We start from the raw sequence: 53,168 nt of genomic DNA, 5'->3' as shown, positions 1-53,168 counted from the left end.
GGTGAAACCCCATCTCTACTAAAAACACAAAAATTAGCTGGGCGTGGTGGCGTATGCCTGTAATCCCAGCTACTCAGGAGGCTGAGGCAGGAGAATCGCTTGAACCCAGGAGGTGGAGGTTGCAGTGAGTGGAGACTATGCCACTGCACTCCAGCCTGGCAACACAGCGAGACTCTGTCTCAAAAAAAAAAAAAAAAAAAGAACTGACAATGCCTTGTTAGGTTTTGTTGTTTGATTTAAACAATTTTTTTTTTTTAAGACATGGGGTCTTGCTATGTTGACGAGGCTGGTCTTGAGCTCCTGTTCTTAAGCGATCTCCTCCCACCTCAGCCTCCCAAAGTGCTGGGATACTGCTTTCCAGCCTTGTTATTTGATTTTATTGTTTTACTTGTAATAATGACATTAATAATATCTTATGTATCTGTCAGTGCATGATTAGGTAACTTTTAATTACACAATTGATACCATCTCTGTTACCCTGAGACCATATTAAAATAGAACTAATAGAACATAACAGGAAACAAAAACATTGGGTAGAGAACCTGTTACTTAAGGACAGTGATTCTCGCCACTATACAATCGTTGTACGTTTCCTGTTCTGATTTTGTGACCATTTCCCCTTCCTTCCCTGCTATCCAAAATGTGTTATAGCATATATGCTTGACAATAACGACGACAACAACAACACACACAGAAATCAGAGTTGCTAAGCTGTTTTAAGAATTTTATGCATGCTGGCCGGGCGCGGTGGCTCAAGCCTGTAATCCCAGCACTTTGGGAGGCCGAGACGGGCGGATCACGAGGTCAGGAGATCGAGACCATCCTGGCTAACACGGTGAAACCCTGTCTCTACTAAAAAATACAAAAAAACTAGCCGGGTGAGGTGGCGGGCGCCTGTAGTCCCAGCTACTCAGGAGGCTGAGGCAGGAGAATGGCGTGAACCCGGGAGGCGGAGCTTGCAGTGAGCTGAGATCCGGCCACAGCACTCCAGCCTGGGTGACAGAGCGAGACTCCGTCTCAAAAAAAAAAAAAAAAAAAAAGAATTTTATGCATGCTGCCAATTGAGATAATTAGAGACTCGTGGATGAATGCTAGGCAGGCTGGGTCTAGCAGGGGTTCCCTGAAGTTAGAACTAAGGTAGGTGGGCTAAGTGATGTGATCATTTTTTTCCCTCTTTAACCTCTGTAGTGGACATCTATGTGGTTGGCTGCTCCGTACTCCTCTTCTTTTCTTTCCTTTTTTTTTTTTTTCTTTTTTGAGATGGAGTCTCTGTTGCCCAGGCTGGAGTGCAGTGGCGTGATCTCAGCTCAGTGCAACCTCCGCCTCCCAGGTTCAAGTGATTCTCCTGCCTCAGCCTCCCGAGTAGCTGGGATTACAGGTGCCCACCACCACAGTCAGATAATTTTTGTATTTTTAGTAGAGACAGAGGTCTCACCATGTTGGCCAGCCCGGTATTGAACTCCTGACGTCAGGTGATCCAGTTGCCTCAGCCTCCCAAAGTTCTGGGATTACAGACGTGAGACACCGCGCCTGGCCTCCGTACTCCTTTTCTAAGAAGGTGCTCCGTATCCCCGTCTGTACAGTTACTTATGGAAATAGCCGTGTTAGTAGATTGTGACCCAGTACCTGGCCATGAGTCTGGGTGAGGCAGTTCCTCGTAAGTCAGGGCAAGGGTTCCTTACCCCGATGCCACAGTTGGCTAGTCCAGGAGTATGTACTTGATCCAAATTGAACCAATGAATCTCTTCTCAGAATTTTTTTGTACTTGGGCCGTAGAAATTTGGGTCAGTCTGTATGTGTGTGGCTGTTGTTGTAAGATGTAAAGTTCAGGAGCTTCTATTGCCATATGGAGAATGCCATTACATAGAGTGAAAAACGAATGAAGCCAGTATGCAAAGGAAAGCAAAGATAAGCAATAGAGAGATGGCATCTGCATGGCATTAAGTCCTTGGTTTCGGCTGTTCCAGCCAACATCGATGGTGTTTATTATATTGATGAGAATGTGTCTTTATAATTTGGAAATTGATGGAAGGTGACTCGATTGCAGGAAAAACTATAAACTGTACCTACCTATTATACCATTTACAAAAAATTCTCTCTTATACTTATTTTTTCTCCCTGAGCCTCCTATTGCTTCTAAGAAAAGTTCAAGTAAAAAGAAGAACAAAAATAGTATAATTCAATACAATATTTATTGCCCTCTGTGTTAGGTGTGGTAGAGTATAAAGAAATATGGCTGACACAAAACCAACAAGACAATCACTGAAAAGGTACAGACAATGTGAACAAAAATGAAGGAGAGATCCTTGTCGGCTAAAAGGGGTGTCTTCCAGATGTGAGATTGATAAAAGCAGGGGAAATTTGGTAGAAAGAGAAAGCTGAAGACCATGCTCCATGTGTAACTCATGAAGTGATTCAAAACAGAAATCTAGCTTAATTCAAATCAATACATTTTTACTTAGCATGAGGTATTGTGAAAAAGCATATGGCCCTTGCCTTTTAGGAAATTGCCATCTTTAGAGGCAAAGCACGACTTGCTTATATTCTCAAAAGATCCCCACTCATTACCTTATTTCTCCTTTAAACTGCTTTACTATATTTGAAATCATGTTGGCCGGGCGCGGTGGCTCACGCCTGTAATCCCAGCACTTTGGGAGGCCGAGGTGGGTGGATCACCTGAGGTCGGGAGTTCAAGACCAGCCTGGCCAACATGGCGAAACCCTGTCTCTACTAAAAATACAAAAATTAGCCAGGCATAGTGGTGTATGCCTGTAATCCCAGCTACTCGGGAGGCTGAGGCAGGAGAATGGCGTGAACCCGGGAGGCGGAGGTTGCGGTGAGCTGAGATCGCACCACTGCACTCCAGCCTGGGCAAAAAAAGCGAAACTCCGTCTCAAAAAAAAAAGAAAGAAAGAAATCATGTTATTTGCTAACTTGTTTGTTGATTTGTTTTCCTTCCTTATCAACAGGCAAGCGCCTTAAGGGCGGGGATTTTTGTCCTTTTTTTCTTTTTGTAACCCCAATCTCTGCAATAGTGCCTGGCACAATGCAAGCAAGTCAGTAATAACCATTGAAAGAAATGGAGAATTAGGTCGTAGGGTGAAAGAATCTTAAACGCTCTGGCCTTGAATCTCTCTAGCTCGGCCAAGATGTCAAACATTAGGGGTCAGGCCGAGAAGAGAAGACGAACAATGTTTTTCCCTTTAGGTCAGTGGTTCTTAGCCTCTGGTTACATTAGCATCACCTGGGGGCACCCTTAGACATCATCCCGAAGCCCAGACCGCGCCCAGGACTAAACCAGAATCTCCAGCCAGTGGGTCTCAAGCATCAGGGTTTTTTTGTTGTTGTTGAGACAGAGTCTCCTTCTGACGCCCAAGCTGAAGTGTAGTGGTGCGATCTCCGCTCACCGCAACCTCCGCCTCCCGGGTTCAAGCGATACTCGTGTCTGTCCCCCGAGTAGCTGGGATTACAGGCGTCTGCCACCACGCCCGGCTAATTTTTGTATTTTTAGTAGAGACGGGGTTTCGCCATGTTGGCCAGACTGGTCTGGAACTCCTGACCTCAGGTGATCTGCCCGCCTAGGCCTTCCAAAGTGCTGGGATTACAGGCGTGAGCCACCGCGCCCGGCCAAGTATCAGTATTTTGGAAAGCTGCCCAGGAGATTCCAATGTGCAGCCCAGGGTAAGAACAGACGAAGCCAAGACGCGGGGATCAAGGATAAAGGAGACAAGTTCCACCAGGCGGGGCCGCGCCTCTTCTCGACATCACGCTCTGGCGTTGCTGCGTGGTTCGTTTACTCAACCGAGAATAGGCCGGTCCTCGCTCTAGCAACACGACTTGCACAGCTGATTGAGTAGGAAGCTCCGCAGAGGCGGACTCCAACCTTCAGTCAATGAACTGGTAGGGTCCGCCCGGCACAGCGCGGCCCCGCCCCGGCACAGCGCGGCCCCGCCCCGGCACAGCGAAGCCCCACCCCCGGACCCCACGGTCCGGCCCCCAGGCTGTCTCGCAGCTAGGGCGCGGTCGGGTGCTCATGCGTCTTTGATCGCCTCAGTTTCCCTCCGCCGACTAGCGCGCGGGACCCGGTTCTCCATCGCGCTCACGGCAGCCTAGTGCAATGAGGCGGGCAGCACTGCGGTAGGTGGCAGCGCGTGGAAGGGGCTGGCAGGGCGGTAGCCTGGGGCGCCCCCGCCTTCCCTCTGAGCTCCGGGCTGGCCCCGGCGGAAGAAGTGGGCCACGTATGGGCATCTGGGCTCGCTGATAAGGGGCGCTCGCCCACTGTGACTCCGGCCGGACATGAGCCCGCCGGCCTTGGGTTGGGAGAACCTCGCCCCCACTTTGGCGACTTCTGGCACTGAGTTTGATATTAAAAGCAAAGCGACACTTTTAAGGGAGGAAGTTGGGTGTTCCCTAAAATTCCTTTCTCCTTGCTCATCAGGGGTGTGGTTGGTAGCCGCGTTGGGGTAGCCCCTTGTCAGAAAGATGGTATTTTGAGTTCTGTGTTACCTCTAGCCCTCCATCCTCCTTTGGAGGACATTTTTAGGATTAAATGCTTGACCTACTTAGGCTGTGACTTAAGTTTGTTGTAACATTGGCAGAGATTGCAGGGTAACTTTTGGCTCCCAGGACCCAAGGACTGTGCGTCTAGGGCCCTGGTGCCTATTTGAACTTTACCTTTAATGAGCCACAAAGCCCTTATAAGAGGCTGGGTGCTTTGATTGGACCACGTGGGTAAGGGAGGATGCCTTTTTGTATATGTAATCTTCCCAGCTGGCACAGTTAAGGCCTGAGGGCCTTAGACTCCGAGCGTATCCAGGTCTCTCTAATCCCTTTCACGTGAGCATGCCAGCCTTTCCGAGTTTTCTGCCTGCTGGCTCCCAGGCTCACACCTACTCCAGTTTCTGAAGTTATCTCGCTGCCAGTGGGCCTGTCCCCCTGATGTGACTCATCGTGCTTTTGACTCACATTAACCCCATCAATTCTCTTGGAGGTCCTGGATCTCTCTCTCACTGTTCCTGGGGACTTTGTTATCAGTTGTAGGGTTCTGTCTCTCTTGTTTATAGTACTTAAAAACAAACAAAAAACCTTTGTTAAACTATTTGAAGACAACTGAAAGTCATTATGAGAGGGGCCACAGTTGACTTTAGCTTGCAATGTGAAAGGTCTTCTACAAAAGCTCCATGGTCCTGTTCAAGTGCTTTCATAACCCTGTGTTCCTTTCTTGAAAATTCTATTGAGGCCGGGCGTGGTGGTGCACGTCTGTAGTCCCAGCACTTTGGGAGGCCGAGGTGGATGGATCACTTGAGGCCAGGAGTTTGAGACCAGCCTGGCCAACATGGCGAAACCCTCTCTCTATTAAAAATACAAAAATTAGCCGGGCGTGGTAGTGCACGTCTGTAGTCCCAGGTGCTCGGGAGGCTGAGGCAGGAGAATGGTGTGAACCTGGGAGGCAGAGCTTGCAGTGAGCTGGGATCGCGCCTCTACACTCCAACCTGGGCAACACAGTGAGACTGTGTCTCAAACAAACAAACAAAAAACTATTGAACGTTAAGCAGATAATCTCTTAGTGTCTAGTGAGAGGAGGAGTTCACAAATGAATATCGACTGAGATGATTAGGTTCTTTGGTGGGCAACCTTTGTAGCTTCTTTTCTTTTTTAGACTTGCAAGAGGCACCTGACTTTGTTTAGTCTCTAAATAGAGGTTATTTCCTCGGAGTGGAGGGTATATGAGTAGCATTGCCTGTTATTGCACTGAACACTCTTCCTTGCCAACTGCTGTATGCTTGGGACCCAGGGCTGAGCCAAGACATTTCTATTCACACCTCCAGGGTGACTTACGTGACTCCCTAGGCCGGCCGTGGAGGCCTTGAGTTCCTTGATTTCCTTTGATTGGAAAGGTTCACTCATGAGGTCCTTGGACTTGAGCGTCACAAAGTCCTCTCCACAGTAAAGGCCTAGAGGTTTTGCTATAAGTAAGACTCCTGAGGGCTTATCAGGAGATAAGCCAGTAACCCTGAGGTACTGAAGTGTTAAGTATTGATTAAAACCATTCTCTCACCTCCTCCACCTCAGTGTGGTTTGTGTGCGTGTTGGGGGAGATCGGAAGAACTGGGCTTCATCCGGACTCTGCTGGTGTGCCCGTTGATTGGCACTGGGGAAAGTCATCCGAAATTGGGGCCTCAGTTTCTTAAGGAGGTTGGTTTGAATCAGAATCTTCAAATATAGGAGGACATGGGGGTATCAAAAAGGGTCTGTGCACCTCCTGAAATAGTATATACCATTTTGTGTGTGAGCAAAAATGTATTCCAGCCCTTCCCACACCCGCTCAAGGTCCACAGTTTCCATCAGATTATCAGTAAATAGGATACCAAATGTAGTGAAGAGTCACCATTACATGCCAGGCGTGGTGGCTCACGCCTGTAATTCCAGCACTTTGGGAGGCCGAGGCGGGCTGATCACTTGAGGTTAGGAGTTCAAAACCAGCCTGTTCAACATGGTGAAGCCCTGTCTGTACTAAAAATACAAAACCAGCTGGGCATGGTGGTGCACAACTGTAATCCCAGCTGCTCGGGAGGCTGAGGCATGAGAATCGCTTGAAGTTGGGAGGTGGAGGTTGCAGTGAGCCAAGATGTCGCCACTGCACTCCAGCCTGGGTGACAGTGAGACTGTCTAAAAAAAAAAAAAATTACTATTACCCGAATATTCCCGAATACTATGTTGACAGTATGATGTAGATTTATTATTACCAATATGCTATTGGTGTAAGCAACATTTTTCAAAAAGTGTTCCAATTATGCCTTTGTTGTGTCACAGGAATGTATTTCCAAATTTCTTAAGGCAGCATGCAAAGCAGTGGGGCTCTAGGACCACAATTTTCCAAATAAATTGACCAAAGTGTTTCTCTGTATTCATTAACTCCCTTCTTTCCTCTCCTCAGTTGATTCTATGTTTGGCAATGGTCCATGATAGTGCCTGGCTGAGGCAATCTTTCTTTCTTTTTTTTTTTTTTTTGGAGACAGAGTCTTGCTCTTTTACCCAGGCTAGAGTGCAGTGGTGCGATCATGGCTCACTGCAGCCTTGACCTCCCCAGGGCTCAAGTGATCCTCCCACCTCAGCCTCCTGAGTAGCTATGACCACAAGTGTGCACCACTACGCCTGACTAATATTTTAAAATTTTTTTGTAGAGACGGGATCTCCCTATGTTGCCCACGCTGGTCTCAAGTGATCCTCCCACGTTGGGCTCTCAAAGTGCTGGGATTACAGGCATGAGCCATTGTGCCCAGCCTGGTTCTTTTTGCTCTTTAGAGGAGACTTTGGAGAAGCATGACTTTCTGGAATAATGATAGCTAGAGTTTTTTGAGGACTTGTCAGTATATTAGACATGATCTTCTAGACATGCCCTTCAGGGTTTAATATGTGTTAATTCCTTTATCCTTTTGACAATCCTATGGGATAGGTAGTAGTATTATCCCCATTTTACAGATGAGGAAACTGAGGATCAGGGAGGCTAGGTAACTTGTCTAAGGTCACTCAGCTAATAAGCAGCATGATCGGGCTCTTTTTTTTTTTTTTTTTTTTTTTTGAGACAGAGTCTTGCTGTGCAGTGGCACAATCTCGGCTCACTGCAGCTTCCACCTCCTGGGTTGAAGCAATTCTCCTGCCTCAGACTCCCGAGGAGCTGGTACTGCAGGTGCCCGCCAACATGCCCAGCTAATTTTCATATTTTTAGTAGAGATGGGGTTTCACCATGTTGGCCAGGTTGGTTTCAAACTCCTGACCTTAAGTGATACGCCTGCCTTGGCCTCCCAAAGTGTTGGAATTATAGGTGTGAGCCAGTGTGCCCAGCCTTTGGGCTCTTAACCCCTATACTGTATTGCCTCTCACACAAGCAGGACAGAATGATTTTCATCCCTCTTCAGAAAATGCTGCTTCTTAGTGTAACAAAACAATTTCTGTGTATATGTGTATTTATTCAGATATGTGAGACTGGTTATATAGCTCCTGTTAGTGGTGTGTATTCAGGGTATTTAGCCATTCAGAATCAGATCCCACTTCTTATATTGGATACATTTAACGTATCTATTATAGTTGCTATTATTTTTTTGCTCTTTCAGCTAATCATAGCAATAGAAAGGATTAGCTTTTTCCAGTGTGTTCTTTAAAACCAGATATATTCAGTTGTAAAATGCTAATTTCTTTTTTTGAGATGAAGTCTTGCTCTGTTGCTCAGGCTGGAATACAATGATGCCATTTCAGCTCACTGCAACCTCCGCCTCCTGGGTTCAAATGATTCTGCCTCAGCCTCCAGAGTAGCTGGGACTACAGGTGCGCGCCACCATGCCTGGCTAACTTTTATGTTTTTAGTAGAGATGGGGTTTCACCATGTTGACCAGGCTGGTCTTGGACTTCTGACCTCAGGTGATCCACCCGCCTCGGCCTCCCAAAGTGTTAGGATTACAGGCGTGAGCCACCATGCCTGGTGGGCGCCTGTAGTCCCAGCTACTTGGGAGGCTGAAGCAGGAGAATGGTGTGAACCCGGGAGGCAGAGCTTGCAGTAAGCTGAGATCGCACCACTGCACTCCAGGTTGGGCGACAGAGCGAGACTCCCGTCTGAAAAAAATATATATATTATCGGCCGGGCGCGGTGGCTCAAGCCTGTAATCCCAGCACTTTGGGAGGCCGAGACGGGCGGATCACGAGGTCGGGAGATCGAGACCATCCTGGCTAACATGGTGAAACCCCGTCTCTACTAAAAAATACAAAAAACTAGCCGGGCGAGGTGGCGGGCGCCTGTAGTCCCAGCTACTGGGGAGGCTGAGGCAGGAGAATGGCGTAAACCCGGGAGGCGGAGCTTGCAGTGAGCTGAGATCCGGCCACTGCACTCCAGCCTGGGCGGCAGAGCAAGACTCCGTCTCAAAAAAAAAAAAAAAAAAAAAAAAAATATATATATATATATATATATATTATCTGCAGCAAAAGTACAGGAATTGAATATTTTTCGTGAAAAAGTAAAACTAAAATATATACGAGAGAGGCTCATTAGCTGTGTGATTGAAGAATAAACAGAGATCCAAAATCCCAAATCCTCCAGCAAGAATTTTGGTCTTCGTAGACCAGCAGGGATTGTGTTGCAACCAAATAAGATAACTGGGTGACTAAGAAGTTCAATTAGCCAAGGAGCATGTACTCATAGTTCTGTGTTCTGTGCAATTAGATGATTTGACTTGGTGAAAGGATAAGGATTTGTTCTAACAGCACAGTGTCAACACTGCATGTAGATTTTACAGAATACTGTAAATACTGAGAGACTTTCTCTGAATGCTGTCCTTCAGAAGAGAAATCTATAGTAGCTTGGTCTCTAAAGAAAATTAAAAGTATCTCTTTTTTTGTTGTTAGTCATTGCTTATTCCTACATTAGGTAGTGAGAATTTACTAGTAAATTGAACTAGAATGGGTGACAGTATCTGGGGTTCTGGTTTTTTTTTTTTTTTTTTTTTTTTTTTTTTTTTTTTTTGAGACAGGGTCTCGCTCTGTCACCCAGGCTGGAGTGTAGTGGCATGTTCTCGGCTCACTACAACCTCCGTCTCCTGGGTTCAAGCGATTCTCCTGCCTCAGCCTCACAAGTAGCTGGGATTACAGGTGCCTGCCACCACGCCCAGCTAATTTTTGGATTTTTAGTATAAACAGGGTTTCACCATGTTGGCCAGGCTGGTCTCGAACTCCTGACCTCAAGTGATCTGCCTACCTTGGCCTCCCAAAGTACTGGGATTACAGGCGTGAGCTACCACGCCTGGCCTGCAGGGTTCTTGACCTATTCAGTGCCTTGCCCTCTTCAACTGTGCTCTCACAGATCCGTTTATTAATCTGTGATGTTGCCTGTGTGCTACCCCTGACATAATATTGTATGATTAGGAGTCAACACTTGGCCGGGCGCAGTGGCTCAAGCCTGTAATCCCAGCACTTTGGGAGGCCGAGACGGGCGGATCACGAGGTCAGGAGATCGAGAGACGATCCCGGCTAACACGGTGAAACCCCGTCTCTACTAAAAAATACAAAAAAATAGCCGGGCGAGGTGGCGGGCGCCTGTAGTCCCAGCTTCTCGGGAGGCTGAGGCAGGAGAATGGCGTAAACCCGGGAGGCGGAGCTTGCAGTGAGCTGAGATCCGGCCACTGCACTCCAGCCTGGGTGACAGAGCAAGACTCCGTCTCAAAAAAAAAAAAAAAAAAAGGAGTCAACACTTAAGCAATAATGAACCAAAATCAACTTATTTTGGGAGAGTAGGTTAGGCACATTTAGTTAGACAGCTTTTATCTTTTGTTTTTTTGAAGTAGGGTCTCACTTTGTTGCCTAGGCTGGAGTGCAGTGGTGCAATCTTGGCTCACTGCAGCCTCGACCTCCTGGGTTCAAGTGATCCTCCCACCTGAGCCTCTTGAGTAGCTGGGACCACAGGTGCATGCCACCACACCTGGCTAATTTTTGTATTTTTTGTAGAGATGGGGTTTTGCCATGTTGCCGAGGCTGGTCTTGAACTCCTGGGCTCAACCTGTCTACCTGCCTCAGCCTCCCAAAGTGCTGGGATTACAGGCCTGTGCCACCGTGGCCAGTAGATAGCTTTTATTTTATTGTGTTGGGACTCTAGAAAATTTCTGCATAAGTTAAATAAACACTTTCTTTGCATCTGGAAAGGGCTAATTCAGTGTTCAAAGTTTGCTTTATAATTGGGTTTATCTTATTTATTGAGGAGATATGGTGCGATAATAAAGAACAGAATAAATTGTTCATAATGAGTTTGCTCAGTTGTTTACCAAATCGATTATGGACTTCTGAAACTAATAAAATAGACCAATAATAAATCCATTAAACCTAGTTGCCATCTTTTATTTATTTTGTAGATAATTACCTAATTGGTCTCTGCTCTCAAGAAATGTTTAGTGGGAGAAATGATTTATGGAATAGCCTCATGAAAACATACATACACTTGTGAAACAACTACAGACTCCTGCAAGACAATATATACTAAGGGTGGTATGGCCAGATACTCTGGGAGGAGGGTAGGTCTTTGAGATTGCCAGGGAAAAAGCCGTGGAACCTACTCTGTGTTTTATCTTGTTTTTATAGGCTTTGTGCCTTGGGCAAGGGGCAGCTTACTCCTGGAAGAGGACTGACTCAAGGACCCCAGAACCCCAAGAAACAGGGAATCTTCCACATTCATGAAGGCAAGCATGGTGTCTATGTTTTATGTCTATGTGGTGAAAAACCTTGTTTTACTTTTATTTGAAAGGTATATAGAAATGTAGTTTAGAGCAAATGAGGCATATTAAAGGTAGATCTTTCATAAACATTTCATTGACGAAATGACCAGGATAGCTGCATAATATTAATAGCTTCAGGTAGAAGTCACATTCAGATTTTGAACTATTGTTCCTGGGAGCCTTGAGGACTGAGCTCTTTTAGTTAAGCGATTTCCACTTCCTGTGTGTAGGTTCTGAAGGCATGGGAAAAAAGAGATGGGCCCATTAGTTGTACCGAGTAAACACTCCTAGTCCATAGTTATGTTCGAGGGATCCTGTTAGTCCATGCGTAATTAAAGTTAATTTCAATTACCAATATGATATGCAAACTGTGGATTGTCTTTATTAAACTAGGAGTATTCACTATAATTAAAATTTTGGCTTCTTTAAAGGGTCCAAATTATATTATGTGTGTATATAAATATATATGTAAATAAAATTTTAAATTTTTTCCTTCTTGGCCCTCAGTACTTGCCTCTCTTCTTACACTGACTAAGCTAGCAGTAATTATTTTATGTCAGTGAGCATCAGTAGTCCATATCCTGTTTGAGGTACTTTCTATCCATTCTTTTTTTTTTTTTTTGAGATGGAGTCTTGCTCTGTCACCCAGGCTGCAGTGCAGTGGCAGGATCTCGGCTCACTGCAACCTCTGTCACCCAGATTCAAGCGATTCTCTTGCCTCAGCCTCCCGAGTAGCTGGGATTACAGGCATGCTACACCACGCCCAACTAATTTTTGTATTTTTTAGGAGAGACGGAGTTTCGCCATGTTGGCCAGGCTGGTCTCAAACTCCTGGCCTCAAGTGATCCGCCTGTCTTGGCCTCCCAAAGTGCTGGGATATCAGATGTGAGCCACCGTGCCTGGCCTGTTCTTTTTTTTTTTTTTTTTTTTTTGAGATGAAGTCTTACTCTGTCGCCCAGGCTGGAGTGCAGTGGCGTGATCTTGGCTCACTGCAGCCTCCGCCTCCCAGGTTCAAGCAGTTCTCTGCCTTAGCCTCCCGAGTAGGTGGGATTACAGGTGCCCACCACGCCAGGCTAATTTTTGTATTTTTAGTAGAGTCGGGGTTTCACCATCTTGGCCAGGCTGGTCTTGAACTCCTGACCTCATGATTCACACGCTTCGGCCCTGTCCATTCTTTTATTCAAGGCACTTAGGAGGAAAAAATCAGAAATAAGACTAAATTACTAATGGTTGTTGTTTGCAGTTCTGTAACATTTAATTGTAATTATACACCAAACTTATGGTGTATCCATAATTGTTTGATAGAAAACCATTTTTTCATGAAAGTTAAAATGCATGTTAATATTTTTTTTTTTTTTTTTTTTTTTTTTTTGAGACGGAGTCTCGCTCTGTCGCCCAGGCTGGAGTGCAGTGGCGAGATCTCGGCTCACTGCAAGCTCCGCCTCCCGGGTTCACGCCATTCTCCTGCCTCAGCCTCCCGAGTAGCTGGGACTACAGGCGCCCACAACCGCGCCCGGCTAATTTTTTGTATTTTTAGTAGAGACGAGGTTTCACTGTGGTCTCGATCTCCTGACCTTGTGATCCGCCCGCCTCGGCCTCCCAAAGTGCTGGGATTACAGGCGTGAGCCACTGCGCCCGGCCCGCATGTTAATATTAATCATATTTGGTTTTGATCACTTAGTTATTGAAGGACTGAGGATTGCTATAGTTAATTTCCTATAACTGGAATATGTATTTTGAAGTGCTAGGAAAAACACATGAACTCAACACAGTATTTGAAATACTATAGATTTATCTTTTAGTTTCCAGTTATTGCTGGTTCTCTAATTGATTTTCCCTTTATTCATATAGCATGTTCACCTATACATGTGAATCATGGTGTGTGTGGTAATTAGTATCAGCTTTTCTTTTAAGAGCTTAAATTTTGTAAGCACTAATATACGCTTGCACTTTTGGGCAGTGGCATTAACTAAAATTGCATTCTTTGCCTTAGCTTGATGTAAGTCTTTGCTTCATTTTTCTGGCTTAAACTTTTCTAACAACTAGCAGACTATAAATATATGAGAAATTAATTATAATGAGACTCAGATTTGGATATTAGTACATTAGTACATTAGTCTCTGAACTAAGTAATTTGATCTAATACTGCGTATAAGAAGATAGATGGGGGCCAGGCACGGTGGCTCACACCTGTAATCCCAGCACTTTGGGAGGCCAAGGCAGGTGGATCACCTGAAGTCAGGAGTTCAAGACCAGCCTGACCAACATAGTGAAACGCCGTCTCTACTAAAAATACAAAATTAGCTGGGCATGGTGGTGTCTGCCTATAATCCCAGCTAATTGGGAGGCTGAGGCAGGAGAATCACTTGAACCCACGAGGCAGAGGTTGCAGTGAGCTGAGATCATGCTATTGCACTCCAGGCTGGGCAACAAGAGTGAAACTCCGTCTCAAACAAAACAAAACTACAAAAATTAGCCGGGTGTGGTGGCACAGCACCTGTAATCCCAGCTACTGGGGTGACTGAGGCAGGAGAATCGCCTGAACCCGGGAGGTGGAGGTTGCAGTGAGCCGAGATTGTGCCACTGAACTCCAGCCTGAGTGACAGAGCGAGACTCTGTCTCAAAAAAAAAAACAAAAAAAACCAAAAAAGAAGATAGGTGGGAATCCTGTTCATATCTCCATCATAATGGTTCTTATTGGCTAACACTGATACAGCCCCATTAAATGAATAGTTGAAGTTATCCTTTTCTGTTTGTTTATATAAACCCTGTGATTGGCATAAAGGTATTCATTTGTGCACTAAAGAGACAGTATAGTTCTTTCAGGTTTTTAGGGAGCAGAGGCTTGATCCTGTCCCTGAGCTGTTTGTTGTGGCATTAAATGGAAATCTATGGATCTTTATATCTTTTGAGTGCATGAATTGCTTTTCATAGTTCTTGAGCTCATTGCCATAATCCGTTTCTCATATTTCTTTGTTTCATGGAATGACCTCTTTATTTTTGTTTCAGTTCGAGATAAGTTGCGGGAGATAGTAGGAGCATCCACAAACTGGAGGTATGCATCTTTGTTTTCATTCGTTCTTTTCATCCCCAACGTATTATACTAGGCTGTATGTAGGCTCAGTTGATGGTCTCGCAGTGGGGATGGGGAGCCCTGTGTTCAGAGATAGGTTGAGAAGTATTTTGCTTGGGGGAGAAGGTCAACATTTCAACATGCTCATCAGATGACACCTCATTGTCATGAAAGAAGGTGATTTACGTATATTCTGCATTTTCAAAGTGCATTTAGGTATATTACCTCACTGATTCTCATAACAAAACTTGTGACATGCTTATGACATATGTTCCTGTTCCTTTTTTACACACAAAACTGAAACTCAGAGATTGAATGATTAAATATCAGGGTTTGGGACTTGAACTCAAGTTTCTTAGTTTCTCTGTTTCATGCAACTTGAATCCTTTATTGCTTCTTGTCAGTTCAAAATTAGGCCTCCCATATTGTCTTTATCTTTCTCATAATATTTCCTTGTTGTAAAATAGGATCATATCCCTCTTGGTTTACAGAATTTTGAGGCTACGAGATAGAAAAAACACGAGTGATCACTAGATATATAATAATCTATCGTTGGTATAGAAATTAATGACTTATTTTTAAATTCTTTGTATGAAAAATTTCAATTTACTAAAAGGTAGAAAGAATGAATACCTGTGTACCCACCACCTGGATTTGATACTTATTAATATTTTGCCAAATTTCCCAATATACACATATGCTGAAGCATTTCTAAATAAATTATAGATACAACACTTCAGCGTGTATCTCCGGTAAATATTTTATAAACCAGCCTTTGCTTATCTCCAGCAAATAAGACATTCTCTCATGTAATCAAATTGACAGCAATTCCTTGCTAGTATATTACTCATCCATAGTCACATTTCCTTAACTGTTACCATTTTTTAAAAAATAGATTACTCCTTTTAACAAAAATGTTTTTATAGCTGTTTAAAAAACATCAAGATCCAATAAAGGATTGCATATTGCATCTGGTGGTTATGACTCTTTAGTCTCCCCTAATCTAGGGTAATAGACAGTCATCCTTCCCCCATTCTTCCCCCATGAGCTTGACTTTAAGGAGGCCAAGCCATTTGTCTTGAGAATGTTCCACATTCTGGATTTACTGGTGTTATTTAACTCATTCCTCTATCTCCTGTATTTTTTGAAGGGTAAACATTTCTGGAAATAATACTTTATAAGTTAAGCTTAGAAAGACATCTTAGCTAATGTTCTTATCAACATTGTCGTTCCATATCCCCTTGTCTCTCTTTTCTCTTCCACCTTAATCTTCTCTTCTTTTTCTTCCCTTTCTGTCCCTTTTCATGTTCTGTTCTTCTTTACCTTTTGTTCTGCCTTCCATACTTCCTTTGGATATAGTCTATTTTCCCTCCTCTGTCTCTCTTTCCTGAAATTGAAGGCAGAGAGAGAGAGAGAACTGGGGCTCAAAGAATCCGAGAACTGTCAGGTGAGAAATGGGAATATAAAGTAGAGTGGCCAACCCATTCTTTAGCGTATATATTTATATATATACTATTGTGTCCATCTCTCTGAATTTTTAATTTAATTTCAAATATTCTAGTCTTTGAGTAAACTTTTTGATAAGGGTGAATATATGGCTCATTTGGGTATATCTATATCACTTTTAAGTTTTGTTTTTTGTTTTTTTTTTGTTTGTTTGTTTTTGTTTTTTTTTTTTTTTTGAGACCGTCTTGCTCTGTTGCCCAGGCTGGAGTGCAGTGTTGTGATCTTGGCTCACTGCAACCTGTGCCTCCCACGTTCAAGCAATTCTCCTGCCTCAGCCTCCCAAGTAGCTGGGATTACAGGTGCCCACCACCACGCCTGGCTAATTTTTTGTATTTATAGTAGAGATGGAGTTTTGCCATGTTGGCCGGGCTGGTCTCGAACCCCTGACCTCAGGTGATCCACCTCTCTCGGCCTCCCAAAGTGCTGGGATTACAGGCATGAGCCACCGCACCTGGCCTTAAGTATGTTTTTCTTTCTTTTTTTTTTTTTTTGAGACAGAGTCTTGCTCTGTCACCCAGGCTGGAGTGCAGTGGCGCAGTCTCGGCTCACTGCAAGCTCCAACTCCCGGGTTCACGCCATTCTCCTGCCTCAGCCTCCCGAGTAGCCGGGACTACAGGCGCCCGCCACCACGCCCAGCTAATTTTTTGGTATTTTTTAGTAGAGACAGGGTTTCACCGTGTTAGCCAGGATGGTCTCGATCTCCTGACCTCGTGATCTGCCCGCCTTGGCCTCCCAAAGTGCTGGGATTACAGGTGTGAGCCACCATGCCCGGCCTAAGTATGTTTTTAAGCTTGAGAAATGATACCGGAAATGATCAATTTCACCAAGTGGTGGGTGGTAAGGGAGGAAAGGAAGAGAAGGTGAAAGTAGGCCCAGACCTTCTTTTTCCTCCTTTGATGGTATTTTACTGACCTGTATACCACTGGAATTGTGGGCTAGCACTGCTCTTGTTTTATGAATCCTGCATCCTTTCTTCTCAGAGACCATGTGAAGGCAATGGAAGAAAGGAAGTTACTTCATAGTTTCTTGGCTAAATCACAGGATGAACTGCCTCCTAGGAGAATGAAGGACAGTTACATTGAAGTTCTCTTGCCTTTGGGCAGTGAGCCTGAATTACGAGAGAAATATTTGACTGTTCAAAACACCGTAAGGTAACACAGTGCTATTTTTATGTATTTGTTTTTATTTCCGTGTTTTATAACAATGTTGAAATACAGTTCACACACCATACAATTCACTTATTTAAAGTGTACAATTCTATGGTTTTGATACATTTAGACAGTTGTGCATCCATCACTATAATCGATTTTGGAACATTTTCATCACCCTGAAGTGTGTTATTTATTTTTAAAAGGAGACCAACATGATTTGCATTTAATTCACCGTTTGCTTTATTTCACAGATTTGGCAGGATTCTTGAGGATCTTGACAGCTTGGGAGGTACTGGTATTATTTTAGTCTTTCTAATAGATACCTACAGATATACATTGAATTCTGTGACTGGAAAGGGCTCTTTTATTCTTTAACCTGCACAGATGGTGATATTCTAAAGTGCACAAAAAAAGAAGGACATCGGCCAGGTGTGGTGGTTCATGCCTGTAATCCCAGTACTTTGGGAGGCTGAGGCAGGCGGATCGCTTGAGGTTGGGAGTTCAAGATCAGCCTGACCAACATGGATAAACCCCATCTCTACTAAAAATACAAAATTAGCCAGTTGTGGTGGCGGGCGCCATAATCCCAGCTACTTGGGAGGCTGAGGCAAGAGAATCACTTGAACCTGGGAGGCAGAGGTTGTGATGAGCCAAGATCGTGCCATTGCACTCCAGCCTGGGTAACAAGAGTGAAACTCCGTCTCCAAAATAAATGTAGATTCCTATTTAATGGAGGTATAGTCTGAATAATCTTTCTTACTAGTAACTTAAAAAAAAAGTCTTAAACTTACAGAAAAGTTGCAAATACAGTATAAAGAGTTTTTCTGTGGCCAGGCACGGTGGCTCATGCCTGTAATTCCAGCACTTTGGGAGGCTGAGGTGGGCAGATCACGAGGTCAGGAGATTGAGACCATCCTGGCTAACATGGTGAAACCCTGTCTGTACTAAAAATACAAAAAATTAGCCAGGCGTGGTGGCATGTGCCTGTAGTCCCAGCTACTCGGGAGGCTGAGGCGGGAGAGTCACTTGAACCTGGGAGGTGGAGGTTGCAGTGAGCTGAGATCACGCCACTGCACTGTAGCCTGGGCGACAGAGTGAGACTCTGTCTCAAAAAAAAAAAAAAAAAAAAAAAAATTATTTGTCCCTGAATTATGTGAGGATAAGTCACTGACATGATGCCACATCACCCCCAAATATTTGAATATGTCTTTCCTACAAACAAGGACATTCTTCTACATAACTACAAACAGTCATAAAAAATCAGGAAATTAACACTGATGTGTCATACTGTCTAATCCTCAGGTCCCATTCAACTTTTGCCAGTGGTCCTTCATAGCAGAAGGATCCAGTTCTGAATCATATGTTGATTTAATTGTCATGTCAGGACTAGTTCCTTAATCTTTCTTTGACTTTCGTGACTTTGACATGGTTCTTTTGTGTATTGTCCCTCAATTTGGGTCTGTGTGATGCTTCCTCATGATTAGCTTTGGGATATGCATCTCTGGCAGGAATGTCACAGAAGGGATTCTCTGTTCTTATTGCATCCTATCAAGTGGTACATGGTTTTGATTTCTCGTTACTGATGATATCAGCTTTGCTTACTGGATGGCGATGACGTCTGCCACTCTTCTTCACTGTAAAGTTACTCTTTTCCCCTTCGTAATTAATAAGTACCTCATGTAGGAGAGGGGGCAGGTAACTTTGAGACCTTCATCAGACTTTCAATTCATTAGTTTTAAATCAGTATGGACTCAGGAATTCCTATGTTATTGAATGGACTATAATATGTTACTATCATCTATTTGATGCTCAAATGGTCCCAGGAGTGTCCCAGTCCCTTCAGGCTAGCTTCTGTGTGGTTTTCTTTGATGCGTCCCCATTATTCTTTGAGCCCTTTCTCACTTTCTGGCACAATAAGATATTCTAGGCCCATCTTGTACTTTGCCCCAGTCCTAGAATCACCCACATCTCCAAGGAGCCCTTTTTTGAAATGGAGAATGATATTTTGAAGTGGAGGATGATATTTTGAAATGCAGAATGATATTTTGAAGTGGAGGATGATATTTTGAAATGGAGAATGATATTTTGAAATGGAGGATGATATTTCGAAATGGAGATACGTGCGTTGGGAGTGGTCATTGCTCCTGGATATCACTGCTCCCATACCCTCTTAGCAGAGGAGCTGGGAAATACATGTGCATATACATACATATATGTTATTTCTAAATCTTTGTACAGATGTATGTACGAAAACCATGGGATTGCACTGATAGCTCCAATTCCAGTTCAGCCACCACGGGGTTCATTCTCATTTCCTTCCTTTCCATATTTGTATTCCCTTCTCCAACTGGCTCCATTCTCCTTCATATATTGACTTATTTTATCAGTTCCCCTGTATGTGACCAGTTTCCTATGGCTGCCACCCCTCATGCATCACGGATGCTCCCCTCACCTCACCTGGGCTCTGGTACCCCACACCAGGTCCCCCTCTGCAGGCTCACCCTCTTCACTGTGCTCAAGCTGTGACACGCTCTGCCATCACTCTTGCAGCCCCTCTGCAAGGATGTCCTCCTCACCCTGCTCAGATGCCAGCCCCCTACTCTAGGCTACCTTACTTGCTCCCACCTAATGATATTTGGGCTGAATGGTTGGGAAAGGGTCTGAAGAAAGGTTCTAATATATTTTTAAAAAACTATTAAACTTTTTTTTTTAATAGAGATGGGGTCTTCCTGTGTTGCCCAGGTTTTTCTTGAACTCCTGGGTTCAAAGGATCCTCTTTCCTCAGCCTCCCAAAGTTCTGGGATTACAGGTGTGAGCTGCCATGCCTGGCCTTTTTTTTTCTTTTTCTTTTTTTTTTGAGACAGAGTCTCACTCTTGTTGCCCAGCCTGGAGTGCAGTGGTCCGATCTTGGCTCACTGCAACCTCCACCTCCTGGGTTCAGGCGACTCTCCTGCCTCAGCCTCCTGAATAGGTGGGATTACAGGTGCCCACCATCACATCTGGCTAATTTTTGTATTTTTAATAGAGATGGGGTTTCATCATGTTGGCCAGTCTGGTCTCGAACTCCTGACCTCAGGTGATCTGCACGCCTCAGCCTCCCAAAGTGCTGGGGTTGCAGCTGTGAGCCGCCACGCCCGGCTCTGACTTTTAAAATATAGATATAAGCTTGTTGTTAAGCTTACACCTAGCAACTACTTTTCTCTAGATTAAATGAACCCAGTTAAAAATTCATGGCTGGGCACAGTGGCTCACACCTATAATCCTTGCACTTTGGGAGATCGAGGCAGGAGGATCGCTTGAGGCCAAGACTTTGAGACCAGCCTGGGAAACAGTGAGTCCCCATCTCTACAAAAACCAAAAAAGTAGCTGGGTGTGGTGGCATGCACTAGTAGTTCCAGCTACTCAGGAGACTGAGGCGGGAGGGTTGCTTCAGCCCAGGAAGTCGAGGCTGCAGTGAGCTGTGGTGACACCACTGCACTACATCCTGGTTGACTTTGGTTTGCTTAGGTGTCCGTATATACACAAACTCCCCTGCCACCACTACCCTCTTTCTTGCTCATTAACTGCTATTGATGGCCAGTCTCTCTTTTTTTTTTTTTTTTTTTGAGACAGAGTCTCACTCTGTCCCCCAGGCTGGAGTGCAGTGGCGCGATTGCGGCTCACTGCAAGCTCTGCCTCCCGGGTTCACGTCATTCTCCTGCCTTAGCCTCCTGAGTAGCTGGGACTACAGGCGCCCGCCACCTCGCCCGGCTAGTTTTTTGTATTTTTAGTAGAGACGGGGTTTCACCATGGTCTCGATCTCCTGACCTCGTGATCCGCCTGCCTTGGCCTTCCAAAGTGCTGGAATTGCAGGCGTGAGCCACTGCACCCGGCCTGGCCAGTCTCTTTAACCTGTTCACTTGATTCTATTCCTTCTATTTCTTCAAGGAACTGCCTTATCACTTAGCTTTCTCCATCATTTCCTGAGCCTTTTCTCAACTTCACTTTTCCCTCAAGTTATAAACATATTCAAGCTTCTTCCATCTTAAAATGAAAAATAGACCGGTCAGGGTGACTCACGCCTGTAATCCCAGCACTTTGGGAGGCCGAGGCGGGTGGATCACTTGAGGCCAGGAGTTCGAGACCAGCGTGGCCAACATGGTGAAACCTCATCTCTACTAAAACTACAAAAAGTAGCCGGGCATGGTGGCGCGTGCCTGTAATCCCAGCTACTCGGGAGGCTGAGGCACGAGAACTGCTTGAACCTGGGACGTGGAGGTTGCAGTGAGCTGAGATTGTGCCACTGGACTTCAGCCTGGACAACAGAGCGAGACTCTGTCTCAAAAACACAAAAATTAGCCGGGTATAGTGGCGTGTGCCTGTAGTCCCAGCTACTCAGGAGGTTGAGGCAGGAGAATGGCTTGAACCCGGGAGGTAGAGGCTGCAGTGAACTGAGTGCACCACTGCACTCCAGCCTGGGTGACAGAGTGAGACTCTGTCTCAAAAAAAAAAAAAAAAAAGATAAGTAAAAAATCCTCTTTTCTTATAACACCTCACACTTTCTTCCTTACTTCATAGCTCACTTTCTGAAAAGAACTGGGAAAATCACCTGCTCTCATTGCCTCTGTATGCTAACTTCCTGTTATTAAATATTTGCCGGTCTGCTGTGTTCCGGCTTCTGCTCCTCCACGCCATTGAAACTGCTCTTGCCAAGCTCGCCATTGGCTCCTTTACTGCACAATTGAATGGATGCTTTTCAGGGTTGACCTGACCCCTTTGTGGCTTCTTATATCGTCCAGCCCACCCTTGGGCTTTGGTGACATTTCCTTCTGCTTCTCTGGCTGCTCTTTTGTAGTCCCCTTTGTAGGTTCCTCTTTTTCTGTTGATCCCTTAAATGTAAGTTATCCCCAGGGTTTTGCCTTCTGCTCTTTCAAAAAGTGATTATTTTTTGAATTCATTTTATTTTATTTTGTTTATTTTTTTTTTGAGCCAGAGTTTCGCTCTTGTTGCCCAGGCTGGAGTGCAGTGGCGCAATCTCAGCTCACTGCATCCTCCACCTCCCAGGTTCAAGTGATTCTCCTGCCTCAGCCTCCCAAGTAACTGGGATTACAGGCACCCACCACCACGCCCGGCTGATTTTTTGTATCTTTAGTAGAGACGGGGTTTCACCATGTTGGTCAGGCTGGTCTCGAACTCCTGACCTCAGGTGATCCACTTGCCTTGGCCTCCCAAAGTGCTGGGATTACAGGCATGAGCCACCGCGCCCGGCCTTTTGAATTTTATAATTTGTTCATATTAATTAAATTTTAAGGCATTTTAAAATTTAACAATGAAAATAGTTAAATCTTTTAAAGTTATTTATGTAGTTTTTGAGACAGAGTTTCACTCTGTCACCCAGGCTGGAGTGCAGTGGCATGATCACAGCTCACTGTAGCTTCAACCTCCTGGCTCAAGCAGTCCTCCTGCCTTAGCCTCCTGAGTGGCTGGGACTACGGGTGCACACCACCATGCCCGGCTAATTTTTTTGATTTTTAGTAGAGACAAGGTCTGCCATGTTGCCCAGGCTGGTCCCAAACTCCTGGACTCAAGGGATATTCCCACTTTGGCCTCCCAAAGTGTTGGGATTACAGGCGTGAGCCACTGAGCCCAGCACTATTTTTTAAGTTGAGGTTAAAATATAAAATTTACCATCTTTATTTTTTATTTTTTATTTTATTTTTTTGAGACAGAGTCTTGCTCTGTCACCCCCCAGGCTGGAGTGCAGTGGCACCATCTCGGCTCACTGCAACCTCCGCCTCTTGAGTTCAAGCAATTCTCCTGCCTCAGCCTTCCAAGTAGCTGGGCTTACAGGCATCTGCCACAACGCCTGGCTAATTTTTGTATTTTTAGTAGAGATGGGGTTTTGCCATGTTGGCCAGGCTGGTCTCAAACTCGTGACCTCAGGTGATCCCCCCACCTCGGCCTCCCAAAGTGCTGGGATTACAGGTGTGAGCCACCGCGCCTGGCCCATCTTTATCATTTTTAAGTGTATCGATCAGTGGTAAAAACTACATTTATATTACGTTTTCCTCCGTCTCTTCTCTACCCTTCCCTTCTGCCCTTTTTTGGGTTGACATTGCAGATTCTCTATAAACCCATCTACTCCCAGTGTTTCAGTTGCTATCAGTGTGCTGAATACTTACGAAGCTACATTTTCTGGCCTGTTTTTCTGAGTTTCAATCAGTTTTTCCTCTTAGCTACTAGATTTATTTTTCTTTTTTAGAGACAGTCTCGCTCTGTTGCCCAGACTGTAGTGCAGTGGTAAAATCATAGCCTACTGCAACCTTGAACTTGTAGGCTCAAGTGTTCCTTCTGCCTCAGCCTCCTGAGTAACTGGGACTATAGGCACACTGCACCATGCCTGGCTAATTTGTTTTGTTTTGTTTTGGAATAGGGTCTCACTCTGTCACCCAGGATGGAGTCCAATGGTACAATCACAGCTCACTGTATCCTCCACATCTCAGGCTCAAGCATCCTCCCATCTCAGCCTCTCAAGTAGCTGGGACCACAGGCACATGCCACCATGCCTGGCTAATTTTTGTATTTTACTGTAGAGACGGGATCTCACCATGTTGCCTGGGCTGGTCTGGAACTTCTGGGCTCAGGTGGTCCATCTACCTCTGTCTTCCAAAGTGCTGGGATTACAGGCTTGAGCCACCATGCCTGGCTTAATTTGTAAAGTTTTTTGTAGAGACAGGGGTCTCACTCTGTTGCCCAGGCTGGTCTCAAACTCTGGGCTCACATGATCCTTCTGCTATGGCCTTCCAAAGCCCTAGGATTACAGGTGTGAACAACTGTGCCCTGCCCAATACCTTCATTTGGATGTGCCATAGGCTCTTCAAATTCAACACATTGAAAATGGCCCATTCTTTTCTTCCTATATTCTCTTTTTATTTTGAGACAGAGCCTTACTCTTTTGTTCAGGCTGGAGTGTAGCAGCATGATCATGGCTAACTACAGCCTTGACCTTCTGGGCTCAGGCAATCCTCTCACCTGTCTCCTGAGTAGTTGGGACTACAGGCATGTGCCACCACACCTGTCTAACTTTTGTGTTCTTGGTAGAGATGGAGTCTCTGCTGTGTTGCCTGGGCTGGTCTTGAACTCCTAGGCTCAAGTGATCCTCCTGCCTTGGCCTCTCAGAGTGTTGGGATTACAGGCATGAGCCACTGTACCCAGTCTGTGTTCTCTTTTTCAGTGACTAGTACACCATGCTTACCTATCCAAGCTAGAAAACTGAATTTATTCAAGTCTTGTCAGGTTTACCTTCTTCTTAACTCATAGTCTTCATTTCTACTCCTGTTGTCATAGGTTGGAGCCATCTGATTTCTTTGCTGGACAAAGACTTTTAAATGGAATTTATTGCCTTTAGCCTGTCATTCCCCCAGTGCGTCCTTTAGTAGGTGCATAGATGGAAGGATTTACAGTTACTCAACAAATACTATTGAGCCACATATCTTGTCCTGAGAGTTTGTGATGCAAATTTGAATGGATCATAGGGGAAGCAGGGAGCCAATCAACATATAATTATACAATTTTTTTTTTTTTTAAATTTTGAGACAGTCTCACTCTGTTGCCAGGCTGGAGTGCAGTGGTGCAATCTCGGCTCACTGCAACCTCTGCCTCCTGGGTTCAAGTGATTCTCCTGCCTCAGCCTCCTGAGTAACTGGGACGCCACCACGCCCGGCTAATTTTTGTATTTTTTTTTTTTTTTTTTTTTTTTTTTGAGACGGAGTCTCGCTCTGTCGCCCAGCCCAGGCTGGAGTGCAGTGGCGCGATCTCGGCTCACTGCAAGCTCCGCCTCCCGGGTTCACGCCATTCTCCTGCCTCAGCCTCCCGAGTAGCTGGGACTACAGGCGCCCACAACCGCGCCCGGCTAATTTTTTGTATTTTTAGTAGAGACGAGGTTTCACTGTGGTCTCGATCTCCTGACCTTGTGATCCGCCCGCCTCGGCCTCCCAAAGTGCTGGGATTACAGGCGTGAGCCACCGCGCCCGGCCTAATTTTTGTATTTTTAGTAGAGACAGGGTTTCATCACGTTGGCCAGGATGGTCTCAATCTCTTGACCTCGTGACCACCTGCCTCCGCCTCCCAAAGTGCTGGGATTACAGGCTGAGCCACCGCGCCCGGCCCAACATATAATTATACAACTTTAAATGAGTTGATATCTGTAAGGTGCATGAACCATGCTTGGCACATATAAATGCTTGTTAAAATATGGAAAGTATAGAGATAACCACAGGGTGGCATAGGAGCCAAGGGTGTTATGGGGAAGGAGGGATAACTGAGTGAAATAATTGTTTCATGATTAATTAGGACAGAGCCAGGGAGAAAACAGGTAGCCAAGTCCTTGTGATTTGTTTCTGTTTCCTGAAGATGTTTGATACTGTCAGACTCATGTGCTGAGTTCCTATTCTGATTTTGGCACTGAGTCTCTGTGGAGTAGTAACAAGCTGCCTGGTGGGTCTGGGCTTGCTTCGGGCTTTGATTTCTTCACCAAATCTTAAAATTGAGGGGGCAGTCAGATTGGAGGATCTCCCAAATCCTTCAATTTATAAAAGTGTTTGGTCCTAGGATAAGATGATCAATGGAATATTGGGGGCTGGGTCTTCAAAAGGAGACAAGACTTTTAATGGATTCCAGGGAGTAAATTGGAAATGTTGGGAAATAATTCTGCCTTTTAAAAATTTGGTACACTCCTGTTTTCCTGCAGTTCTTACTTGTTACATGCACAACAAAATCCATTCAGCCAAGATGTCTCCTTTATCGATAGTTACAGCCCTGGTGGATAAGATTGGTAAGTGATATCATTTCCTATGCATACTTAGAATTCTTAGTAATTGCAAGATATTATTGAGATTACAGGAAGTCCTCTCCTTTTATGGGAATTTTTTTTTTTCTTTTTGAGATGGAGTTTTGTTCTTGTCACCTAGGCTGGAGTGCAATGGCACGATCTCGGCTCACTGCAGCCTTCGCCTCCCAGGTTCAAGCAATCCTCCTGCCTCAGCCTCCCAAGTAGCTGGGATTACAGGCGTGTGCCACCTCGCCCAGCTGATTTTTGTATTTTTTGTAGAGACGGGATTACACCATGTCGGCCAGGCTGGTCTCAAACTCCTGACCTCAGGTGATCCACCTGCCTTGGCCTCCCAAAGTGCTGGGGTTACAGGCATGAGCCACCGCACCCGGCCCTTTATGGGGAATTTTAATGTACATATGCATATGAAAATGTCTAGAATGCTATATACCAAGATATTTGTTATAATTAGGTGGATTTTGCATGATTCCAGTTTTTTATATTCTTTGCTTTTTCTACGTTTTTCAAAAACACATGTAGATTTCTTCTGCGTGTCAAAAAAGTTATTTTAGTTTTGAAGACAAAAAAGAAATGTAATGGAATTAGCCATAATTTCTAATTGTGCATATTTACAGAACAGAACATTTTTGGTATGATTTGGACCCCGATTAACTTCTGTTTTGCAGATATGTGTAAGAAGAGCTTGAGCCCAGAACAGGACATTAAGTTCAGTGGCCATGTTAGCTGGGTCGGGAAGACATCCATGGAAGTGAAGATGCAAATGTTCCAGGTAAATATGCGCCTGAAGATTGTCCACTGTTTACATAAAACCAGCTAGTCTCCATGCAGGAAAAGCTTATTCACCTATGTACAGGTATGTCGCTTACTGCTTCTAGAAAAACAGTTGAAAGCTCATGTCATACGGATGGTGGGTTATTAATATCCTCCTTGTGGACAAAGCTTGAAATACTATTTGGTGTTTATGTTTAATATTTATTACTTTCTAATCATATACAGCTCCACGTTAAGGTGTTTATTTCTGGTTCTGCCCAGGAGAATTTCACAGAAGTCTGTGTTATGGTAGGAGTGAATGGAATTGATTACTGTATTCATTTCCCAGGATTGCTGTACAGTTGGCCCTCTGTGTCTGTAGGTTTCACGTCCACAGATTCAACCAACCATGGATTGAAAATGTTTGGAAAAAAACAATGAAAAAAATATAAATAAAACACAATACAGTATAACAACCGTTTTTTTAAAAAAATAGAGATGGGGCTGGGTGCAGTGGCTCACGCCTGTAATCCCACCACTTTGGGAGGCTGAGGTGGGCAGATCACTTGAGGCCAGGAGTTTGAGACCAGCCTGGCCAACATGGTGAAACCCTGTCTCTATTTAAAAAATACAAAAATCAGCCAGGCATGTTGGTGCACGCCTGTAATCCCAGCTACTTAGGAGGCTGAGGGACGAGAACCGCTTGAACCCAGGAGGTGGAGGTTGTAGTGAGCCGAGATTACGCCACTGCACTCCAGCCTGGGTGACAGAGTGAGACTCATCTCAAAAAAAGAAAAAAAATTAAAAATAGAGAAATAGAGATGGAGTTTCGCCATGTTGCCCAGGCTGGTCTTGAACTTCCAGCCTCATGTGATCCTCCCACCTTAGCCTCCCAAAGTGCTGGGATTACAGGCATGAGCCACCATGGCTGGCCTTCAAACAGCTATCTATATGGCATTTATATTGTATTAGGTATTGTAAGTAATCCAGAGATGATTTAAAGTATACAGGAGGAGGTGCATAGGTCTTATGTAAATACGACACCATCTTATATAGGGGAGTTGAGCATCTGTGGATTTTGGTATTGGCGGGTGGTGGTGGGGAGTTCTGGAACCAATCCTGTGTGGATTCCAAGGGGCAACGGTACCACAAAGTACCATAAACTGGTGGCATAAAACCAGAAAATTTATTGACTCACAGTTTGGAGGCTACTAATCCAAAATCAGGATGTCAGCAGAGTCATGCTCTCTCTAAAACCTGTAAGAGAGAAACCTTCCTTGTCTGTTTCTTGCTTCTGGTGGTTTGCTGGCGATCCCTGGTGTTCCTTCACTTCCAGCTGTAGCACTTCATTCAGTCTCTGCCTCCGCCATCACATGGTGTTCTCTCGTGTGTCTATCTCTCTGGTGTCTCTTGTCAGGATGCCGCTAATCATACTGGGTTAAGGGCCCACCCTACTCCAGCATGACCTCATTTTACCTAATTATGTCTGCAATGACCCTATTTCCAAATACAGTCACATTCACAGTTACGGGGGTTAGGATTTCCACGTGTCTTTTTGGGGAACACAATTGGACCCTTAACAGTCATTTGAGCTATTACAGTAGTTAGGAACAGCTCATCTGATGAGTAAAACTCAGAATAGCTATTACAAACAAATGAAGAAATTTGGCAAGAAAAAGTACCTCAAAGAGGATAACAACACAGAAATAAAATGATTTAGTGTATGTCCAAGATTTCGTTGTGGAAAACTTATTTAAGAATGACTGGCCAGGCAGGGTGGCTCATGCCTGTAATCCCAGTACTTTGGGAGGCCGAGGTGGGTGGACCACGAGGTCAGGAGATCGAGACCATCCTGGCTAACATGGTGAAACCCTGTCTCTACTAAAAATACAAAAAAGTTAGCTGGGGTGTGGTGGCGGGCGCCTGTAGTCCCAGCTACTCGGGAGGCTGAGGCAGGAGGATGGTGTGAACCTGGGAGGCGGAGCTTGCAGTGAGCTGAGATCGCGCCACTGCACTCCAGCCTGGGCGACAGAGCGAGACTCTGTCTCAAAAAAAAAAAAAAAAAATTCTTGGTTAATTCCTAGTCTGCTCAGTGCCGTGCCATGCACAGCAGATTCCTGGCACAGGACCTGCCTTTTAGGGAACCTTGACAATTTGAATCTTGGACAAATAGTTTGAAAAAGTGATATAGGAATTATTGAGAGAGAACCAGTGGAAATCGGTGTCAGACAAATACTTTTGTTTTAAATTTGCATTCTTCACTGGCTGTTTGACTAATCACTTATGACTCGAGTGATCTTTTTTATTGCAGAGAAGTGATGTGGGGATAAGCACTCTACCTCTGGTTTGCATAGATTCAAGTTCTAATCCCAGCGCTGCTGCTTCCTAGTCATGTGGCTGTGGGGAAACCACCTCTCTGAGCCTCTGTGTTCTCCAATGTAACATGAAACTAGTAACAGAGCACCCCGTTACATGGTTGTGGAAAGGGAAATTGCAAAAAACCCATTCATGTGAAGTACTTGCTACGGTGCCGATTACACAGTAACCACTGTTGGAATTTTTTTTTTTTTTTTTTTTTTGAGACAGGGTCTCGTTCTGTCACCCAGGCTGGAGTGCAGTGGCACGATCTCGGCTCACTGCAGCCTCTGCCTCCCAGGTTCAAGCGATTCTTCTGTCTCAGCCTCCCTAGTAGCTGGGCTTACAAGTGCACACCACCATGCCTGGCTAGTTTTTGTATTTTTTATAGAGACGGGGTTTCACCATGTTGGCCAGGCTGGTCTTGAACTCCTGACCTCAAGTGATCTGCCTGCCTCGGCCTCCCAAAGTGCTGGGATTACAGGCATGGGCCACCGCCCCCAGCCTGGCAATAATATTAATTTATTATAAATACTGTTGAGGTGGCCTCAAATTTCTATTTTGGGCTTCACCTTCATACCCACTTTTCTGAGTGCTCCTTAATTTCTTCACCTAGACGTGCTGTTGCTACCTCAAGTTCCAATAAACAGTACGTTCCAAACTGAATGGCTCCAATTCTCATCCTCCTCCAGGCTCCCCTTTGCCAGCCTTCTGTTTCCTCCAGCTCCAGATCTTTGTGACAGCTTTAATTTTTCCCTTTCCCATGCAGCCTTTTGCCAGGTCTTGCAAATTCATCACCCACAGCAACTCACCAGAATTCTTTCTCCCCACATCCTTTTGGCCCTGTGTTTTATTCAAGTCCTCACTGCCTCTTGTGTGAGTGCCTTAACGGTCTTTTAATTAACCTGACTTTCTCTAGCCTGACCGCTCTCTGTTAATTTCATGCATTTTTACCGCATAAGTCTTCCAAAGCTGATCTTGAATCAGGTCACTTCCCTTCTCAGAAACCTTCAGTGACCGTTCATTATCTGTGGATTAAAGTCTAAACCCCTTTGACTGGCCCAGGCACAGTGGCTTACGGCTCCAATCCCAGGACTTTGGGAGGCCGAGGCAGGTGGATCTCTTGAGTTCAGGAGTTCAAGACCAGCCTGAGCAACATGGTGAAATCCTGTCTCTACAAAAAGTACAAAAAATTGCCTGGGCATGGTGGCTCATGCCTGTAATTCCAACACTTTGGGAGACCAAGGCAGGCGAATCATGAGGTCAAGAGTTTGAGACCAGCCTGGCCAATATGGTGAAACCCCATCTCTATTAAAAATACAAAAATCAGCTGGGGGTGGTGGCACGTGCCTGTAGTCCCAGCTACTGGGGAGGCTGAGGCAGAAGAATCGCTTGAATCTGGGAGGCGGAGGTTTCAGTGAGCCGAGATCGTGCCACTGCCTTCCAGCCTCAGTGACAGAGTGAGACTCCATCTCAAAAAAAAAAAAAAAAAAAAAAAAGTACAAAAAATTAGCCGGTGTGGTGGCGTGCGCCTGTGATCCCAGCCACTTGGGAGGCTAAGGTGGGAGGATCACTTGAGGCTGGGAGGTGGAGGTTGCAGTGAGCTGAGATTGCGCCACTGTACTCCAACCTGGGTGACAGAGTGAGACCCTATCTCAAACAAAAAACAAAACTCCTTTGATTAATTAGGACCCAAGGGGCTTCATAAACTAGTCCCAGCCTACGTTTCCAACTATATTCCCTTTGACTTATCATTTATATACCTTCTTAATGCTCACCACTGGCCTTCAAGCATCGTAAGAATAGGGAGTTATTCATCTTTGCGTTCTAGTGGTTGGCACTAGTGGGTGTTCATGATAGTAAACCATAATTTACATATAAGTTGAACATTGCAACTCTGAAATCTGAAATGCTCCAAAATCTGACTTTTTGAGCACTGACATGATGCCCAAAGGAAATGCTCGTTGGGTTTGGAATGTTCAACCTGTGAGTATTGAAGGCAAACATTCCAAATCCAAAACTCCAAAATAGTCTGAAATACAGAACACTTCTGGTCCCAAGCATTTTGGATAAGGGATATTCAGCTGGGAGTGAGTGAATGAGTATCATTGCTGGTGCTTTTTCCTTTGCCTGAAATTCTCGTGCTCTGGCTTTGTATCCACATTCTCCCTGTGCTCCAGGATAACTTCATGCTCAATCCCTTTCCTTATTCTCCCATCATGTAACACCTGTTCCTTCCCCAGGCCTCCTTCCTCAATACCATCTCTCTGACTCACTCTCCTGGCACCTGCTAGTCTCCTACAGAGCTGTGCATGAACATTCTTTTCTCTTCCACTGTGGACTCTACTCCTCAACGATAGGACCTGGGTTTGAGTCACCTAGCTCACTTCCTGACATCCATTCATTTCACATTCATTTAGCAATCATTTATTGAGTGCCTGTCCTGTGCTAGACATACAGCAGTGAGCAAAACAGATAAAGTTCCATTCTCTTGGAGTTGATATTCTAGTAGTGCCTAGAACCTGCCTCCTTCATTCATTGGCAAATACTGATCAGGTATCTGCTATCTGCCAGTCTTTGTGCTAAATACTAGGGGTATAACTGGAGGAAAATGGTCTTTGTCCTCCAAGAGCTCACGGTGCAGTAGGGAGACAGCCACATAAACAAATGATTATCATATGGTATATTGTTATGCATTATTTTTCAACAGGGACACTGTTGGCATTTCTGGTGGAAGCATTCATTGTTCTGCAGGCCTGTCCCCTGCGTTATGAGGGATTTAGCTCCCTGGTTACCCCTCTCCACAGTAATGCCCCCCAAGTTATGTGACAACCAAAACCACTCTGTATTTTTCAAATGCCCCCTATTAGAGTCATATCTACTTCTCTTACATTGAGAACCACTGTCAAGAGAGGACTCTTTCTATTAAGGGGGCTGAATGAAGGAGGGAAAGAAAATCTGGGGAATAGGGATGGGGGAGGGGAGGAGTGTCATGAAGAATGAGGCTGCTAAGGAAGGCATCAGGTAAAGATAGACAGGAGGCAGTCAATAGCCTGCTCTATCCCAGGACCTCTCGGTTGGTTAGTTAGCTATGGCTAGAGAAAAAGGTGCAGGTATGAGCACAGTATTTGGTGAACAACTGGAGAAGAATCCTGGGCTCTGTTGTGGAGGGCTTTATATGCCACGCTAACAGGATTAGCCCAGGTGCTGGTGGAAGAAAAGAGGAACTATTGAAAGGTTTGAATAGGGCAAAGGCATAATGAGATTGGTGAGACTGTTCCTACAATTGAGGGGGAAGGTGATAAGGGCCTGAGTAGGTAGTAGTGATGAGGCTTGTATCATTTGTTGAGGAGGGAACCGAATATACTCTCAGGTTATAAATAGCTTCTCTCATTACTTTATGGTATGACTTTCCTGGAAGTACAGACTTCTAGGGGATAAAGAAACATCTTAAGGCCCAGGCATGGTGGCTTATGCCTGTAATCCCAGCATTTTGGGAGGCTGAGGCTGGCAGATTGCTTGAGTTCAGGAGGTCAAGACCAGCCTGGGTAACATGGCAAAACCCCATCTCTACAAAAATTAGCTGGGTGTGGTGGTGCACGCCTGTGGTGTCAGCTACTCAGGAGGCTGAAGCGGGAGGATTACTTGAGCCCATGAGGTTGAGACTGCAGTGAGACATGATCGCGCCACTGTACTCCAACCTGGGTGACAGAGTGAGACCCTCTTCCTGGGGATGGGGTGGGGGCGGGGAAGAAACATCTTAAAACCTCAGAGGCCTGTGCATTGTAAATACAGGTTGAGTATTCCTTATCTGAAATGCCTGGGACCAGAAGTGTTTCTGATTTCAGAATATTTGTATTTACTGGTCGAGCATTGCTAATCCCAGAGTTCAAAATCTTGAAATGCTCCTCCAATGAGCATTTCCTTTGAGTGTCATGTCAGTGCTTGAAAAGTTTTGGATTTTGGAGTATTTTTTATTTTTGGATTAGAGATACTCTACCTGCATTTAACTTAACCCACATAATCATCTTTGATTTTACCTCTTTTTGGGAGCTCCTGTGCCCAGCTACGGAGGCATAAACATGTGCTAGTGGTTGGCACACTGCAGTTCCCTGGAACATACTAGTGTTTGTGAGCATGATGGGAGGTCCGCTTGGGTAGGTGTGCCATCAGGAGGACAGGTACGCCCTGCAAGAAGCTCAGATTCTGAGGGAAGCAGGCAAATTAAACGCTTATGATACCCTCTGTGACCCTTGCCTTTGGGTCCCAGTCTTGCACAGTTCCAAACTCCATGCCAGCAGCCCATCTCACGCAGTATACTGTTTGCATTTTGTTTGTTTTGTTTTGCAGATGGGATGTTTTCTGTCACCCGGGCTACAATGCAGGGGCGTGATCATAGCTCAGTGCATCCTCGAACTCCTGGGCTCAAGGGATCCTCCTGCCTCAGCTTCCCAACTAGCTGGTACTACAGGCATGCACCACCATGCCTGGCTAATTTTTAATTTTTATTTTTAGTTAGAGACCAGGTCTCGCTATGTTGCCTAGGTTGGTCTTGCACTCCTGGTCTCAGGCGATCTTCCCATCTAGGCCTCTCAAAATGCTGGGATTATAGGTGTGAGGTACCATGCCCAGCCCCCTGTTTGGGCTTTGAGGTTTTTTTCTCCTCTGCTAGGCCACAGGCTCCTTTGTCATTCTGCCATTCCCAGAGCCTAGTGCTGCGCCTGGCTCAGGATAGGCCCTTAGCAGATGATGGTTAATGAGCATGCTTCTCCTCTTTTTCCAGTTTCAGGCTTTCTCTCTTCCTCTCTTTTTTTTTCTTTTCTTTTCTTTTTTTTTTTTTTTTTTTGAGACGGAGGCCTGCAATCTTGGCTCACTGCAACCTTGGTCTCCTGGGTTCAAGCCGTTCTCATGCCTCAGTCTCCTGAGTAGCTGGGATTAGAGGCATGTGCCACCACACCCTGCTAATTTCTGTATTATTTAGTAGAGACGGGGTTTTGCCATATTGACCAGGCTGGTCTCAAACTCCTGGCCTCAAGGGATCTCCCACCTTGGCCTCCCAAAGTGCTGGGATTATAGGCGTGAGCGACTGCGCCCGGCCCACATACATACTATCTGTTAGAGTCGTGACAGGTCTTCCCGATCAATCTATTTCTCATATGTACATTTTCTTTCCTTTGTTCTTTAGTTACATGGTGATGAATTTTGTCCTGTTTTGGATGCAACATTTGTAATGGTGGCTCGTGATTCTGAAAATAAAGGGTAATTGCTATTTTTTCATAATTCTTTATTTTGAAGAATTTCAAAGATACATAAGCCTAGAGAGAAGACTATAATGAATGTCCATATACCTGTCATTTGGACTTTACAGTTTTAATTGCAATATTTTGGCCATTCTTGTTTCATCTGTTGTTTAAAGAAAATTTATATTTTAAGGCAAATCCCAGACATAATGACATTTCACTCTTAAATACTTTAGGCATCTTTTAAAAAATAAGAATATTCTCAGGCCAGGCGAGGTAGCTCATGCCTGTAATCCCAGCACTTTGGGAGGCCAAGGCTGGTGGATCACTTGAGGTCAGGAGTTTGAGATCAGCCTGGCCAACATGGTGAAACTCCACCTCTACTAAAAACACAAAAATCAGCTGGGCGTGGTGGCACGCGCCTATGATCCCAGCTACTGGGGAGGCTGAGGCACGAGAATCATTTGAATCTGGGAGGTGGAAGTTGCAGTGAGCCGAGATTGCACCATTGCACTCCAGCCTGGGCAACAGAGCGAGACTCTACCTCAAAACAACAACAACAACAAAAAGAGATGTTGCACAATTCTGTGAATACACTAAAAACCATTAAATTGTACACTTTCAATGGGTGAATTGTGTGGTATGCAAATTATACCTCAATAAAGCTGTTACCAAAAAAAAAAAAAAAAAACAGACTTACAGGCATAAAAATAAAATGTAATATGTGGACCATATTTGGATCCTGATTTGAACAAATCATTCAAAATATATTTGGAGAAAACTGGATATGAATTAATATTAGAATATATTAAGGACTTACTATTTTTGTTAGGCATGACAATAATAATGTAGTTACTTAAGAGAATATTATCCTTTTTTTTTTAGATGGAATTTTGCTCTTGTTGCCCAGGCTGGAGTGCAATGGTGGGATCTCGATTCACTGCAACCTCCGCCTCCTGGGTTTGAGCGATTCTCCTGCCTCAGCCTCCTGAGTAGCTGGGATTACAGGCGTGTGCCACTATGCCTGGCTAATTTTTAGTAGAGATGTGGGTTTCACCATGTTGCCCAGGCTGGTCTTGAACTCCTGACCTCAAGTGATCCACCCACCTCAGCCTCCCAAAGTGTTGAGATTACAGGCGTGAGCCACCGTGCCCAGCTGAGCTGTGCAATCTCTTAAATCTTTTTAAATCCAGAACAGGTGTGTCTTCCCCTATTGTTTCTTATTCACTCGTTGAGAGGCTGGATCATTTGTTCTAAATAGTGTCCCACTTTCTGGATTTGTCTTATTGCTTTCTCATGGTGGTTGGTTGGTTTGTTTTTTGGTCTTGTTTTTCTCTATCCCTAGTAATTTCTCTAAACTGAAGTTAGATCTAAAGCCTTGTATTAGATTTTGGTTGAGCATATTTGGCGAGAGTACTACCTAGGTGATGCTGTATATCTCATATCTCATGTTGCATCATATCAGGAGGTACAAGTTGTCCCACTCACAGTGATGCTAAGATTGGTGTGGGGGTTCAAGCAGTTACAGCCTAATCTCTTCTTTGTGAAGTTCAGTTTTTCCTCTTCTGATCAGCAACAATCTACAGGGGTTTCCTTTGTCATCCTGCAAATAGCTGAGTTTCCCATCAGTCTTTTTCCAGCGCTTTCGACGTCCACTGCTGATCATTGCTTTAATTACTATCATGAGGCGGTTTAGAGTAATTCTCAAATTTTGTCATTCCTTCTACATTTATCAGCTGGAATTCTGTAAAGAAGAGCTTTCCCTTAACAACTAGGGCAATTGGGTTTGAAATGGAGAGTTAGGATCAATGCTTCATTCTTTTATTTACATGTTTTCAGAATAAGGAGTTAGTTCACTAGCTGGTGATGACATGCCTTTCCCAGTTTTTTAGCTTTTTAGAAAAGTATCATGTTTTTAAATTTCTTTTTTTTTTGTTTTGTTTTGTTTTTCTGTGTGTATGTGTTTTTGAGATGGAGTCTCGCTTGGTCACCCATGCTGGAGTGCAGTGGCGCGATCTCGGCTCACTGTAGCCTCTGTCTCCTGGGTTGAAGAGATTCGCCTGCCTCTGCCTCCCGAGTAGCTGGGACTGCAGGCATGCACCACTATGCTTGGCTGATTTGCTTTGTATTTATAGTAGAGACGGGGTTTCACCATGTTGGCCGGGCTGGCCTCAAACTCCTGACCTCAAGTGATCTGCCCACCTAGGCATTCCAAAGTGCTGAGATAACAGGCGTGAGCCATCACGCCCAGCCCCATTTTTTTTTTTTTTTTTTTGAGATGAGGTTTTGCTCTTCTGTCCAGGCTGGAGTGCAGTGTCATGAGCACTGCTCACTGCAGCCTGGGCCTCCTGTGCTCAAGCAATCCTTCTGCTTCAGCCTCCTGAGTAGCTGGGACCACAGGCGCATACCACCATGCCCAGCTAATTTTTTTTCTTTCTTTCTTTTTGAGATGGAGTTTCATTCTTGTTACCCAGGCTGGAGTGCAGTGGCACAATCTTGGCTCACTGCAACCTCCACCTCCCGGTCCAAGCGATTCTTTGGCTTCAGCCTCCTGAGTAGTTGCCAAGCTAATTTTTAAACCTTTTGTAGTGATGGGGTTTTGCCATGTTGGCCAGACTGATCTCAAAATCCTGAGCTCAAGTGATCTCGCCTCGGCCTTCCAAAGTGCTAGGATTATAGGCGTGAGCCACTGTCCTGCCAGAACAGTATCATTATGAATTCATGGTTTTAATATGTTTTATGTATTTCAATAAATTGCAGCCATCGTTTCTCTTGATGCTCCAAGTGTACCATCTTTGGGCAGTGGGAGTTCCTCTAAGCTGGCTCCTTTCCACCTGTCTCTTTGATACCTTCCTGCTCTCTGACACAAGATGTCTTGGGCTCATCCTACATATTTCCTGCCTCAGGCCTGGTGTCATCCATTTCTCCAAGTAGTTCTGGGGTTTCTTTTAGTGGGAACTGGTATTTAGACCTCAAAATCTGGGCACTAGAACAGTACATTGTTACTAGTTTGTTATTGTTTCTAGGCCTTTTCAGTGGACAGAGCTAGGATATATTTTAAACAAACAAAAAGCCTCGTGAAGGCTGGATGTGGCGTCTCATGCCTGTAATCCCAGCACTTTGGGAGGCCAAGGTGGGCAGATCACTTGAGCCCAGGAGTTTGAGACCAGCCTGGGCAACATGGCGAATCCCCATCTGTACTAAAAGTACAAAAAATTAGCCAGGTGTGATAGCATGTGTCTGTAGTCCCAGATGATGTGGGAGGCTGAGGTGGGAGGATCACTTTAACCCGGGAAGCGGAGGTTGTAGTAAGCCAAGGTTGTACCACTGCACTCCAGCCTGGGCGACAGAGCAAGACCCTGCCTCAAAAAAAAGCCTCATGGTCATTTTCAAGTCAGATTTAACCATATAGACTTCAACTTACTTTACGTCATCTTTTTTTCTCTTCAATTGAATTATTGGTTTCTAACAACAGTTACACCCAAACTGAGAAAAACTAATTGTGTGGGTAGAGCTGGGGTGGGAGGAATTGCTCTTTGCACAGGACAGAGTTCAGTGGCCTATGGGAAATCTTGTTTGTATTAGAAACTTGATTTAGGAGTCTGCAGTGAAAAATCTTTGCTGCTGCATGGAAAGCTGACTTGGAAAGTCAAATTAAGATAGGAAAATATGTTGGTCACTTAGTGATCTGAAGGAAGAATAACACCCATCTACTCTGGCCCTTCCTGCCAGCCCCAGCTGACCTGCTGTGGCCAGTGACTGGCCTGGGGCTTCTATTCAAGCACTGAGGCCATTGCTGCAAGTTTCACTCCCAGCTGATGCATGTCACTTTTCCAAGCTGTTGTTTCAATTCTTTTGTTTTTTTGTTTTCAAGACAGAGGTTGGCTCTTGTTGCCCAGGCTGGAGTGCAATGGTGCAATCTCGGCTCACCGCAACCTCTGCCTCCTGGGTTCAAGTGATTCTCCTGCCTCAGCCTCCCTAGTAGCTGGGATTACAGGCACCCACCACCACACCCACCTAATTTTTGTATTTTTAGTAGACATGGGGTTTCACCGCGTTGACCAGGCTGGTCTCGAACTCCTGACCTTAGGTGATCCACCTGCCTTGGCCTCCCAAAGTGCTGGGATTACAAGTGTGAGCCACTGCCCCCGGCCTGTTTCAATTATTTTGTTTCCATTGTTGTTTCATCAAATCTTTGGATTCTACCACGGTGAAGTATTATCCCTTTTCCCTTATTTTTTATTTCAAGAAATTTGATGCTTACAGAAAAGTAGAAAGAATAATGCAACAAACAAATGCCTTTCACCTAAATTGTATTACATTTGCGTTATTCTCTTAACCTCTCTCTATAAATACACATATTTACATATTTTTTCCCATGAATCATTGAAAAGTAAGTTTGAGACTGCTTCACCCATTCAGGAGTTCAGCATCTATTTCCTAAGAACCAGGTATTTCTACATAACCTCAATGCCTTTATTGTATCTGAGAAATTTAACAGTGATACAATTATTTAATATGTGATCCGTATTCAGATTTCACCAGTTGTCCCTAAAATGTCCTTTATAGCTATCTCCCCGATTCAGGACCCAATCCATCAAGGATTATATATTGCATTTGGTTATCCTGTTTCTTTTGAATAGTCTCTGTGCCATTTGCTGTCTTTCAAAAATTGATATTTTTAAAGAGTCCAAGCCAGTTTTCCTTTCCCTTTTTTTCTTTCTTTTTTTGAGACAGAGTTTCGCTCTTGTTGCCCAGGCTGGAGTGCAGTAGCACGATCTCGGCTCATCACAACCTCCGCCTCCCAGGTTCAAGCAATTCTCCTGTCTCAGCCTCCCGAGTAACTGGGATTATAGGCATGTGCCACCACGCCCGGCTTAATTTTGTGTTTTTAGTAGAAACCAGGTTTCTCCATGTTGGTCAGGCTGGTCTGGAATTCCCAACCTCAGGTGATCCGCCCAGCTTGGCCTCACAAAGTGCTGGGATTACAGACGTGAGCCACCATGCCTGGCCTAAAGCCAGTTTTCTTGTGGAATGTTCTACAACCTATATTTGACTATTTCCTCATGATTAGAATCAGGTTAAACATTTCGCAATTGCCATTATCCTTTTTATAATATGAAGCTTCTAGTGTGCAATTAAGGCTGTAACCGTAAGGCTTCCCTAATTGTTCCAGCGTTCACGTGTAAGGCAAGCAGTAAGCACTACCCAAAATGAAAAGCAGATTCTTTAAGACTAGTAGGTGATTAGTAAAACTAGTAGGTGATTAGATGAACTAGTAAGTTCATCTTCAAGTTTTATTAGATAATGGCGTATCTTAAATTATATATATTTTTTTCTTCTTTTTAGGCCGGCATTTGTAAATCCACTCATCCTTGAAAGCCCAGAGGAAGAGGAGCTCTTTAGACAAGGAGAATGTACATTAATTTGTTTATAATAAAATAAATTTGAAAAGCACATTAATTACACTGAAGAAGAGATTATTTAAGATTTTATATGGGTTCTTCATACCAGTCAAATGTCTTTTGTTTGTTTTTTTTTTTTTTGAGATGGAGTCTCTCTGTGTCGCTAGGCTGGAGTGCAGTGGTACCATCTCGGCTCACTGCACCCTCTGCCTCCTGGGTTCAAGCGATTCTTCTGCCTCAGCCTCCCGAGTAGCTGTGACTACAGGTGTGTGCCACCACACCCAGCTAATTTTTGTATTTTTGGTAGAGATGGGGTTTCCCCATGTTGGCCAGGATGGTCTCGATCTCCTGACCTTGTGATCTGCCTGCCTTGGCCTCCCAAAGTGTTGGGATTACAAGCGTGAGTCACTGTGCCTGACCCAAATGTCTTATTCATACCAATAATTTATTGAAATTAAAAATATGCTATTCTTTGTTCTTTGCAGTCCTTTGAATGATTTTATTGATCAGACAATATTTACTAAGTGAAGTAATTTGTTATCTCAGTTTTTTTTTTTTTTTTTTTTTTAAAAGACGGGTTTTTGCTCTGTTGCCCAGGCTGGAGTTGGGCTTGGGTCCAGGAGTTTGAGGCTGCAATGAACTATATTGTAGCCTCGACCTCCTGGGCCCAAGCTATCCACCACCTCAGCCTCCCAAGTAGCTAGGACTATAGGCACATGCCACCATGCCTGGCTAATTAAATTTTTTTTTTTTTTTTTTGTAGAGACAGGGGTCTCACTATGTTGCCCAGGCTGGTCTTGAACTCCTGGGCTCAAGCGATCCTCCTGCCTCAGCCTCCCAAAGTGTTGGGATTACAGGCATGAGCCACTGCACCTGGCCTGTTTTCTCTGTTTTAATGAAGCGAGAAATGCATCTTGATGGGATAACTGCAGGTCAGAGCTCTGGATCAGGATGATATCAAGTGATCTCACACTGAACCAATATAATTTCCACGTGGAACCAAAGACTCACTGGGAGTTTTATGTGGCCTCTGCAGTTTTCTCTTGGATATGTGTATAATTTTCAGTGAGATTTTGAATGGCACCCCAGGTCAGAACGCCCTGTGCTGTAGTGTGACCCTCCTGATCATTGCTCCTTATTCTCCCATGTTTCAGTGAACAAGGGGAGAAGAATTGCCTTCAGTTCCACGTCGTTACTGAAAATGGCCCCCAGCGCTGAGGAGAGGACCACCATACATGAGATGTTTCTCAGCACACTGGATCCAAAGTAAGGATGGTGAGATTCCACGTTGGAAAAACATTTAAACCTTGGCCTTTTTTTTTTTTTTTTTGAGACACAGTTTCTTTCTTGCTACCCAGGCCGGAGTGCAATGGCATGATCTCAGCTCACCACAACCTCTGCCTCCTGGGTTCAAGCAATTCTCCTGCCTCAGCCTCTGAGTGGCTGGGATTACAGGCATGGACCTCCACGCCTGGCTAATTTTGTATTTTTAGTAGAGATGGGGTTTTTCCACATTGGTCAGGCTGCCTGCCTCGGCCTCCCAAACTGCTGGGATTACAGGCGTGAGCCACCACACCCGATCTTTTTTTTTTTTTTGAGACGGAGTCTTACCCTGCCGCCCAGGCTGGAATGCAGTGGCATGATCTTGGCTCACTACAACCTCTGCCTCCCGGGTTCAAGCAATTCTCCCATCTCAGCCTCCCAAGTAGGTGGGATTACGGGTGCCTGTCACCATGCCCAGCTAATTTTTTTTTTGTATTTTTAGTAGAGATGGGGGTTTCACCATGTTGGCCAGGCTGGTCTCAAGCTCCTGACCTCAGGTGATCTGCCAGCCTTGGCCTCCCACAGTGCTGGATTACAGGCATGAGCCACCGTGCCTGGCCTAAACCTTGGCCTTCTTTAGAGCCACAATTGTCTGAGTGTATTGGGAGTGACTTGCAAATGTTTTTACTTTTCAACAAGAGAACCATGGCATTAACAGGGTTTAATAAATATTCATTTGTATAGGACTATAAGTTTTCGGAGTCGAGTTTTGCCCCCTAATGCGGTGTGGATGGAGAATTCAAAACTGAAGAGTTTGGAAATTTGCCACCCTCAGGTATTATAATTTAGTGAGAAATCTGAATAGGATAGCTTCCATTCATGATATTTGTCCAAGATTTGACATACCTTTAAACTGGCCTTTGTCCTGTGGCATTGTTAATTCCTCTGTTCTGTATACAAAGGTGGCCATAAGTTTGTATTCATTGATATTTATTTATGTGCTGTAGGAGCGGAACATTTTCAATCGGATCTTTGGTGGTTTCCTTATGAGGAAAGCATATGAACTTGGGTGGGCTACTGCCTGTAGCTTCGGGTGAGTTATATGTAAGGCAGTCTTAACTTCTGAGAAGCAATTTATATCACCCCACTGAAATGAAACATTTCAGACCAGTCTGGGTGTGTGTGGGAATATGTTATGTTTTTAAATGAATACCACACTGATACCAGCTGAGTTTGATCTTCATTTTAGAAGGTTGTTTCTGACTTTGTAAGTTCATACATTTGAAAAACCACTGAGAAAATACAGTGATGATATGTAGGAGGGAAAAGATACAGTTATTTTGGCCCTAATCTGCTCACGATGGCATCTCTTACCATTCCTCACTGGTAGGATCTTTTCCCCCTTGTCTAAGTTTATTCTTCATTCATTGTTATTTTGCTTCAGCTAGTTGTTAGGGAAAAAAATTGAGATCATCTGAATTTTGTAGTATACCCCAAATTCTGTCTTTCTCCCCAATAGTGGTTCTCGACCGTTTGTGGTAGCAGTAGATGACATCATGTTTCAGAAACCTGTTGAGGTTGGCTCATTGCTCTTTCTTTCTTCGCAGGTAGGTGTGTGATGAGAGTTGACATACAACTTTTTTTTTCATTTGAGCCTAGAAGTTTCTATATCCAAAAGCCACTGTTTTCTCTTATGACTGTCTTTTTCCCCTTCCTAATGCAGTTGACTGACTATAGTGTCTATAATCTGTTAGGTATGCTTTACTCAGAATAATTACATTCAAGTCAGAGTACACAGTGAAGTGGCGTCCCTGCAGGAGAAGGAGCATACAACCACCAATGTCTTTCATTTCACGTTCATGTCAGAAAAAGAAGTGCCATTGGTTTTCCCCAAAACATATGGAGGTAAGTAGTGATTATTGCTTGTCCCTAACAAAGGGAAGAACTTCTAAGGACATTTTTCTCCTTTTGAATTGTAGGAAGTGTATTGATGCCTGTCAGCACAAGAGCATGTCTTTAGGAGATTTTGCTTTTGAGATTTGGCAGCCCTGAAGACCAAAGATGCCTGTGGCCCCCAGGCAGGCAAGCAGCCACTGGTAGTCAAAAACTGATCCAGCCAAAGGAAGGGGACAGGAGTCATGGCCTGCTCCTTTGGGAATGTGGCACACCCCTGGCCCAACAATGCATCTTGTTCTGTCCCAGTGTTCCCAAGTAGTCTTGTGTTTATATGGTGGCTTTCTAAGGTGTTACAAGTTTCTCCAGGGTTCTCTCTTGTGTTTCAGAGTCCATGTTGTACTTAGATGGGCAGCGGCATTTCAACTCCATGAGTGGCCCAGCGACCGTGAGAAAGGACTACCTTTGGAACCCTAGGAACACCACATTTGTTGAAAACTAGCACTCCACCCACAGTGACGTGGTATCTAATGAAGACCTGATCGAGTGTATTGGTTTGAGTGTTGCATCTTATCCTCCATACAGGAGGAGGATGTATTCAGCCTTTAGGATGATCAGAAAAGCAGAAAGAGAGAGTGGCCAGATGGGGCTGAGGGGAGAAAGAATTATTAAACAATAAATACTTTCAAAACAATTTTTAAATTATGAACCTACCATGTTGCCTCCTATCTTCTAAAAAAACAAACAAAAAAAAAATTGAGAGACTGGGTGCGGTGGCTCATTCCTATAATCCCAGCACTTTGGGAGGCTGAGGCGGGTGGATCATGAGGGTCAGGAGATCAAGATCATCCTGGCCACCATGGTGAAACCCCATCTCTACTAAAAATACAAAAAATTAGCCGGGTATGGTGGCGTGTGCCTGTAGCCCCAGCTACTTGGGAGGATGAGGCAGGAGAATTGCTTGAACCCAGCAGGTGGAGGTTGCATTGAGCTGAGATCACACCACTGCACTCCAGCCTGGGCGACAGAATGAGACTCTGTCTCAAAAATAAATAATTGAGGATACCATTGGATTCATTCTTTTCTTACACATGTTGCAACTGTCAGTATACAAGGTTTCCTGCCAGGGTGTTTGGATGACATTCTTTTTTTTTTTTTTTTTTTTTTGAGGCGGAGTCTCGCTCTGTCGCCCAGGCTGGAGTACAGTGGCGCGATCTCGGCTCACTGCAAGCTCCGCCTCCCGGGTTCCGGCCATTCTCCTGCCTCAGCCTCCCGAGTAGCTGGGACTACAGGCGCCGCCACCACGCCCGGCTAATTTTTTTTTTTTTGTATTTTTAGTGGAGACGGGGTTTCATTGTGTTAGCCAGGATGGTCTCGATCTCCTAACCTCGTGATCCGCCCGTCTCGGCCTCCCAAAGTGCTGGGATTACAGGCTTGAGCCACCGCGCCCGGCCTGGATGACATTCTTTAAACCTAACCAGTTCCTCTGTGCTGTCTAAATCCCATCAGCCATACATGATTCCTTTGCTTCCCTCTATTTCCCAACTTTTGTTGTCAGAGGGTAGATGAAAAGTTGGGGTGAAGGGATTTAACAAAAGATACTGCATCTGTAAAGATTTGTGGGAAGATTTGGGTCTGAAACCATACCATGAGGAGGTGTGTAGAGATGATCTAGATAAGGAAAAACACAGGACCATTTGGTCATTCTTTCATTCACCGGACAGCTATTTAGCACATTCTGCTGGTGGCTAGGCAGGATATATCTGATTTTAAAAATAGGAACCACAATAATAATAGCTGCTTACGTTTATGGAGCATTGCCATGTGCTAGGTAGGCACCATCCTCAGCACTTGGCAGGTCTGAGCTCCTTTATTTCTTCCAATCAACACTATGAGGCACGTTCTGTAACCCCCTCTTAGGGTTAGGCCATTCAGGAAACTGAAGCACAAGAGAGCTTAAGTAACTTGCTCGAGGTCTGACGTGTAACATGTGGAGGTGCTGGGATTCAAAACCAGGCAATGTGGGTCCAGGGCACTCTTGACCAGTACCTGTACTGCTTTCAAGGAATAGAGCAAGAGAGGTCATACCTAATATCACAGTGTCCCCTAGGAAGCCCAAGGGAGGCATTCCCGTTAATCTGCCTCCTAGGTGGCAGGGCGTGGTAGCTTATACCTGTAATCCCAGCACTTTGGAGGCCGAGGTAGATGGATCATGAGGTCAGGAGCTCAAGACCAGCCTGGCCAAGATGGTGAAACCCCGTTTCTACTAAAAATACAAAAATTAACCGAGCGTGGTGGTGGGTGCCTGTAATCCCAGCTACACGGGAGGCTGAGGCAGAGAATTGCTTGAACCCGGGAGGCAGAGCTTGCAGTGAGCCGAGATTGTACCACTGCACTCCAGCCTGGGTGACAGAGCGAGACTCCATCTCAAAAAAAACAAAACCCCCAAAAAAATCAGCCAAGACCGCTTCTTTTTCAACAGGAAGGTAACTTAGAAAAAAAAATAATCTCTGGGAAAAGTGCTCCCAAGAAGGAAGCAATATTTACTGTGGGTTCTACATTAGTGTTCACAAACTTGGCTCTGCCTCAGAATTAGGTGGAAAGCTTTTTTTTTTTTTAAGACAGAGTTTTACTCTGTCACCCTGGCTGGAGTGCAGTGGCACGATCTCAGCTCAATGCAACCTCTGCCTCCTGGGTTCAAGCAATTCTCCTGCCTCAGCCTCCTGAGTAGCTGGGATTACAGGTGTCCGCCCCCACGCCTGGCTAATTTTTGTATAGTAGAGACGAGGTTTCACCATGTTGGCCAGGCTAGTCTCGAATTCCTGACCTCAGGTGATCCACCTACCTTGGCCTCCCAAAGTGCTGGGATTACAGGCGTGAGCCACTGCACCCGGCCGGTGGAAAACATTTTTAACAAAAAATTTTTAGGCCAGGCACAGTGGTGGCTCATGCCTGTAATGTCAGCACTTTGGGAGACTGAGGTGGGAGGATCGCTTGAGACCAGCCTGGGAAACATAGTGAGACCCTGTCTCTACAAAAAGTTAAAAAATTATCCGAGCATGGTGGTGTGCACCTGTAGTCCTAGTTAGGAGGCTGAGGTGAGTGGATTGCTTGAGTCCAGGAGTTTGAATCTGCAGTGAGCTATGATCATACCACTGCACTCCAGCCTGAGTGACAGAGAAAGACCCTGTCTCAAACAATTTTTTATATTAGTTTATGTAATGTTTATTGAAATCACAGTGTCAACAAGCACCTCCAGCATGAAATAGTCACAGGAGCAAACACAACTATCTCTTGGAAGCATGCAGTTTGACTCATAGAATCAAGTATATGCTGTACTGTAATAACTTGTCTCTCCATGCTGGAATGCCATCCTGACTGAGATTTACCTGGCCCTTCAATACAGCATTTTGCATATCTATGTATGACATGATGGGGGGTGGCTAACGGGGAGGGATGCACCCTGGGGAGTTTTGTGAATGTGTTAAGTGGAGTTAAGAGACCTACTGCATGCTATTGTATAGATAATATATTATATATTTAACCATTTGCTGCTGTACACTGAAGCTTTTTCTAGTATTTCCTTTTTGCTATTATAAACAATGTTGCAGTAAATATCCTAAATACTCTAAAACATTTGACCCTTAAATTATTCTCTTTGGAAAAATATTAAATGAGATATTTAGGTCAAATAGTAGGCACACGTTGAAGGCTTTGAATATGTATTTCATGTGACCCTTCAGAACAGTTTCACACAATCACTGACACATTAGCAATTTCCCTGAACTTTGCCAATTTTTATCTTTTCTTTTAAAAATATCTTTGCCAGGATATGAACAGACAGTTCTCAAAAGAAGACATTCATACAGCCAACAGACACATGAAAAAATGCTCATCATCACTGGCCATCAAAGAAATGCAAATCAAAACCACAATGAGATACCATCTCACACCAGTTAGAATGGTGATCATTCAAAAGTCAGGAAACAACAGGTGCTGGAGAGGATGTGGAGAAATAGGAACACTTTTACACTGTTGGTGGGACTGTAAACTAGTTCAACTATTATGGAAAACAGTATGGCGATTCCTCAAGGATCTAGAACTAGAAGTACCATATGACCCAGCCATCTCATTACTGGGTATATACCCAAAGGATTATAAATCATGCTGCTATAAAGACACATGCACACATATGTTTATTTGGCACTATTCACAATAGCAAAGACTTGGAATCAACCCAAATGTCCATCAGTGACAGACTGGATTAAGAAAATGTGGCACATATACACCATGGAATACTATGCAGCCATAAAAAAGGATGAGTTTGTGTCCTTTGTAGGGACATGGATGCAGCTGGAAACCATCATTCTCAGCAAACTATCGCAAGAACAGAAAACCAAACACCGCATGTTCTCACTCATAGGTGGGAACTGAACAATGAAATCACTTGGACTCGGGAAGGGGAACATCACACACTGGGGCCTATCATGGGGAGGGGGGAGGGGGGAGGGGGGAAGGATTGCATTGGGAGTTATACCTGATGTAAATGACGAGTTGATGGGTGCTGACGAGTTGATGGGTGCAGCATGCCAACATGGCACAAGTATACATATGTAACAAACCTGCACGTTATGCACATGTACCCTAGAACTTAAAGTATAATTAAAAAAAAAAAGCAAAAAAAAAAAAATCTTTGCCATTTTGATAGGTGAAAAATGACATTCTGCTGGATGTGGTGGCTCATAGTTTTGTGGTGGCACTTTGGGAGGCCAAGGCAGGCAGATTGCTTGAGGTCAGGAGTTCAAGACCAGCCTGGGCGACAGGGTGAAAACCTGTTTCTACAAAAATACAAAAATTAGCAAGGTGTTGTAGTCTCACCAATGCACCAAAATGTAGCCATCTCTGGTTGTCTGAGATAGTATCCAGAGTTCTTTGTCTCACGGAGCACAAACACAAGGGTGAGGTTGGAGTGAAAGTTTAAGAAGCAAAATAAGAAAGCTCTCCGCTGGGTGCGGTGGCTCACACCTGTAATCCCAGCACTTTGGGAGGTCGAGGTTGGTGGATCACCTGAGGTCCCGAGTTCGAAACCAGCCTGACCAACATGGAGAAATCGTGTCTTTACTAAAAACACAAAATTAATTGGGCGTGGTGGCACACGCCTGTAGTCCCACCTACTCGGGAGGCTGAGGAGAATCCCTCGAACCCGGGAGGCGGAGGTTGTGGTGAGCCGAGATCGCGCCATTGCACTCCAGCCTGGGCAACAAGAGCAAAACTCCATCTCAAAGAAAAAAAAAGAAAAAGAGAAAAAGAAAGCTCTCCGCAGCGGAGAGTGGGGGCCTGAATGGGTTGCCCACTATGAGGCTGGGGTCGGGGGTTTTTGCGGACTGGGAAGGGGAAGGAATTTGCTTAGTCTGTGAGCTGTCTTGGAGGAAGTGAAATTCAGCTTGGCCCGGGACCAATCAGGAGCTGAATTGATGATTCATTGGGGCTACTCAGCTTGGCCCGGGACCTATCAGGAGCTGAAGTGAAAGCTTGGCCCGGGACCTATCAGGAGCTGAAGTGAAAGCTTGGCCCGGGACCTATCAGGAGCTGAAGTGAAAGCTTGGCCCGGGACCAATACTGCTGAAGTAATTCTTAGAGGCCGGGCTCAACACTGGAAAAACGAAAGGGCTCACCAGAGTCGTCGGAGCCCACAGTGTTCATGCCTACAAAAGGAGAAGAAACTTTTTCCTGGGAGCCTGATGATTATACAAAAGACAAAGACATTTCTATGTCAGGTCTTGTTCCCTTATTTGAGTGAGCCGGAGGTTTGTGCAAGTTTTTATCTGAGTGGGCTGGAGGTTCTCCGATCTGTGCAGCCGCGGGCTTGTCTCCAGGCACATCACCACCCTGTGCTAGTTCCCTTATCGGTGCCTGCAGCTTGATTTTTATCCCCAGGCTGCTTTTTATGTTATGTGGGGATGAGGCACTGACCCGTGGGTTGGGGGCTCTTTGGGGACCCTCCCCTTGCTGTCTACCTAAGGAAAGCTAGCTAACTCCTCTCAGCGTGATGGTGCACACCTGTAGTCCCAGCTACTCAGGAGGCTGAACTGGGAGCATCGCTTGAGTCCAGGAATTTGAGGTTGTAGTAAGCCAAGATCACGCCACTGCACTCCAGCCTGGGCAACAAGTGAAACCCTGTCTCAAAACAAACAAACAAAGCAAAAACAAAACCCCCTGACATTTGTTAATTGCCTTTCTTTGAATTCTACTGAGATTGAAATTAAATTGCTTATTGTCTTTTTTGTCTTTTTGTTAAATTGTTCACGTAATTTTGGATACCAGAATCTTCACCCCAAATCTGGCATGTACCAATACAGATATAAAAGCTAGAGGTTTTTATTTTTAATACAGGACTTTAGGAAGATGAGATGAAGCAAACTAAAGGATATACACTAGGTTCTGGATTATTAGTGTTATGTCCCTCTCAAAGAATAAAGGAGAATTTTTGGCCGGGCACGGTGGCTTCGTCTGTAATCCCAACACTTTGGGAGGCCGAGGTGGGTGGATCACCTGCAGTCAGGAGTTCAAGACCAGCCTGGCCAACATGGTGAAACCCCGTCTTTAACAAAAATACAAAAATTAGCTGGGCCTGATGGCAGGTGCCTGTAATCCCAGCTACTCAGGGGGCTGAGGCAGGAGAATCGCTTGAACCTGGGAGGCGGAGATTGCAGTGAGCCGACATTGCGCCATTGCACTCCAGCCCGGGCGACAGAGCGAGACTGCGTCTGAAAAGTTAAAGGAGAATTTTTAACCAGGACCAGCACTGCTAAGTTCTACCATACATCTTCCTCATGTGAGTTGGACATTGTTTTATATTAAATAGTCTGTGCTGAGATCCCAGTTTTACTTTATTTATTACCAAGTTCTTAGTTTTCGCCTCCATACTTCTTCAATGTGTAGTCTTTGAGGATGGTGTCTTTACCACTGGTTTCTTTAGAAGAGTTTACTTCATTCTAGTATGCTTTGCACTGTGTTGGGCATGTCCATGTGATTCTGTGGCAACCCAAATCTTCTGTCAACATGTTCCATTTGATGCCTGTGTTTGCTCTGATCCGATCTGCTTTCTTTCACCTCTTTGAATAGAGCCAAGCACTTGACTCCTGGAGAACTGAACATTCACCTAACTCCCCTGGGATTTCAACATTTTTCTTTTTCTTTTCAATTAGTTTGTGCAGTTTATCTTTCTAAAGACGTACTTGATTCTGTGGGATGGCTGGGCTCAACTGGGAGGTTCTTCTTTTCCATGTGGCATTAGCTGAGGTCACTCAGCTCTGTTCATCTGGGGCTGGGCCATCTGGTGCCTCAGCTGGGGTGGCTGAGGTGGCTAGCTCCCAGGCTGGTTGGATTTCTTTTCTTTTCTTTTTCGAGACAGAGTCTTATTCTGTCACCCAGGCTGGAGTGCATTGGCACGATCTCAGCTCACTGTAGCCTCCAACTGCCGGGTTCAAGTGATTCTCCTGCCTTAGCCTCCCAAATAGCTGGGATTACAGGCATGAGCCACTGTGCCCACTCGGCCTTGGATTTCTTAAATGGTGACTTGAGGACTCTAAGAGCAGCCAGATTTCCAGGTCTTAACCACACCACCCTCCTTCCTCTCAAAGCCATTTTCATGGCGGGATCAGTGGCGTCACTGAAGGTGGTAAGGATGAGTACTGGGAAAAGGCCACTGATTGGATGATTAAGACGTCCCTATTAAAAAGAAACAGTTTCAGCCAGGCACAGTAGCTCATACCTGTAATCCCAGCATTTAGGGAGGCTGAGGCAGGAGGATTGCTTGAGGCCAGGAGTTCAAGACCAGCCTGGCAACATAGTGAGACCCTATCTCTACAGAAAATAAAATATTAGCCGGTTGTGGTGGCACGTGCCTGTAGTCCCAGCTACTTGGAAGACTGAGGCGGAATGATTGAGCCCAGGAGTTTGAGGCTGCAATGAGCTGTGATAGCACCACTGCACTCCAGAGTGAGACAACAGAGTGAGACCCTGTCTCTAAAAAAATAGTAAGTGCCGGGCGCAGTGGCTCACGCCTGTAATCCCAGCACTTTGGGAGGCCAAGGTGGGTGGATAACTTTAGGTCAGGAGTTCGAGACCAGCCTGGCCAGCATGGTGAAACGTCTCAGTACTTGGAGAGGCTGAGGTTGGTGGATTGCTTGAGTCCAGGAGTTTGAAACCAGCCTGGGCAACACAGTGAAACCCTGTCTCTACAAAAAAATAGAAAAATTAGCTGGGCCTGGTGGTGTGCATCTGTAGTCTCAGCTACTTGGGAGGCTGAGGTGGGAGAATTGCTTGAACCCAGAGGCAGAGGCTGTAGTGAGCCAAGATCGTGCCACTGCACTGCACTCCAGCCTGGGCAACAGAGGGAGACCCTGTCTAAAAAAAAAAAAAAATGTAATCATATAATTTTTATATGTGGCTAACACATATGTGTCAGGCACTGTACTAATGACATTAATATGTATACTCTCATTTAATCTTTACAGTAATTCTTTGAGATCAATACTATTATTACCCACATTTCGCAGATGAGGAAACAGGCTTAGGGAAGGTAACTTCCTAAAGCTTAACTTGTAACTATATAACTGGGAGAGGCGAGACTAGGTCTAGAATTTTGGTCCTTTGCCACATTTCTGACATATTTTCTCAGCTGTTATAGTAAAGGGTTAACTAATGCCATATATATATATGGATCAGAATGCAGTCAAGTCTCAACCATAAGAATGAATGATGGCTGAAATATTCTGGGCATTTGGTTTATTTCCTCTTAGAATAAAACTTTTGCTACAATTGTGATCGACTCTCTAAATGTACTTGTGTTTTCCTTTTTTTTTTTTTTTTTTGAGATGGAGTCTTACTCTGTCGCCAAGGCTGGAGTGCAGTGGCATGATCTCAGCTCACTGCAACCTCCGCCTCCTGAGTTCAAACAATTCTACCTCAGCCTCCCGAGTAGCTGGGAGTACGGGCACCCACAACCACGCCCAACTAATTTTTGTAGTTTTAGTAGAGACTGGGGTTTCACCATGTTGGCCAGTCTAGTCTCAAACTCCTGACCTCAGGTAATCTGACCTCTGCCTCGCCTCCCAAAGTGCTGAGATTACAGGTGTGAGCCACCGCGCCCAGCTGACTTGTGTTTTCTTTCCCTTCTGTTGGCACCAAATCATGAATTTACTATAAAATAGGAAACAGAAAAGAGGAGTTAAACGAAGAGATTAGGGCCAGACGTGGTGGCTCATGCCTATAATCCTAGCACTTTGGGAGGCTGAGGTGGGCGGATCTCTGGAGCCCAGGAGTTCAAGACCTCCTGGCCAACATGGCAAAACCCATCTCCACAAAAAATGAAAAAACTAGTCAGGCATGGTGACACGCACATGTGGTCCCAGCTACTTGTGCTGAGGCAGGGTAATTGCTTTAACCTGGGAGGCGAAGGCTGCGGTGAGCCAAGATCGCACCACTGCCCTCCAGCCTGGGCGACAGAGCGAGACTCTGTCTCAAAATAATAATATATATATATTGTCCGGGCACGGTGGCTCACGCCTGTAATCCCAGCACTTTGGGAGGCCGAGGTGGGTGGATCACGAGGTCAGGAGTTCTAGACCAGCCTGACCAACATGGTGAAACCCCGTCTCTACTAAAAATACGTATTAGCCGGGTGTGGTGGCGCCTGCCTGTAATCCCAGCTACTCAGGAGCCTGAGGCAGGAGAACTGCTTGAACTCGGGAGGTGGAGGTTGCAATGAGCCGAGATCGCACCACTGCACTCCAGCCTGGGTGACAGAGTGAGACTTTGTCTCATAAAAAAATATATAAAATATATGTATTATATATATATATTTCTATATATATGGGCTTGAAATTAGTGGGACTTGACTAACTATGGGCTTGAAATTCGTGGGACATAAAAATGAGTGGGCTTGAATATTTAAAAAAAGAAAAAAACATCAGAATGCGTCATGCATAGTAACGTTAAGTGTTGTGTGACATGTTATGTATGCTCATGGTACACACATCTATGTGAGTACTACGTCACAATGTAAAATGTACTTCTATGTGGGTTATGGTTAAAAAGTTTGACTTTCCATCATGGATGGAAGGAGTACACTTGGTATAAGTTAACATACCTACTTAAGTTGTGCTTAGTTTTAAATTGTTCTGAATTTCTAAGTTATTTTCCTGTTTTTTAATAAATTAAATTTGTAAAAAAATTCGTTCGACAGTTGTTGCTCTTTTAGTTTAGTCTGAAAGGCACCTCCCACGCCCCCCTGCCCCCGCGCTGGCTTTGCAAGTGGCTGTTTGATTTCTGTGGGCTGGGTGCCATCTTGTGGCCTTTGTGTTACAGTGTAGTGTATTCCCTTTAACGCAACTTGGAAATCCTGTTTCTGATGTCCAGAGTGAACTGTCCAAATTACCAGAGCTTG

General features: G+C 44.8%; 1 protein-coding gene across 10 annotated transcripts; it reads left to right on the top strand.

Annotated features, from left to right (window-relative positions):
• The first annotated feature begins 3,998 nt into the window (after window positions 1-3,998).
• On the top strand, window positions 3,999-43,429 carry ACOT9 (acyl-CoA thioesterase 9). 10 transcript variants are annotated; one of them, XR_006695477.3, is made up of 17 exons: window positions 3,999-4,137; window positions 11,119-11,216; window positions 13,104-13,130; window positions 14,262-14,307; window positions 16,812-16,982; window positions 17,234-17,271; window positions 25,711-25,794; window positions 26,478-26,581; window positions 34,103-34,176; window positions 39,507-39,574; window positions 40,717-40,828; window positions 41,570-41,660; window positions 41,833-41,918; window positions 42,345-42,432; window positions 42,580-42,730; window positions 42,805-42,907; window positions 43,108-43,429. XR_006695477.3 is itself a non-coding variant. In XM_005593174.5 (16 exons), exons 1-16 carry the CDS (start codon window positions 4,118-4,120, stop codon window positions 43,218-43,220), a joined length of 1,371 nt encoding a protein of 456 aa, XP_005593231.1. In that variant the 5' UTR covers window positions 3,999-4,117; the 3' UTR covers window positions 43,221-43,429. The 10 variants fall into 10 exon arrangements, 3 of the variants coding, with proteins under 3 accessions (XP_005593231.1, XP_005593232.1, XP_073886334.1); XR_012430377.1 differs by having other exon boundaries at window positions 39,507-39,827; XR_012430375.1 differs by lacking the exon at window positions 13,104-13,130.
• Window positions 43,430-53,168: the final 9,739 nt, after the last annotated feature.

This window comes from Macaca fascicularis, chromosome X, assembly GCF_037993035.2.
Source record: "Macaca fascicularis isolate 582-1 chromosome X, T2T-MFA8v1.1".
Taxonomy (NCBI): domain Eukaryota; kingdom Metazoa; phylum Chordata; class Mammalia; order Primates; family Cercopithecidae; genus Macaca; species Macaca fascicularis.
This window is presented reverse-complemented; position numbering and strand designations above follow the sequence as displayed.

Excerpts from the sequence above, each read along its gene's own strand:
- ACOT9 (XM_005593174.5), top strand. The coding sequence starts at position 4,118 with ATGAGGCGGGCAGCACTGCG. Across the intron at positions 17,272-25,710 it reads GGATCTTGACAGCTTGGGAG|TTCTTACTTGTTACATGCAC; the intron begins GTACTGGTATTA and ends GTTTTCCTGCAG. Across the intron at positions 40,829-41,569 it reads CTCAGCACACTGGATCCAAA|GACTATAAGTTTTCGGAGTC; the intron begins GTAAGGATGGTG and ends TCATTTGTATAG.